This window comes from Vigna unguiculata, chromosome 2 (assembly GCF_037176805.1).
Source record: "Vigna unguiculata cultivar grain cowpea cultivar isolate G323 ecotype 2 chromosome 2, ASM3717680v1, whole genome shotgun sequence".
Taxonomy (NCBI): Eukaryota; Viridiplantae; Streptophyta; class Magnoliopsida; order Fabales; family Fabaceae; genus Vigna; species Vigna unguiculata.
This window is the reverse complement of record NC_140793.1, coordinates 3,047,955-3,107,756: the sequence shown is the minus strand read 5'-3', so window position 1 is coordinate 3,107,756 and position 59,802 is coordinate 3,047,955. Positions and strand designations below refer to the sequence as shown.

Genomic DNA, 59,802 nt, shown 5'->3' with positions numbered 1-59,802 from the left:
TATGTTTAAATTAATTTAAACTTGTTTTACCTCTAATCTCCTTTTTGAGTGTGTGAATAAGTGAACAAGAAGCAATTTTGGTGGAGGAAAACAAGTTGGAACTCAAGAAAGCACAATTGAACAACAAATGATGAATAGGTAAATACATACACCAAGCACCACAAGAAATGTGCCTAGCATCACAAAGTCAGAGAAAAAAACTCAGTTGTAGAGCACCTCTCGTTGGGTGACCTAAAAGCTCATTGGCGATAAATCACTAGAAGTAGAGGTGTTAGACTATGGTTGTCGGCGTTGGGCGGTGGTCAAGCAATGTCGGGCGGGGTCTGGCAGAAGCTTCTCATTTCGCGTTTTAACTTATGGCGCCCGACGATTTTGAGATGACGTCAGATGTTGGCGACGATGAATTGCCAAAATAGGGTATTTATTCATGCTTCTCGTGAGGGTTTAGGGACATTCGTCATTTTGCATGAAGAGAAACACCTTGGGTGCTTAGGAGAGGCTTACAAAGGTTGTTAGAGGCGCTGTGAAACTCTCCTTTCTCCTCATTGGGTTTCCTTATTCATCCATGGAGGGTTTCCCCCTTTTGGATTATAGAGGAATATGGGCTACGGATTAGAGATGTGGATGCAAATGAGATGAAAAAATGGAGCTTGGACCAACTACTAGATTCCTTGGGAAATGACCTTCTTCTTCTCTTTGATTCTAATTTCTTCTCGTCCCTTCAATTTTTAATCCCTAGGTTCTTCATCATAGAGAGTTAAATCTATTGTTGAGATTAGATGTAATAAATTGAATTCTTAAGTATTTTGTGATGTGAATATATATGTTTTCCATTTCTATGTTAATATTTGATTTCTATGCTTAATGCTTGTTGTGGCTTGATGACCTATGACCTGATTTTTGCTTCTTGAGGTGTTTGAAAATGTTTTTTGAACCTTTGATTGAAATTAACAACCTAATGAAGCATGTATCTAGGGATAGAACATGATTCAATAGTAATCCTAAAGGTCTTGAACTTAATGCATGATTTCACTTGTTGAAGATTCAAGGAATACTTGAAGAGTTATCATTCACTCAAAGATGGTAGGAATAGAATTTGGGTAAATTTAAGAGTTGATTTTAACACGTATGGAATTGAGTTGATTATGAATGCATGACAATGAAGTGGATGAGATCTAGTCTTGACAATTTGTAAATACTCTGTTAATTTCTTGTCACACAACTAGTGTTTGAAAAAAAAAATACTAAAACGAGTTTTTTTTTTGTCTTCGCGAACGTTAAATACTTATTACTTGGTACGTTGTAACTAGTGCATTTGTCGTTTCGTGCTAACAAAGAGTGAGTTACTTTCTTTTGAATCTTATCTTGATATATTATTCAACCATATACCTCAAAGTTTAGAGTGGTACCTTTCCTCCTTTGTGCCTTTATTTTCGAAAGGTAGTCCTAATTCAAAAGGAATCAAATTCATTATTAGGATAAATATATTGTGACCAATGTTTTTGCTTGCGATGCCAGTTGCAAAATTAATATTTTTTCCCAAAATATTAAGTAGAATTGTGTCCCATATGTCTTAAAATATTATTAGGGACACTGATCTTCAACTTAATTTGATGACTTCTTATCCCTCATCATTTAAGAATTTAAGAATTTTTATGTAAATCATTCATCTTGAATTTCTTGATCTTTATCTGATTGGCAAGGCGTGTCTAAACTTAGATAAGTTTTTTCGTCACCACTTATTATAAAATAAAAATCACTAAGTTGGTTTACTAGGAAAAAATATAGTTGTATCATAAAAAAAAATCCATGAGACATCATATTAAACAAAAAATTATGATAGAAACCTAAATCAATGATAGTAAGGGTGATTCAATGTTTTTAAGTAAATTATCTTGTGGTACATGAACAATGTCATCACCATTTTTATTCAAATCCATTTTCCATCTCCAATTTTTAAAATCTAATACCCGAATTCTTTAAAATCTCTTGAACTATCACTACACTTGACAATATTTAATCTCATATTTTATGAAAGTTTTAAAACTTTAAAAGTTTTACATAAAGCATAATAGTTTATTGTTACCTTCACAACGTCGTATATCAGTCCTTCGATAACAACAAACAAAATTTTTCTAAAATTATCACCCAAAGCAATAACTTTACCACTAATAGGTTTTTAACTATTTTCTTCATTTTCACTTTTCAAAATATATCTCTCAAATTTCTACACCAAATGCTTCAAAGCATAAACTATTCATCATTGGTGATTCATCCCATATAATTAATTTTGTTTCAATCAAAAAGCTTAGCATGAAGGCTGTTAGCATAGGTCCATGTTTTAGACTCATTTACTTATGATTTCTAGGGTTAGCTTTGAGTGTATATATATCATACCTCTTGTAACATTTTATACACATTCAATAATACAAATCTCCTTCTTCATATATTTCTTTGTTCTTTACATGGTATCAAGAGCCCCAAATGATCCATGATTAAGAAGGGATTCTTATAGTAGTTCCTTTTCCCTAAACCCTTAGCCCTAAGCCTTAAGCATCTTTGTAAATTTTATGATTGAGAAGTGATTCTTGCAGTAATTTCTCTTTCCTAAATCCTAACCCCTAAGCACTAAGACTCTTGCGCAAATTTTCAAGCATTTCACTAGGTATTTGTAATCTTCTAATATTGGGATCATATTTTGTTTTATTCGTTGCTTCTGATGTGTGGTTTGCAATTTCGGTTTGTATTCGATTTATCATGGCAACTCATAAAGATGATTATGTTCAGTCTATTAGTGCGCAATTGGATGGTAAAAATTATTCCTACTTTAGTTATGTTATGAAAATCTTTCTTCGTGGAAAGTCCATGTGAGGTTATGTTTCAGGTGTTAAGGAAAAACCAATTGATACAAAAGTCAATAATTATGATACTACTTTAGAGGCCTGGGAATCTGATAACTCTAAAATTATCACTTGGGTCAATAATTCTGTCACACATTCAATTGGCGCTCAATTGGAAAAATATGATACTCCAAAAGAAGTATGGTCTAATTTTTCAAAACAATATCAACTTGAGACAAATATTCGTGCATTAAAGAAAAATAACATGAGCATTCATGACTTTTATTTTTCCATGACAACCCTATAGGATCAACTTGCCTTGACTAAGCTTGCAGAATTGAGTACTTTTACACCATATATTACTCATAGGGAATCACAACGTTTGATTCGATTTCTTATGGCCTTGCATAGTGATTTTGAACTTTTGCGTAGTTCAATGTTGCATTGTAACCCTTTGCCTTTTATTGATGATGTTTTTAATGAATTATTAGCAAATGAAATTAGACTTTAGACTAGTAATGATCACATGACCAATCCTTCTTCTACTTTATCTGTTTTTGTAGCTTTCAATAAGTCTTTTACTAGAGCTCAACATAAACAACATGTTGGTAAAGTTGCTTTTGATGAGTGTTCTTACTGCAAACAGAAGAATAATTGGAAATCTTAGTGTCCTTTGTTGCTAAACAAAGCTAGACCTCAACAACAATCTTTGCAAAAACATCGTACACAACAAGCACAATCTCGCCCTCCTTAGTAGTCTTGTCCTCTTCAGCAGCAGATATGGGTGTCTATTTGAAAGATCCTACCCCTCTACATTGTGACAATAAAGGTGCTATTCATATTGCTTGCAACTTTGTTTTTCATGAGCGAACCAAGCATATTGAAACAAATTGTCATTTTAATCGTCATCATCTTCAACTTGGCACTATATCTTTACAATTTGTTCCTTCAACTCTACAAATTGCATATATATTTACCAAACTGCACTCTGTTTTACGCTTTTGTTTTTTATTTGACAAACTCTCAATGCATTTAGCCGTAACATTGTGAGTTTGAGGGGTGGTGTTAGCATAGACCCATGTTTTAGGTCCATTTGGTTTATAGGGTTAACTTTGTGTGTATATATATCACACATCTTGTAACATTTTGTATACACTCAATAATACACAATCCTCTTTTCAAGACATCTAATTTTTGCAATGTCTTTTCTTTCTCTTTTTTCAAGTATAACATGTAATGCTTGAGGTCTCTATTGGTACTGGGAGTTGCATTCCATTTAGGACATTGATGAGTTTCATTATCATATCCTTCACATTTGGAACATCTTAGAGTATACTTGTTTCGCCCTTGGCGATGATTTTCTGCCATGTTTGTGCTTTCTTCTAAGTTCACATATTTTGCCCTTCAGATGTACTATGCATGACATGATTTCATTGATATCCTCCACTAAGGCCACACAAATACTAGGTGTATCTCTTTGTGAAACTCTCTTGGTACTTTCAAATCCTCTAACGAAATTATCTATGTGAGGAGTAGGATACGTTAAACCATATGTAAAACCACTCCCAGAAGAATGCCTCTATTGAAACATGTTGGATTGCTCTACATTGCTAAATTCTGCAAGTAATGTTAGTAAAACAAAATAACAATAAAATATATTTAAAACCTTTACACTCTTCTAAGTGTTCCACTCAAAAATCTACTTGTGTATCACACTTGTAGCCTTTTTTTTATGTACTTTGTTGCCCTTTTCCACTAAAATTCCCTTTAGCATTTGGCAAAGAACTCCAATAGCTTAAGCAAAGAGTAGAGGTGTCAATTTGACCCTTAGCTCACGGGCAAGCCCTAACCCACTCTTCATTAAGCCCTCTTTTAGAGGGCCCCAAATGAGGGAGCCAAAATAAAGCCCCAGCCCCCAAAGCCCCCTCTCTTGTGGGTTAGGATTAGGGCTAAGGTGGGTTAAGCCCCCCAAATAATACTACATTAAGCTAGAGTCAAAGATCAAGCCGAGTGATCCAGACGGGTACGAAGACCTAGACAGGCCCGACGAGCCAAACGAGCCTGATAACCTGGACAAGTCCGAAGCCCAGATAGGCCCGCCGACCCGAATAGACCCTACGACCTGGACGAGCCTGAAGACCTAGACGTGCCTGATGACCTGACGGACCTGATGACCCAGAAAAGCACGATGACCTAGACAGACCCAACGATCCAGACGAGCTCGATGTTTCGGACGAACCCAACGACACGGACGAGCCTGAAAACTTGAACGAACCCGATGACACGATTCACTACAAAATTCGTCAAATTTAACATAGGTAAACTCTCTCCTCCATCAATTCTTAGGTACTTAATATACTTATTACTCTCTCAACTTGTTTCTTACATTTTTGAAACACTATGAAATAGTCACTCTTCTTGCCAATCACAAACACCCAAATCTTCCTCGTAAATTCATCAACAAAAGAAATAACATACATGCCCCCCAATGTAGGTACTTCAATAGATGACCTCCAACGAATCTACTGTTGTGTGAAATGGAGTAGATTTGAAAGACTTCCTTAGTTGTTTACTCATTACACACTCCTCATATATTGCTTTAGGTATTTTGATGTTGGGCAACTCAATCACCATCTTTTTGGAGCTAAGTAGCTGTAACTATGGAAATTCAAGTGCCCATATCTTTGGTGCCATAACCATCTATCATCATCCACTGAAACTACTAAACATCTAGGAGTTGCTGATAGACTTGTCTTGAAAGTCATATCCTAAGCAAGTGGAGCCTTTAAAACAAGTCTATATTTTTGTTCATACAGGTTTAGCCTTGCATCATCTACTTTGAACGAAGACCCTCTCTCAACCAGTTGTCCAACACTCAACATATTACTTTTCACGGGAGGAATGTACAACACATCATGAAATACAATTGTATTACATTTTCTTCCTTGAATCACCACCTTACCAAGTCCTTCAGCCATAACAAAAATTGTTGTTTCCATATCTGACCTTGCTCTTGATATTGGAATCAATTTCAATTAACCACTCTTTGTGTCTATTCATATGATTAGAAAACCCTGTATCAACATACCAATATTTGCCCTTCCAGTGTTTCTTGCCACCCTCTTTCTTGAAATTCACTTTGGTTTGCAATGCACGATCATTCTCTCGTTGGTCACGTTAGGAGTCGTTATTCGTGGGCTTCAAGGGTTCTATACATCTCTTCTACCTTCATAGTGGAAAGTTTTTTTTTATTCTTCAATAGCCACCACTATGTAGTCAAACTTCTCACTCAAAGTTCACATTACCTTCTCCACCATTGTTTGATCTGACACAACAACACCACATGCTTTCTCCATCTGAAGCAGTTCAAGCCGTCGTGTTGCAATTTCACCTTTTTAAGGTTGTCATCACCGAAAATAGCTTTAGCCAGCAAATCCCACACAACCTTTGATGTTTGAGTCGAAGCATTCTTCTCAAAATGTGCTATCAACACATTGATGAGGAAAGAATAATGCTTTATAATCACTAGTACAAAATATGTATATTAGATCGGTTCTCGAGCACATGTTAGATTGGTTCTATAACCGATCTAATATACACCGATGTAATATGTCAGAGACATATTAGATCGGTTCTGCAACAACCGATCTAAAATCCTAAGAAAACATTTTCGAAACATCAACGATGTTCATCAATGTCCGTTTCCAAATTTTCATCGTCCTTAACTTTGGTCTTCGATCCCAAATACACTTCAGATTCGTTAAGAAAAGATGTGCAAAGAATAATAGTGACATCGTTAGGAAGAAGACTCTACAGATCTGACAAGAAAGAAACAAAAAAAAAAAAAAAACTCAAATCAAGAACAAAAGAGATAGAACGATTTTTAGGTGTGGTTCTGCAAAAGGAGTGAAGCTAGATCTAATACCTGGGCTAAAGGTGTGTGGCACGAGATGGAGTGGTGTTGCAACACATGACGCAGCGGCGACCAACGGAGGAGATGAAGTGGAGCTTCAATAATGGAAGAAAAAGAGATGAAAACGGTAGTTGGACGCGACGATGGCAACGAAAAGCTTTGTATCCAAAACCCTAATGACGAGCGGTGACCATGGTGGCGAAAATGAGAGTGCCTGGGAGAGAAAAAGAGAAGTGGAGGCGCAAAGGAAGAACACGAAAAAAGGGTTTTCGCGTAATGATATTAGATCGGTTGTTTTTTTAATCGATCTAATAGTTACATATTAGATCGGTTTTCCTTGCAACCGATCTAATATGTAAATATTAGATCGGTTAAATAAACAACCGATCTAATATACTTCCTTTTATTTACAAAATTGTCACCGCATTTTGTTTTACACCGGTTCCCTTACAACCGATGTAATATTCTGTTCTAATATGTCTATTTTGCACTAGTGAATCTTTCTTTTGATTCTTTTTGAAAGCCTATTTTTGAGCTTTCAACCACAGGTTCAACAAGTTGATTATAGCTCTTCTTGACTTTATCAAGAACATCTTGGAAGTCAAATAACGCATGCATTTGAACACTCCAACACTCCATCTTGTTAGTACTATGGTCATAGAGAAGAACAGAGAGAGAGAGAGAAAATTAATGTCTAGAGATGGAAATAAATGCACTGTAGGTCATCAAATAAACATTCTTAAAATCATACGGTATGTATTTTTACTTCACATGTGTCTTTTATATCATGTAATTAGGGATAGGCAAAATTAACCTAATTGCATTGAACTATAATTAACTACACTGTATTATACTTAAAAAAATCGAACTATTTATAATTGAATTGTACGGTTTTATAGTTCAATTTTCCCCTTTCTCTAATTGTGTCCTATCCTAGAAATTGTGCACACTCTATTTCTGATTTGATCACCTTCGTTGAAACAGAGATCAAGAACTTTCCATCTCCATTGTCGTTGTCGAAAGTCCTGTCGCCTCTTTCTCTTTATTCTCGTCTCACCTTATAACCTTCATTGCAATTCCAGCACCTACCGAACTGGTATGTCCTTTCTTGAATCCTAACCTCAAGATTTTATCCTTCTCTTCTCCATCGTTCATGTTCTCAATCCTTCACCACTTCCATGTAACCTTTTTCTCTCTCCTTTTTTTCATACTTACGATTTTACCCTTTTTAGAACCCTATGTTCTTCGCTTTGGCCAAATCGTTATTTGTTGAAAGTGAAGCGTTATCAATATTTTTTGAAGTGGCAAGTTCTGTTTTGCTTTTTGGTTTCTGATGCTACTTATTGATTCTAGAATGACTCGTGTTTCTCTATTTGATGTATTTGTTGTTACTGTGAGTTATAAATGGTAGCATAAAATAGAAAAGGAGTTACTTTCAAAGGAGTATAGTTATCAAGGGAAGGCAAAAAAAGTTTCAGAAATGAGTGTGAAACATGAGTTAAGCTGCATAACATTTAAAAAGATTTGGAATGCTGAAGTTTTTTTCTATACTATTTTTTTTCTTTTTAATTCTATCTTTTGGTGATTTCTAATTATTTGACTATTTAATAAAACAAAATTTAAAAAGATATTTTACTTTTTTTGTTAAAATAATATTATTTAAAACATTATATATATATATATATATATATATATTGATAATACAAATCGTTTGCATTGTCATATTAAAAAATTTTCTCGTAATAATTTGTCCACAAAAAATTACATTTATCTTTTTGTTATATTAAATTGTAATATAAATAATCTTATTTTTTAATATTTTTGGTATGTAAATTTAAACCGATATTTTTTAATAAAAAAATTAGCATTAACCATATTTGTAATATCCTATTTAATAGTTTAAACCATCAAACAAAACATTACATATCTGATAGTTCAAAGCATAGAATCCAAAATATAAACAGTATGTTACAGTCATCCCACAAAAACTAGATAAACTGCTATACAATTTATATACACAACTTGCACTAGAGTTTTCAAAAGAGAAAACACAAGTCTAAACTAAAAACACTAGAATTTCCATAGAAACTCTACTATGCAACATTTCCTCCTCTTCCTTGCACGGGGCTAGCTGCAAGATCTTCAACTGCTCACACCAATCAGGTGATCATGGCAAGAAATAACAGACACCAAAAACAAAAGAGACAAAAGAAGGGTAAGCTAATGATTTAAAAAGAGAACTTAAATCAATTCTATAGTTAATAACATACAAAAAGCACAAATAATCAATTGGTTTCACACAAATTAATAATCTAAGACCCAATTAATCTGAATTTATGCATTGAAGTTGGATCAAGGTAGTTGTGCACTTGTAGTGGCATCTCATGCTCTACAGAGCGACAAATACAGAGTAAAACTCTACGACATACAAGGTTAGTTCGTTAACACCTATGGTCAAGGAAAAACCCCTAGGTTAGGACCTCCTGCTCCTCTCACCAGATACCCCATTCCTCTCTACTTGAGAATTTGAATGGTTATTAGAGCGTTAGGATAACTACCAAGACAATCCCTATCTCAATGCATACACTACCACAATCATTGCTAATCTTCCTTGGGTTAGCATCAACCAATCTCAACTCAGTATTATATAAACAATCTCATATCATATACTCATCATTCATAATAATTAAAAAGCTTCTATAACTACAAAAATATCATTCAAATCACTCAAGAATGCAAGTTTCAATTTTGTACTTACTCACCCAACTAGTATCACTCGCCCAGCCACTGGTTGATGCTCGCCCAACTAGTACCACTCGCCCAACCACTGGCCTATGCTCGCTCAGCTAGTAGCACTCGCCCAGCCACTAGGCCAGGACTAGAATTTCCTAACTTGGAAATTCTCCCAACGAGTCTGCGAATCTGCATAATTCTGCAGATCAGTGTTCTGCATAATTATGTAGATCAACTTACTCGCCCAGCGAGTAAACAAATCTACACAATTCTACAGAAGTTTATTTAAGCAAAATTAAACCTATTCAACCAATCCATACAACCCCAAAACCTCTACAAAGACCATTCGAGTATGACACATTAATTCTATCAACATATTCACACAAATTGCATCTAATTGCACTTATAACATACAATTATTCTCAAACATCAAATAAAACCTAAGTATTTCCCATTTTCAAACATCACAACCCAGTCCACATATCAAACACATCAATCAATTACAGAATAATCATATAATAAAATTCCTAATAGATTTGTGAGACACGATAAATATTAGCTTCCCTTACTTGAGATACTATACAGACAGTTCACAGAGAGTTCAAATACACCTCACAACCCGGCAGAGTCCCCAATTCTCCCTAAGAACAACAAGAACATGATCAGAGTGCATCAATAGAACCACTGATCAGTGGAAAAACATAAGAAGAACTCAGAAGACACATGCGGTTTAGAATGATCTGCATGCAATGAGATTTAGACAAAATTAGAGAAACGAGCAGAAAATCAACTTACTCTGATTGAGAAATTGATCAGACAGAAACGTAGGGCGTGTCGCAAGGATCCCCCTAGTGGTGTCTGATCGTTGAACAAATGATTACAGGAGTCAAAAACTTAGAGATAAGGCAAAGAGGATTTTAGAAACAGTTCTTAGAGAGATAAAGTGTTTATAACTAATAAAACTCGTTTATTAGATTTCTATTTATATTTAAGATTTTTAATAATAAAATAATCAAGTTCCATTATTTTAAACACTTACTCATTCTAAACTACTATTTTCTAGGTCCTCACAATATCTACATATAAATTGGTATAAGTTTTAAATAATTATATATGTAACAAATAAAATAAAATTTATACTTAATATTAATTTGAAAAGTTTAAATTATATATTTGTAATAAAAAAATTATACTTTTAATATTATAAATGTTGTGTTATATTATCTAAATTCACATTTTACATACTTTTACTTTAAAAATTAGAACTTAAGACTTTAGTAAGACCGAAAAAAAAAAGTAAAAATTAACGAATTAATTATTTTAAGGGGTTAAATATGCTATTGGTCTTTTAACTTTAAGCGAAAATTGGAATTAGTCATTCTTCGAAACATTGACCCAATTTAGTTCGCTCAACTTTAAAAATGTGTAAAATGTCTTTTTAAACAAATTGTGTTAAGTTTATTTGATGTTGTAAACGCGTTTCATGTAGCATTTAAGTTGTTCATACCATTTAACACATTTCCGCTTCAATGTTAGCAGAGAAATGCGTTTGAAATGTCAAATAAACTCAACAAAGTTTGGTTAAAAGGACAAATTCCATATATTTCTAAAGATAAGGGACTAAATTAGTCCAAAGTTTTGAAGAGGAACTAATTTCAATTTTCACTGAAAGTTAAGGGACCAAAAATATATTTAACTATTGTTTTAAAATATACCATCAATGTATTTATATTGACATTAATTGAGTCTAAAAATATATATTAGACGTACATTACTTAGACGTGTATAACAACACATACAAGATAATGTAACATCCTGGTCGCATATTACAAATTTAAAAGAAATATAATAATAATAATAATTAATAATTCAACCTTTATTAAAACTTCTTTCCCAAAGTGTGGAAAAATTTAAATACTTTATTAAATTCACCGAGTTTCAAAATTCCAAATTACAAAACTGTAGGTAAATCATAATAACATCTGAGTTCCAAACCAACTGGAATTAAATTACAAAATTTATCCAAACATAGTTTAAAATTCAATATCCCCAAAGTTAATACTCACTTTGCACTACTCGTCGACAACATCACCTACAATATGATTTGTTCCCATGTAACGAATTACATGATCATCGCCAAACGCACACAGAAAGGGTGAGCTCAAATAATAAAACATAATAAACATCACAATATAAACATGCATCCCAGCTTATTAAACTAACCCGACTCCCCTTCTGAGGGTTACCATCCATGGGCACTAGTATTCACGGCCACCACTATGTTCATCCAGATTCTACACACTCTTATAATGTCCTGGAGATGATACTTGCCACCACGAGCCACCCTTTGTGATTCCACCTCTACAGGCCACCATCCGTAGGACACACGCGAGAATTATCACGTTACGAACCACAATCCATAACCCAAGTGGAGCTCCTCAATACAAACCATGATCCATATTTTGAACACAAGACTACCAACCTCATTGGCCACTACCCGTGAAGGGCAATCAAGTGGAACTAATCCATACGAGCCACAACTCGCATGCTCACACTAGAATTCCAATACCACCAGGCTACAACACGAATGGCACGTGTTTAACCTCTATTATAAGCTACAACTCGTAAATGGGCCACCAACAAGTTCATACCCAAAGCACAGTATCCCAAGTCTTGTAGAACGTCCACAAAATAAAACAACATATGCACACACCGTCGCTTGGTGCAACACCCGTGTCGCCTAGCGTAATTGGTGCAAACTGCTTAGCGAGACACTTGGTGTCAGGCGGCGCCAGCCCATTGAATTTGGTTCAGGCCCAATTTTACAAAAAATCGCCTAGCGAGACCCCCTTACGTCGCCATGCGCCAACTATCGGGTTTTAGCCTCAAAGTTCTCTTTGTGGCCTATTGCCTAGCAAGTCAACCTCCATCACCAAGCGCCACACCAGTAGCATGACAACTACTGGTTTTTCTCCACCAAGTCAAGTTCCAATGCACCTAATTCCCAAACCACACAATTCAGAATATCACTACATATAATCTTCTACTGGAATTGGTTCATTTGCCCAATCACACAACTCATACCATAATTAAATACCCATCAATTATATGCATGTATATTCATCATTCACATTTAAGTAAACATACCTATCCAACAAAACCTATCCCACACTTAGATTGAACCAACAATAAAGCATGCTTACAAACATTAAAACTCAACAACCAATTCATGCATATAATTACTCCAGGCCCAAATTGCACCAAAACAATTCTTACACATTTCCCCTTTTTAGCCAATTCCTCATATCCCATTCCACCCATTAGGCTCGCCACAAAACCCCAAGTTCATTTTTCATTAAAATTGTGCTTCCAAGGAAAATTGCATCAATAACCCAATTTTGCACCCTCATCCAGCCAGCCACCAAGGGATTGTTGGACAGTGTGTGTCGCCTAGTGGCAACTTGAGTACCGCCAAGTAGTGCATCCAGTTCTGGAAAAATCCCAGATTTTTTTCCAGCACCTATGCACACCTTAACAGCCCAACATTCATTCCAGATATGCATTTGTCACTCCTTTAGTGCTCAATCATGCTTATAGAGTTCATGTGTAATCAATTTCAAATCAATTTCATAAAATAGAACACCAATCAGATCCTGAAATTAGATTTAGTCATCCCCAATCCCAATCATGAACCCTCTTGTAAGATCCGCGAAATTTAATTAATTAAATAATTAATTAATTAAGAAATGCGGGTAGGTAGTGTATTTATGACATTAAATTCTAATGAGTATGACGTGGAAAAGTACTAGCTCAATTGGTTGAGATTACTTTATAAGTGTGAAAGGACTTGGGTTTGAGTCCTATGAGTGTTATTGGTGTGTTGGTTGACTTATTTTTATTTTAAAATTATACATGGTCGTGTTGGGTGATAACATGATGGTAAATGTGTGTGAATTGGCATGAAACATTAATTGGCTTGGTGGTTTAGCTTTGATTTGGCTTTATTAAGGTCATGGGTTCGAACCTTAGTGAGTCAGATTTAACTCTTTTTGCTTAAAAATTAGTTGTAGGCTGAATATGAAAGGGTGGAGAAAACCTAGTAGAAAGGGTCAAGCCAAGGGGGCTGAAAAACCATCAAGTAATGGGCCTTGAATAGAAATAAAAACCAGTTTTCGTTTCTTTTAATTAACCCCATTAAAGCTTCATATAAAAGGTCAATTTGGGGAAAAATTGAGGGTTTTGGCAAGCTGAACTGTTTTCCAGAATAGAGAGCACGAATTTTAGAGTTTTTGGCAGATTGAGGGAGGTTTTAGGACTGAATTGAGGGATAGGCAAAGAAGGGGGTTGTTGGTGTTTTTGGAAGCTTTCAAGTAATCCATTACTAAGCCAAAGGATCCAGGTTAGGGGAGCTGAACCCAGAATCTTGTGTTAATTGTATGGTTTTACATGATTGGGCTGTGTGTTTACCTTAAATTTTGTGTCTAACTGATGGAAGTGGTAAATGTTTGGTTTGATGGTAATTGCTCATACTGTTTGTGAAATTGAAAGAAAATAATGAGGGTTTAGGGTACTGTACATATGCGATATGGTATAAACTGAGATTTTGGGATTCATTTTGGGTCTGAATTGTGTGTACATATTTGGTGCATTATTCTTGATTGGTTGGCATGATTTGGAGTGTGAATTTGGTATGTTGTTGTTGTGTGCGTGAAATAGTGCCAAAGTCTACATGTCTCGCCTAAGCGAATTATGAAGGGACTAGAAAACCTTTCCTGCTCGACCATCTCGCTCAGGCGGGGTGATTTGATCTTGGGCAACAGACCATCTCGCTTAGGCGAGTGTGTCTCGCCTAAGCGAGAACCCGTGTGTAGGTTGAGTGATTTTGGTTGCACATCTCGCGCAGGCGGGATCTTCTGTTTTGGGCGAAAGTGCGTCTCGCCAGGGCGAGATCCTCTCGCCTAAGCGAGAGTTCAAGGAACTAATGTGGTTCGCTTGAGGTTCACCGCTTAGGCGAGGTGTATTAGTTATGAGCGAGGGATGGGCTCGCCCAAGCGAGAAGGAACTCGCTTAAGTGAGACTTCGTGGGGCTGCTACTTTGCTAAGACTCGCTTAGGCTGTGAGTCTAGCTTGAGTGAACTGGTTTGGGAGGCAACACTAAGGCTTTTAGTCTAAGCAAGGGGAAGTGCAAGGATATACTTCAAGGAAGTGTGATAGTGCAGCATCAGATTTGTGATGCTGAAAATGAGCTATGTTGTTTACAATGCTTCTAAGATCTCTCAATGGTGGGTTTGCTGGTTGTTCCATGGGTTGTGGCCCGGAACGTATCCTTGGGTTATGGCTCATGATAGGGCTGAAGCACATGGCATTCTATGGGTTGTGGCCCAGAATGACTTCCCTTGAGTTGTGGCTCAGGATAGCGGATGAACACGAGGAACCTTTGAGTTGTGGCTCGGGTTGACGAGTGTTGCCGATGTAAGTGTGCTGGTTGTGGCCAGTACGGATGGGTCCAGATGGATTGCCCTCCTTAGTGATATGCTGACGAGTTTGGTAGTCCTAGGATGTTACAGACCATGTTCGTAATTGGGAACTCCACCTTGCGTTACGGTGTGTCATCCGTAGCATAGTTTTCGCACGTGCTCTATCGGTTGTGGCCGATAGGTGTGGCAGCAAGGCGCCTTGAGATAATCATTAGGAGATGTATAACGTTGTTGGCATGGTTGTGGCCATGTAGAAGGAATGTAACGAGGCTTCCTTAATGTGTGTTAACGTTTCATGGTTGTGGCCATGTGATTAAAGAAGGAGGGGGTTCTTTGACGCTGAATGATATCATGCATGGTGGTGGCCATGTGGATTAAAATATGAGATTTGCTTTTAATGTATATTATGTATATATGTTTGGTGCATATTTATTTCTTACTATTTTAGCTCACCCTATCTGCTTGTATTTGGCGATGATCATGTACGCGGTACACGTGAGTAGATGATATCGTAGGTGGAGCTGGTGAGGCCTAGCCGCGGAGAGGGGATAGTCTGGGAGATTTACATGTTTTTGTTTTGAAATAATTTGTAAACTCTGATGAGAGGCTTTGTAATTATGTTCAGTTTTATGATTTACGAACTTTGAGTATATTTGGAATTAATAAGAATGTTTTAATTTCCCGCGTTTTCGGGAAATGAGGTTTTATTAATGCAGTGTAATTAGTTATGTTATTTATTTTATTAAAAATTCATAATATCCTGACGGGATGTTACATTTGGTATCAGAGCAATGGTTTTCAAAAGATTTTGGGGTCTATGGGGAGTGAGCTTACCGTGTGTGCTTGTGAGATCATTTTGATCATTGTTTGTTATCTAACTTTTGGTATAAAGTCTTAACCAAAGTTGTTTGATGTGAACAATTATAGGTGGCGTGCTTAGGCTATGGCAAATAGGCGGAGGAGGAATAATGCTGGGGTTGATGAGATTGCGCAGGCGATACATCGGATGGTAGATGCGATGCAGCCCATTGCAGCGCAACCTAGAGCCGTGGTAGCACCCACATGCCCAGTGCCGATGGAGGACTTTATGAGGCATAAGCCCTTAAAATTCATGGGCAAATCCACTCCAGATGAGGCTGATGCTTGGCTCAGAGAGTGTGAGAAAATCTGCAATGTAATCGATTGCACAGATGCTCAGAAGCTCGCATTTGTGTCATTCCTGCTGTTAGCTGACGCAAAATACTGGTGGACAGGCATGCAGCAGCTCATGTAGACCCGGGGCAAGGAGGTTACTTGGACTTCCTTCATGGCGAGATTTCTAGAGAAATATTTTCCAGACAGTGCCAGGCATGAGAGAGAGGCGAAATTCCTCACATTCCAGCAGGGGAACCTGACTGTGCAGGCATACACAAACAGATTTGAGTACTTGGCCAGGTTCTACTCGCCCACCGTCACCGAGGAGTGGAGATGCAGAAAATATGAGGGCGGGCTGAAACACGAGCTGCACCGTTTTATTGTACCTCTCCGGATTAGGGAGTTTCCAGTCTTGGTGGAGCAGGCCAAGGCCGTAGAGCAGCTGGAGATGGGGCCCAGCAGAGGGGCTCGACCTCAAAAGACTACCTCTAATTCACGACAGCAGAAGAAGCCGTATGACAGACCACAAAGTTCGGTTAGGAAACTACAGTGCTATAACTATGGTGGGGAACATCTTCAGAGGGATTGTCCAAAACCCTCAAGCAGCTCTAGTGGTGGTGGTAGCACTGGCAAGTGCTATGTTTGTGATCAGACGGGCCAGCGAAGAAACCAGTCGGGGATCGACCTAGAGCCCCAGGTCGTGTATTCGCCTTGACGACTACTGAGGCAGTCCAGTCAGGTAACTTAGTACAGACTACTTGTTTGTTGTTTGATCACGAGGTTGTTGTGTTGTATGACTCGGGAGCTACCCATTCATTCCTATCCAATGAATGTGTGAGGAGGCTCGGTCTAGTGATGCGAGAGCTGGCGTTCGAGTTAATAGTTGCGACACCAGCGTCTGGAGAGGTATCCACCACGTATGTTTGTGTGGGATGCCCTATGGAGGTGGCAGGCCGCAGGTTCAAGGTAAATCTCATCTGCTTACCAATGGAAGGGTTGGACGTGATTCTGGGTATGGATTGGTTGGCCAACAGCCATGTGGTAATCGATTGCGGGCAACGCATGGTGGTATTCCCAGATGCAGAAGGACTAGAATTGATATCATCCAACCAAGCAGAGAAGGAGATTGAAGCGGGAGCTACATGTTTTATGATAGTAGCTCAGACAGAGAAGATTAGTATAATTCCAGTGGTAGATGAATACGCAGATGTCTTCCCTGATGAAATCCCAGAATTGCCACCAAGTAGGGATGTGGATTTTACCATTGATCTCATCCTTGGGGCTGACCCGGTATTTATGGCACCGTATCAGATGGCGCCAGCTGAATTAGCAGAGTTGAAGAAGCAGATTGAGGATCTACTTGAGAAGAAGTTTATCCGACCAAGTGCATCACCATGGGGAGCACCGGTGCTGCTAGTGAAAAAGAAGGACGACAGTTCCAGATTGTGTGTAGATTATCGTCAGTTGAATAAGCTGACTATAAAGAATAAGTACCCATTACCCAGAATTGACGATTTGCTGGATCAATTGAGGGGAGCAGCTGTGTTCTCTAAGATTGACTTAAGGTTTGGATATCATTAGATCTTAGTCAAACTAGAGGATGTGTAGAAGACAACATTCAGGTCTCGCTACGGCCACTATGAGTATGTGGTGATGCCGTTTGGGGTGACAAATGCACCTACTATATTCATGGACTACATGAATAGGATATTTTGGCCGTATTTGGATTAGTTTGTCGTTGTATTCATTGACGACATACTAATATATTATGAGAGTAAAGAAGAACACGCGGATCATCTGCGAGTGGTATTGGAGGTACTCAGAGAGCATAAACTGTATGGGAAACTGTCGAAGTGTGAGTTCTGGCTGGAGGAGGTACAGTTTTTGGGTCATGTAATCTCAGCCCAAGGAATCGCAGTGGACCCAGCGAAGATTGAAACGGTGGTGAAGTGGGAAAGGCCACAGACCATAACTGAGGTGAGGAGCTTCTTGGGCCTAGCAGGTTATTACAGGCGCTTTGTGGAAGGGTTCTCCAAGATGGTGAGTCCATTGACTCAAATCACCAGGAAGGACCAGCCTTTCTCTTGGACAGACGAGTGTTAAGTCTGTTTTGAGGATATGAAGAGGAGATTGACCACTGCACCTATATTAGTTATCCCAGACACAACCAAGACGTTTGAGGTGTACTGTGATGCTTCATACCAGGGCTTGGGGTGTGTGTTGATGCAGGAGAAACGACATGTTGCTTATGCGTCTCGCCAACTGAAGGTACACGAGAAGAACTACCCTACACATGATTTGGAATTGGTTGCGGTAATTTTTGCTCTCAAGACGTGGAGGCACTACTTGTACGGTTCACAGTTCCAAGTGTTCAGTGATCATAACAGTTTTAAGTACTTATTAGATCAGAAAGAGCTGAATATGAGACAGAGTGATGAAGGATTGACCCCAACCAAGGATGGAGGCACATGCTTAAGAAAACTAAGCATGTTTACAAAGGAAGTTCACTAATCCTTCATCCCTTTCATTTGTATTTGTTATTTTTGATTCCCAAAGTTGACTTAGTTGAATCAACTTTAGTTGACTTGTTGACCTTTGACTAGGTTTGACTTGTTTACTATAGTTGACTTGACTTAAGCCAACATGCTAATCTATGTTTATTTGCTTTGTAGGTTAATTAGGAGTAAGAAAGCAATGCTAGGTGGTGCATGGTGATTGGGGAGCATAAATGATGTGGACGAGAGAGTAAAGCAAAGGCATAAAGCATAAAGTAAAAGGCATGAAGCAAGTGTACCTATGTACCTTTGGTCTCCTTTGCTTTTAGCACATTTTGGCCACTTTTTGGAGACATATGAGACACATTCTTTGTCTCCTTTTGTGCTAGAACGAAATTAGTCTTGCACACACCATAGTTAGGTCTTTTGTCTCTCATTTTTGTAACCTTATTTGACCTAGTTTCTAGAAGCTAGGGTTAGGTTTTTGTAGAGACATCCTTAGGTATCTTTTATTTGCTTAGAGGCCCCTAAACTATTCTATATAAGGGGTGCTCCTAGACATGTAAAATGGTTGAACATTTTGAAAAAACACTCTTGTGTCTCAACCATTTGTGAGAGTTTCCTCCCTAGGGGGTGAATACTTTTAAGCCTTATCTTACATAGCAAGTGGCAGCACACATCCACTCATCTTCAAGGTTGCCATGGCTTCTAGCCTAGCCTTGTAGTGGCGTGCTTCTCACATTTTTACCATTCCTTTTCTTTCCATTTTATGTTTTCTTCTTCCTTTAATTGTTCTTGGTTTTCTATGGTTTATGTGCTTTCCATTTCCTTTTTGTTTTGAATCAATCCATCATCTTTTTCTCTTGAGCTTTGTGATAGGAACCTTCACATTTAGATAGCTTGCTATCTTAATGTCCAGTGGGGATTTCACTTAGCTTTCTTAAACAACTCACACCATATTCAATAATCTTAAAAAGAAACAAGATAATCCTTCATCACATAGGCGTTGGATGGAGTGCTTGAAAGACTATGATTTTGAGCTTCTATATCATCCAGGTAAAGCCAATGTAGTTGCTAAAGACTTGAGTAGGAAGAGAGTTCATATGTCTGCTTTGATGATGAAGGAGTTGGAGCTTATCGAGAAACTGCGAGATATGAACTTGAATCTATACACAAGTGTTGATCATATACGGTGCAACATGTTGCAGATCACTAATTAGTTCTTAGATGAGGTCAGGGAGGAACAGGGTAAAGATCAAGAACTATAGCAGATAGTGAATGAGTTGGGCACCGAGAAGAGAAAAGACTTCAGGATGGGCAGAGATGGTATCCTGAGATTCAGGGACAGAGTGTGTGTACCTCGCAGTCGGGTCTTGAGGAAGATGCTCTTGGATGAAGGGCATAAGATTCGTCTTAGCATACATCCAGGTATGACTAAGATGTACAAGGACTTGAAAGCGACCTTCTGGTGGACGGGTATGAAGACTGATGTGGCCGACTATGTCGCTTCTTGTTTAGTATGCCAAAAGGCGAAGATTGAGCACCAGAGGCCGGGTGGCACGTTGGAGCCTCTTGACATTCCCTAGTGGAAATGGGAACCATGGATTTTGTCACGCACTTGTCGCGGTCTGTGAGATGACATGACTCGATCTGGGTTATTGTAGACAGACTTACGAAATGTGCGCACTTCCTGCCGATTAATTAGAAGATATCTATGGACAAGTTGGCAGATCTATATGTCCGAGAAGTGGTCAGACTGCATGGAGTGCCTGCTAGTATTGTGTCGGACATAGACCCGAGGTTCATATCGAGATTTTGGCAGGCACTACAGAATGCCTTGGGTACCCAGCTGAGAATAAGCTTAGCATATCACCCTCAAACGAATGGGCAGTCTGAGAGAACCATACAGTCGCTAGAAGACTTGCTGAGGACTTGTGTGCTAGATCACCTAGGTGCGTGGACTGACATGTTGCCATTGGTGGAGTTCACGTATAATAATAGCTACCATTCCAGCATCGGGATGGCACCATACGAGGCATTATATGGTAGGAGATGCAGGACTCCATTGTGTTGGCAGCAAGATGGGGAGTCAGTGGTGCTTGGGCCAAAGTTCTTGCAGCAAACCACTGAGAAAGTGAAGGTGATACAAGACTGTATGCATGCGACTCAGAGTCAACAGAAGTCTTATGCAGATAAGAGGAGGAGGCCACTTGAGTTTGAGGCGGGTGATCATGTATTCCTCCTGGTTACCCCGACAGTAGGTATTGGGAGAGCTCTCAAGTCAAGGAAGTTGACTCCTAGATTCATCGGGCCATACCAAATTACGAGGAGGATCGGACCAGCAGCTTATGAGATTGCCTTGCCACCTCACTTGGCAAATTTTCACAACGTCTTCCATGTATCACAACTGAGGAAGTACGTGGCAGACCCTACTCATGTGCTGGAACAAGACGATGTTCAGGTGCGCGAGGATTTGACTATGGGGATTGGACCGGTGAGAATTATGGATTCTCAAGTCAAACAACTTAGAGGGAAGGAGAGACATTGACGTCCTCTACCAAGACCTCATAAACACTAGGTGTATCTCTACGTGTCACTCTGTTGGTACATTCAAATCTTCTAACCAAATGATCCTGGTTAAGAGTAGGATAATATGTTAAACCAGTTCCAGAAGGATGCCTTTGTGGAAACATGTTGCATTACTCAATATTGCTAGTTCCTGTAAGAAAATGTTAGTAATAATAATTTTTTTTTTGGACCTCACCACTCTACTAAGTGTTTCACTCAATTTTCTACTCGTGTATCACACTTATAGGCTTTTTCTTGAATGTACTCTCTTGTCTTTTACCACTCAAATTCCCTTTAAGACTTGGCAAAGAACTCTAGTAACTTAAGCAAAGAGTGAACAAACAATGTGAAAAATGTTGCAAGATCTAAATCTTGACTTAAGAGGACAAAGAAAATTCAAAACTCTAGACAAAACTTCAAGGAATTTTAAAGACACAAAACAAGGAAATTAAAATTAGAAAATAATAGGACTACCAAAGAGATTTAAATGAGACAACACAGAGACTTTAAGAGAAAGACTAATTGCAAGTAGATATCAATAAACCACAAATAAAATTGTAATAAAAGTTGTGTTGAACTCTCCTTTTTTTTTTTTGGATCCTTCTTTTTTTTTTATTTTTTTTTCAATATATATTTGTTTCCTTTTGACTTTGATCCACAATTTTTTCTTTGTTGTTTTTTTTTTCCGCAGTTCAACACAATAACAAACTAAACAATTTATCCTTCAAACCCTCATACTCATGTAAATCAAAGTAAATGCACTTGCAAATCTCAAACACAAAAACAAATAATTTCCACAAATCAAATGTAGAAATACACAATTTAAACAAAGAATAGAAAGGAAAAAAATATGCCAAATAAAAAAAATTCAACCAAATTGGAAACAACCTTAGGGGTTTTACTCCTTATAAATGAAACAAAAAAATTAAAAATAAAACATAGGACAAACAAACATTGAAAAATTGTAGTTTTTTTTTCATATGACAGAAAAATAACATCGAAGAGGAAATTCAAACCAGAACCTTGCTCTAGATACTAGATGATACGATCCTATCTAGGAAAGAGTATGATCGTTTTCGAATTTGAATCCTCAAGAGGCACGACACGAATAAATCAGAGAAGAACACGGAATAAGACAAAGATGAAGGACGCCACAATCTAACAAATTGATAAGTCAAGTGAAGATTCGCCACAAAGATGTTAATCTTTGATTAGAACCGGATGCCTAAGCCAAGAACAAAGAGAATCCTTTCTTTATGAAATCAAATTCAATATATGACTAAAAGTGTCTACATTGTTTTTGGTACCTCTATATACAGGCACATAAGTTTAAGAAAATATGAGAACCCTACAAGAAGGCTCAAACCCAAAACATAAAAATATAAACTAATTTATAAAAGAAAGCCTAAAGCCCAAAAACATATAACATAACTAATTTCTAAGAGGAAACCCAAAGTCTAAAAATATAAACAATCTTCCTAAAAGTTATCCTTCAAATGTGCTTCAAGCCACGATCTTCATATTCTTTGAATTTCAGATTGCTTGTAGCATTAGGAGCCTTGAATAATTTTTATCTTTCAATCTCTTGCTCCTTGCCTTTATCATAGGTCCTTTAAATTGTAAATGTTCATCTTCAAGTTCTTCTTGTATGAAATCTTGGGATAATCCTCTATCATTCCCTTCTTCTTGAAGAGAATTTGTCCTCAAATTTGTCACACTTGAAGATTCTTTATCAGTGTTATTTCGGACAAAGCACCAAATGAGATGTATGAAATGACGAAAAACCCAGGAAAAATGTTGTTCAGGAGTTGACACATGGCAAAGTATAATGCTTCTTTTATGTGGAAAATGATATATTGACATCCATTTTTTGACAACTTCTCTCATAACCTTACGTGGCTTGACACTGCATTTTATTGTTAATTGTTTTTTTTTTTAATTTTTATAGCTGGCAAGGGAGGTAGAAGAAGTTTGAAAGAAATATTTCTTTGAAAGAATGCGGGAGGTGGAAAGGCAAAGCACGAGCATCATTTTCTTCAACCAGTTTTCGTCGTCCTCAACCACATTTCTTCGTCTTCAACTTCATGTTGTTCTAAAAACCCATATTCTTCTTCATATCCTTTCTTCTTCAAAACCACTTAGTCGTCGCAAGTGTGTGGGTTATCCCACGAAAGCTTCGACGGGACCACCTCTGTATCCATTGGTACGGAAAGGAGGGATTTTTGTGGTGTTTGTAGTGGTGTGGTCTTTGTAGTGCCGTGAGTTGGTGGTTGCCATCTTTGTGATGGAATCTAGTCAGGTCGCTTTTTGGAAAGGGAAAAGTGCGTGGTGGCAAGTTATATATTTTTTTTTTGCGTATTGGTTCTGATTTTATTTTTTGTAAAAAGCAAAGACGAAGATGGGATTTATTTTTTGAAATTGGAGTTAGGGTTAAGTTTCAGTCTTCTTATTTTTGTTAGGGTTTTGTTTCTGTTATCTTATTTTGTTCATTTTTTGCCCTTTTGTGGATTCTTCTTATATCGCATTGAGTGTAGAGAACATGTATTTTTACTGCATTGTGTTTTTGGTTGTATGAAGTGTGCATACTTTACTTCATTACTTTTCCTTGAGATGACTAGTAAACGGAAACACAATTCATCAGTGTAGAAGTTGGAGAAGTTAGTCAGTGAAAGGTCTGTAATGTTAGCTTTCATATTCCTTTATTTAATCCACTGTTAGTATTATGTGCTTACTTAAGAGTTAATAATTGCGAACTCATGGTTTATGATTTGCACATTACATATCCATATTAATTGTAGTTAAATAAGGATGATTTTTAGTGGTTGGTTTATTGAGTAAACTATAAACCCATAAATGTGCTTACTTATGCTTAATAATTGCTAACCCATGGTCTATGATTTGCACATTCGATATCCCTGTTAATTATAGTTGAGCAAAAATGATTTTCAATTGTTGGCTTGTGCAGTAAACTGAAAACCCAATTATGTGCTTATTGGTGACTTAATAATTGTCACCCCATGGTATATGATTTGCACATTAGATATTCATGTTAATTATATTTGAGTAGGGATATTTTTAATTGTTGGCTTGTGTAGTAAACTGTAAACATAATTATGTGCTTACTATCAACCCATAGTTTATAATTTGCACATTAGATATACATGTTAATTATAGTTGTGCAGGGATGACTTTGAGTTATTGGCTTATGCAGTAAACTATAAAGTCAATTATGTGCTTACTTATGAATTAATAACTATCAACCCATAGTCTATGATTTACACATTAGATATTCATGTCAATTATAGTGGAAAATGGATGATTTGTAGTGGTTGGCTTATTCAGTAAAGTGTAAACCCAAATAAGTGTTTTCTAATTACTTAATAATCGTGAACCTATGTTCTATGATTTGCATATTAGATATTCATGTTAATTATAGTTGAGTAGTGGTGATTATTTTAGTTGTTGGTTTGTGTAAAATACTATAAACCTAATTATGTGTTTATTGATGACTTAATAACTGTCAACCCATGTTATCTATATTTCACAATGATAACAACTAAAACCAAAATATATATTCTAACATTTTGTTGTTATTTCCAGGTTTTTTGTAACACCATTCTTAACGAAGATACCAAGGAAAAAAATAATGACAAGCCCTCGTGCAGTTAAAATTGAAAAGAAAAATGAATTGATGGAAAAATTACAACTTAACGAACTTTTTATTTACAATTTCATATTTTCATTTGAGTAGCAGGTGTTGCTTGGTGTTACAATTGTATATGTTTCTGACCATGTTGTACATGCAATGCAAAAACTTCATTTTTGTGAACTTTGTTAACCAAGTAACATATTATGCTTTAAAATTACGTGTTGTTGCAATTCAAATATCTACATAACATTTGTTGTGAATTATTTTCATTCAGAAAATTATGATACAACTATGGAATTGTAGATAAACAAATAAATGCAAACCCATTATGTATTAACTGCAAACCCCTCCTATAGTTTTTTGAAATATTTTAAATCTGGTATCTATTTATATGAATGTGCAAAACCCATAATACGGGTTAGCACTTATTTGTACTAAAGTTAGCAAGTAGTGTTGATAGAGGATTAGTAAAATATTTGCATCATTTCAAGTCAAATACAACAACAATGAAGTTAATGGCAGTTCAAATACTAAAATAATTATGTTGTATCTTGTACTTGTGAACCCAATGGGTCTACATGCTCCCTGACCAAATTTTCTTAAGCTGGACTACTCATGTTCAAATCATATAACCATGGTTTGCACTTATTAACTCTTCAGTAAGCACATAGTTAGGGGAATGAATTCATTCAATCATTCGCCTTCATTTAATTTAAGATGCTCATAAATGAAGGTAATTTCATCAATACTTAAAAAGATTATAATCAACACTTACTCAAGTTGCTAAGAGGTTTCATGAATGTACAAAACACATAACAAGTGTTAACACTTATTTGCACTAAAGTTAGCAAGTAGTGTTGATAGAGGATTAGTAAAATATTTGTGTCATTTCATTTCAAATACAACAACAATAAAGTTAATGGTAGTTCAAATACTACAAAAATTATGTTGTATCTTGTACTCATGAGACCAATAGGTCCACAACAACATTAGTATTTATGTTCAAATCCTATAACTAGGGTTTGCACTTATTGACACTTCAGTAAGCACATAGTTAGAGGAATGGAATGATTTAGTCCTTCAACTTTTATTTAAATTAAGATGCTAATAAATGAAGCTAATTTCATCAATACTTAAAAAGATTATAATCAACACTTACTCAAGTTTGGTAAGAGGTTTCATGCCTGTCCAAAACCATTAACATGAGTTAATGGTTACTTGTATTTTAGTTAGAAACTACTACTAATGGTGAATTTCTAAACTATTTCTTGTCATTACAATTGAAGTACTAAAACAATGAATTTAATATCACTTCAAATAGAAGGAAAATCAAGCTATACACTGCACTCACGAACCCAACATATGAAAATACTCATTGGTGTGGTTTGGGACAAGGGATCATCAAAGTGCAAAATGTATAACACAAGTTAACACTTATTTGTATTGTACTTAGCACTTTCTGCTGACAGTGAATTACTAAAGTATCACTTCTAAATTATATTAAGCACTTGTTGTTGTTGACAGTGAATTACTAAAGTATTAGTGCACAAACGAATAACATTTAATCCATAATTAAAAAATGTTACACAATACTAATAATGTATGATAATCTTCACACGTGAAAATAAATACAAACTTGTTGACAACTAAATGCAAATTACTACAAAATTTACTAATGACAAATCTTCTAATTTTGTCGCTTCTGCTACCGACAAACACAACTGATAACAAAATAAAAAATATGCACAAATGAAGCAATGATGACAAACCTCGTTGCAAACAGAGCAAAAATTAAAAATTAGGTTTAGAGATTTCAAACCTTACGGCAAATGGGAACACACACCGTTTAAAAATGTTTCAACAACACATGTTTGAATAACATGACGACTTTCAACAATAGGAGTTTGAAAAAGAATAGTGGTTTCAACAAATGGGGTTTCAAGAAAACATGTTTCAAAAAGAGAAGTTGAAGAAGAAAATTGTATTGAAGAATAATAATCGTTTAAAAAATGGAGTCTCAAAAAAACAGGTTTAAAATAAGAGAAATTGGAGAAGAACATTGTATTGAGGAAAAATAGGGGTTGAAGACGACCAAGACTGATTAAAGAACATGGCACGAGGTTGAAGACGAAGAACAACGACGACAAAGACTGGTTGAAGAAGATGATGCTCGCACTTTGCCTTTCTACCTCTCGCTTTCTTTCAAACTCCTTCAACCTCCTTGCCAAATATAAAAATTCAAAAAAAAAAATATTAAAAATAAGATACAATTAGAGTAACGTAAGGTTGTGAGAAAAGTTGTCAAAAAATGAATTTCAATATATCATTTTCCCTTTTATATATATATGTAATAGATTTTTTAACCAATACATTAATTAACATAATGAACACCATATACCTTCATAAAAATAGTGATATTTTACTTTATTTTAAATTTCATTAGAAATGTTTGAAGACATTGTCATGAATAATGGAAAAATATATGACACTAAAGGTTCCACTAAAATAATTTATCTATAAATAAAAACTACAAAAGTTTAACATTAATTAAAAATAAATTATAAATACTTTTAAAAATACATTTTTATCATCAAAATAAAATTAAAATTTATATAAAACATTATACTAACATTTTTACTTATGTCATTGTGTATTTATTACGTATACAGCAAATAATTTTATGAAACACTTATACTTTAGTAACTAACTTCATAGTTTTGAAGCTAAATTTTCAACTTCCAAATAATATTCAAGTAACTGTTCAGTTTTGCTAAAATTAGTCATAATTGATTCTTCAAATAAACAACCCCTCAATAAAAATAAAAAGGTGTTGGATGTAAGAGAGAAAGATGTTCAGAAAAACTATGCCAAGGTTCATTATTGATGTAACAGGCAGCACAAGTGAGACAAATCAGAATCCATAGCAACATGCTAGACTTTGGAGTTTGCCGTACCAGGTTGTAAGAGAATGATGGATGAGTGTGATGTGTCATTTACTCATTATTCAGTTTAATTGAACCTGGACTTTTGGACATCACCTTCAATTCAATTTTGTCTTCTAGAAAACCTAGCAACAAAATCAATCTCGCAAAAAATTCACCATCCTTGCTGTGTCAACACAAATAACAAGAACAACTTTGTATGAGACAGAAACAAGGGAATTCTGAATTGATTGACTAACTCCATCTTCTCCTGTCCTCTTCTTCATCCACTGGAATATACCATTCTGGTCTCCGCTTGCTGTTGCTCAGCCTGTAATTAAGAAGGAGTTCCTCATCTTGAAGAGGCCTAGTAGCAACCAGAACAAGAGTTTTCAGTATTGGAACATGTGATCCGCTAATTTTTGACCCTCCCTTGAACCAAAAGCTTCCAAATCTCCTCATATTTACCTCTGCATTTCCAAACAATAAATTTGGAACGTAGACTCTCATGTTGCTTTCAGTCAATGGAAAGTCATAGGGGCAAATCATGACATTTGGTTGCACCCCTTTAGGAGGGTGATTGGCAAAATGAGCTAAGGCTAATGGGTTTCTACGCTCGATCACTTCAGTGTTATCTCCTTTGTAGCCTTCCAAAGGCTTACTAAGAAGTTTCCAAAACCTTTCTGAACCTCTCTCAGGCTCACCTTTTTTCACATCAGGCTTGATTTCCCCTGTTTTCCAACCATTCCACAGTTCTCGGTTGTCACCTCCACAACCCCAAGGTTGAGCATTGATGACATTCCCATCATATCTAGTAATCAAATAAGGGTTCAGTGCATCAACCTTCGGGTACCCTGGAATGTAACGGTAATAAGCTGGAGAGTAGACTATGCCTGGATAAAAGGCCACCACAGCACCAACATCTACTGTGCCATCTAAGAAAAGACCTTGGCCAGCATCCTTGTGAGGTATCTGAGAAGGTTTGACATTAACAGTGTAGCCAAGTTGATTTTTCAGATTTTGAGAAACTTCAGCCCGGCTTAATGGTATTGTCATGGGGGCAGCTGCTCCAAAAGCAAGTGGCTACAGTGAACAAGCAAAAAGGAGAAAATATCCCAATAATATACGAAAGTATAAATGAATAACTAAAGGTAAATTCTCACTAAAATAGGACATTTTCTGTATGCTTGTTTGTCTGAAGGAAGACAAACAGCATAAAACGGTTATGCAAAAATTTAGAGGCTAGTGTTTAAACTTTAAATTACTGACATGTCAGTTTCATGAACAAAAAATATGAGCATTTCTCATACAGACCAATGATATTTACATTTGCATACATTTAATTATTAGATAGAAACAAATGTCAGCTTCACACATCCTTGGCTTAGTATTCATAGAGCCTACAAGAAATTCTGTGACCCACATAAAAGAGAGCAAACGACTAGGTTATGTATGGCTCTTAAAACACAAATCACATCAAGGATGAGGATATTCTGATCAGTAAAACATATGGAAATATGATGACACTTTAGTGCTGAAGACTTAAATATATCAGTTTTAAACAGACACGTTGAACCTGGTTGTTAATTTATATTCCTAATGCTCACCAAGATTGCATAAGGAAGCAGAAAGGAAAGGAGGTGCGGGTCAAACTCACCATTATTATTTTGGGCTGGATCACTCCTACCCACAGCAAAACTAAGGCCACTTCGGCGAGGCACAGTGCTTTCTGGTTCATGTTCATTTACCATCTTTTCATTTGGAAGTAGAATTTCATCCATGAAGGTGCAAAATTTTTTAAATTGTGAATGAACATTTTCTTGTACTTGCATTTGTTGATCAGCAAACGAGGCTTTACTTGCCATTTCAATAATCTCTTCGGCACGTGCTTCATCCGCATTCTTTCCTAGACGATTATAGCTGGATATTTAAGTCTTTGCATGAGCAAAATATGCCGATATGTTAAGAAGGAAAAGTATCACATACACAACGAAATTGAAAACACTCTCATTAGAATAATATGAATTCACAAAAGCATGACAACAACTTATCTGTCATAAATCAAAGATCTAAATATCTTGAAGTCTCAAGGAATTGTACACTGACCTTAAATAAAGGAACAACCGGTTAATGTCAGCTTCAAATTGTAGTTGTCTAGGATCCCTAGCAAAAGCAGGGCGCTTTACAAGGGTTCTCACAGCCTGGAAACAAATTCAGACCGAGATTGGTTATTCATTATTGTCATAAGTTTTCATATGATTGATGACCCACAATAGGTAACAGCTAGCTACAGCTTTGAATAGCCCAAAACTCTGAACAATTGTAAAACACTAATCCCTGAAAGAATTAGGATATCCTACTTCCATCAATTATGGAGCTCCTCCTTTTGATCATTGGTTTAATCAGAATCCATATAATGTTGACATAAAAGTTATAGTAATTTAGGTAACAAATATGAAACGACACAAAATTAGGAGGAAAACTAGAGAAGATGGATAATATAAAGAGTTGAACTTTCCTTCTACAGTTCTACTTCATTCTTTCTAGAGCTATGGAGATATTCGTCATGAGCTTGGGTGTATTCTTGTGCAATGGATTATTATCTACTGGCTACAAAGCAAAGAATATTATGCTCTAAATGAGTTCTAGACAATTTAGTTCTTCAAGGGGTCAATTGAGAGACAAAGCCATATTATTTATTTATTTGTGTCTTTTCTCCATTTCTTGTTTTGTTTCATAAATAAACAATAATTTGCACATATTCTGCAATAATCTAAGTAAATAGTAAGAGAAACAGATTCCTTATAAAAAAAAGTAAATCAATCTTATACAGCCAAAATTATTGCGTTACAAATATAATGATATACCTCTTGAAGTTTCTGAAACAAAGCCATCTTTGACTGGATGAAAGAGAAAGAGCTACTCAGAACAAAATGTGCTTTCAATGCAACATCGAGTTTTCTAGGCCGGAAATGTTCTTCCAAAGAAAAAAAAAAACGATTAACACAGGTGATGAATTTGTAACGCCAGAAGCACATTGAATAAGCTATACAAATCACATAGTTATGAGGACAATAATAACTACGACGAGATTGGGAAACTTATCCATTCATCACTTCAAATTCGAAAATATAATAAATTAAATTAGAGAGAAGTTAATTTTCACTTCATCTTTTTATTTTCTTTTATAAGTATTTATGAAGAAGTTTATCAAAATAGACCCTTACTCTTAGAAACTCCTTGAACAAACTTCTTCACGAGCAGTAGAAGAAAATAAGAAAATAAAAATTAATTGAGCTTGTCCCATAAACTAAAATAAAGTTATGCCCTTAACTTTAACTTCTCTAAAAACTCTGATGCATAAACTGACTTAACCTAACAAAGAGTGTTCAATTTATTTTACCTTATTTTTCGTTTCCTACAATAGTTTATGGAGAAATATATCTGAAGAAGGCCCTAACCTATGAACATTACATTATTTCACTCATCCATTTGAAATTTCCAAAAACAAAATCAAACCCTTTTCTAGCCATTCTTATGAGACCATATGCAGAGTATACATTATGTCACTAAATTATTAGCTTTCGTGGTTAATTCATGTATGCATTACAATATTAACACGGTTTGTAATCATATTAATGGTGTCACATAAGAGAGATTATGATTACAAGAAGCGAAAATCGAACCTTGGAACCGTAGAGCTCGGAGATACGCCGCAACTGGAACTTGAAATTGAAGCCCAGAAAGCAGCCAGATCATGGAGGGAGAAATTATACTGCGTTCGTTAGTTGGCTTCGGTGTTTGGGCTCGGGTTTCCACCCATTTTTATTCGGCTTTTACTTCCTGCACCTAATATTTTTTAAAATACCCCTTTACCCTCTATGTTTGATTTCAAAATGGTGTCACTTCCTCCTTCACTTTTTTTTTTATTAATTTACTTTATGGAGGTCCAAAAAGTCTATAGATATCCAATACTATCAAAGTGAATGGGCACTAAATTATTTTTACTTATTATTATCATTTTAAAGTTTTTACTTGAGTATCATAAAGTCTCGTACATGTGGGTCTTTATTCAATACTCAATTTTGACAATGAGATCTCAATCTTAGAGAGTTAGAGGCTTAGAGAAGAAGAGTTTTTGTTTATCTCACAACTCGTTCAAGGATGCTCTATCTTCTAATTAGAATACTTTACCAAAATACAATTGTCTTGTTCACTGAATCAGTATGCATATATTTGTATAACATTACACACTTAGTTACCACGTGTATTCTCCTTTTATCATGCTAACAAATATTGAACACTCCTCTAGTAATAAAGTAAACAATATAAATAGACTACTTTACAAAAATAAAAATCCAATTAGTGCTTATATAATTGGATATTATATAATCAATATATCTTCACATTCTAAAACCATCCCATTATCCCCATTTACGTTGGTGTGCAAGTTTTTAATTTATTATTGTAACATTGTGAAAACTAAACTATCAACTAAACTATAAAATTATAAACCCATAAGGGTTTGTACAATACTTAATACAATTGAAACATATACCACATATATATATATATATATATATATAAATATTTATACAAAGAATTAAAATAAAAGAAAAATTATATATTACTTCTGAACATTTTCTCTACACATGTAAATATATGTTTGTGTACATAGTACAATCATTGCAGTTCACAAAAACAAAAAGCACATGCAAGGGTAAACTATTAAAAAATAATTTTTCAACATAGAAGAATGATATAAAAGGAATAACTTCATTAGCAATCAATGAAAAATTATATATCATTAAAACGTCAACATAAACCAAACATATAGACAACACATGGATCTAATACATCAAAGATGTTCAACAAATGGAATATCAAAGAAGCCTTTTGAAAACTCATCTGAAGCACGTCCCACCGGAGACTAACATCTGATTTAATTCAAGACCTAAATTTACATGTGAATTCAAGAATATAGGATCATGGTATTCATTAGAGCACATGCCACACATCTACCCATGTCATGGTGTGTAAGAACTCCTGTATTTGCTTCTCACCACCAAATATCTTAGTCTATGTGACTTAGATCATTAGTGAAGTGAGGGATCTCCATTACAACACGAGTTTCAATACTTAATACACAACTCCAACAATAATTCACATATCATCCCATATATGTCACCAAAATTCCATATAATTTATCATTAATCTCGACAAACATTTTCATATAACATGCTAATTTCATCAGTCTCAATAAACATTGTTATACAATATAATTCATTTAACTAAATCCCTAAATCAATAATATATAGGAATTAGTATGCAATTTACATAAAACACTTGCATTCAATGAGTTTAAGAGACTAGAAAAAAAAAAGAACTTTTTCTAGCTTGAGAAAAAAATGTTTCCTTTAGTGAAAATATACTCACTTGAGTGAAAATTAGTTAGAAAATGGGTTGACTTGTAGTTTCATTTTCGCTTATGCGAAAACTCATTGGCTTGAGCGAAAACAAGATTATTTTCAACTTTATTTTTGTTTGAACGAAAAATCATTCGCTTGAGCGAAGATATTGTAAAGAATAAGGTTTGAGTCCACGTTTTATTTTCGCTTGAGCAAATATGCTTCAGCAAAAATATCAAACAAATCATCATTAAGAACAAAATCAAACCATATTTCAAAGATAATTTCAAAAGCATTTGAATACTTTAAGTTCTAAACAATTCAAAAATCATAATTTTCTCAAGTATCATCCTTTACTCATTTTAAATCAACTTTGGTTCTCTAACTCAAAAGTATGCATGTTTATGCTCATATCAAATTCATAATTTATCATAAGTTATACATACCTACTCTACTTATCTACACTATATTCAAAACTCTATTCAAGGAAACTTTACAATTAACATGAATAATTTCATTACTAGATCAACTCACATAACCATAGGAAAGGTTTTTTATGTATGATATTTTGTTTTTGACATCTGTTAATAATTCGACGTCTTTGCAGGTGACGTAAATTTACGTTGAACAAACTCCATGACATAAATTTATATCAGACCTTACAATACCCAACATAAATTTACGTCATACCTCACAATACCTAACTTAAATTTATGTCCGACCTTCCGATACCCGACGTAAACTTACATCAAACCTTATAATACTTAACGTAAATTTTGTGTATTAAAAAAATCATAATTTGCTTTGACTTAAAAGCATAACTTGAAATATAGAAAAATGCCAATTGAAACAACTTTGTTATACATACATGAAACACATATGACAATACATGAAAAATAAGAGAGAATCTTAATGGAGACATTCATGCATTCCCATTATTAAGATCCTTTAAAAACAATCATTGAAATGTAGAGCACAAACCTTAATAATACACTTAACCCAAAAAAACTCCAATGCAATCGGAACAACCATCATGAAACACCCATAACCACAACGAAAAATCCATAAGCAACAAACGAAAACATTGTTAAGCTCTCTAAAAACAACCATGATTTCAATGTGATAAAAGTAGAGGTTTAGACAACTAACCTCAATGTAGAACACAAGTTTAATCAGACATAATTGCTCTCCACGAGAAACTAGCCATGAAAGATGAAAAAAGCATTTATTTTAGTCACCCAAGCCTCCACCACACTTAGGGTCTTCATTAGAGAAGACAAAAGTCTCACACACAAGTTTTTTAGGGAAGTAGAAGTGGGGAAGAAAAGTTGCACGCAATATTTTAAAAAGTCATTTACATTTGACCTAAAAGGGTCAAATGTAAAAAAAAATGTTTTTATTTACAAAAATGTCACCACACCTTTTTAGTGTGTGATTCTTTATAGTCGGACGTAAATCATGTGACATAATTGACCAATTTCCCACTAATGTCTCAATAACAATATTCAATCATTTATCAAACCAAATCCAACATCACTAAAGTTCAAGCATTCAAACATATGCTCAACCAACCACAGTCCCTTCATGAAAGCCAAAATATGTACTTCACATCCGGATCCTCTATCCTACAATTCTATCAAAATCATAGATAGTTCTCCTTACTTGAAATGTTTATCTTTAATACAATTTTGAAAACTTTGTGCCATAAATGATTCCAGAATTTAGGGACTTATCCAAACATAAAAAAATTTAAGTATAAGCTTAATCAACTTGAGAAGATTACTTTTCTCAACTTATCCCATCAAGATTGATGACAAAATCATAAGAAAAAAGAGATAAAAAATCCTTATAATATATAGGGACATACTCTAATATAGAATATGATCGAGTAAAATTGTTCTTTAGGTTCTCAACTATGACAAGATGTCATCAAACATTACTATAGGGAAGCCTTCGGCTAATGTTAGGCTATAGTTTAAAAATTGTAGTATATCAAACCATAGTAGAAACCAAGCATTTTATACTACGATTTTAAATCGTAGTATATAATTTCTAATAGGCTATGATTCCTTTGTGCTATCGTACCCTATTACCATTCAAAAAATAAAAAACTACAAAGATAAGAACCTATGGTTCTTGTATAAATTGTAGCCTATTATCATTAAAAATACATAATTTTTTTATAGCAAAGGAATATGTTATAGTTCTTATATAAACCATATCTTATACGATATTTTTTTTAAAATATTTTGTTCTTTTAGTGATGAAGGATTAACCCCAACCAAGGATGGAGGCACATGCTTAAGAAGACTAAGCATGTTTAGAAAGGAAGTTCACTAATTCTTCATCCCTTTCATTTGTGTTTGTTATTTTTTATTCCCAAAGTTAACTTAGTTGAATCAAATTTAGTTGACTTGTTGACTTTTGACTAGGTTTGACTTGTTGACTATAGTTGACTTGACTTAAGCTAACATGCTAATCTATGTTTATTTGCTTTGTAGGTTAATTAGGAGTAAGAAAGCAATGCTAGGTGGTGCATGGTGATTGGGGAGCATAAATGATGTGGAGGAGAGAGTAAAGCAAAGGCATAAAGCATAAAGTAAAAGGCATGAAGCAAGTGTACCTATGTACCTTTGGTCTCCTTTGTTTTTAGCACACTTTGGTCACTTTTTGGAGACATATGAGACACATTCTTTGTCTCTTTTTGTGCTAGAACGAAATTAGCCTTGCACACACCATAGTTAGGTCTTTTATCTCTCATTTTTGTAACCTTATTTGACCTAGTTTCTAGAAGCTAGGGTTAGGTTTTTGTAGAGACATCCTTAGGTATCTTTTATTTGCTTAGAGGCCCCTAAACTCTTCTATATAAGGGGTGCTCCTAGACATGTAAAAGGGTTGAACATTTTGAAGTAAAAACATTATTGTGTCTCAACCATTTGTGAGATTTTCCTCCCTTGGGAATGAATACTTTTAAGCCTTATCTTACATAGCAAGTGGCTGCACACATCCACTCATCTTCAAGCTTGCCATGGCTTCTAGCCTAGCCTTGTAGTGGCGTGCTTCTCACATTTTTACCATTCATTTTATGTTTTCTTCTTCCTTTAATTGTTCTTGATTTTCTATGGTTTATGTGCTTTCCATTTCCTTTTTGTTTTGAATCAATCCATCATCTTCTTCTCTTGAGCTTTGTGAAAGGAACCTTCACATCTGGATAGCTTGCTATCTTAATGTCTAGTGGGGATTTCACTTAGCTTTCTTAATCAACTCACATCATACTCAACAATCTAAAAGAAAACAACATAATCCTTCATCATTTAGTCTTCCTACACATAATTGAGAAACCTCGACATACAACAACCAAGAGCAGGAAGACATTAAAAAATGGTCAAAAGAGTGAACAATTTTATATACTAATAAAAAATATATTTACATAGAAAAATATAATTATAAGTCATTGTAGCTAGTCTAAACTATTGTACAAATTTATGAGATATTTTGCCCAAACAATCCTCACAAATGCAATTAAATTTGGATGCAATGGTTGAGTGAGAGAGACCTCAATATGGTGCCATCAGTAGATCTTTTAGAGGTGTCATCAGAGCCTAATGCAGGTTGATCGCTAACCATATTTGCCCTAGAACTAAAGTATAAAACATTAATAATAGACACAATAACAACATATGCTTCAACAAACAAATAAATTTATACAACAATATTAAATTCATACATAAGTTATGAATGACCATATTTATATTCCTTCATTATAGTATTCATGGGTTGCATGTACATCGTCAACCACATGGTTTTCATCAAAATTCATCATTATCTTAAATAGACAAATGTTAGTAATATGAAAATTACTCATATCCTCTTCATTAACTTCAATTTGTTTTCCCTATGAAGAACAATAGACCAATGTTCAAATGTAGGATCTTTGACATAGAAAACTTCATATGCTTGACATGTCATGACAAAGGGTTCATCTCCATAACCAATATTCCAAAAATCAATTAGTATCATTCCTTTCATCCATTCTAGTATCACTTTCATTGTCAACCCACTTACAGTTGAAAACTATAAAATAGAAAATTCAATATAATCAACCTCCTAGATCTCTTCTATTACATAGTAGTACGTCATTGATCTAAATGCATGATGTGATCATTGGATGTTAAAAATTGTAGTGACTTAGTTTCAAGGCTGACTCCACTATTTTGTATTGTATTTTTCTCGTCCAAAGAATTCATATAGAATGTGCAACTATTATTTTCGTAATGTATACAACATCGAACACCAAATTTCAGTCCATTTGTCAACAATATCAAAGTCTTAGAAGGTTTTGAATCTTTCAATACCTTAACTTTAAAACAAGGCATAAAATATTGATGAGCAAATAAAATGTCGTTGCATTCATGCATTAGTTTAGGCTATTTTCATATATTTTTGCACTATTGGAATGATTTCATTATGCATTATATGTTTCAGATCATACATTTTTTAGTTTCTGCATTGTTCTTGTAAACAAATGTTTTAAGGTTTGCAATCATAGTTTGGAGGGAGTTGGTGTCAAAAAAGGAACTCAAATTAGCAAGTTCCACAGGTGACTAGTGGATTTTTCCACAACCTGTGGATTCAACTCAGAATAAACTAGTGAATTCCATAGGTCACTAGCGGAATTTTCCACAACTTGTGGATTTGGCTCCAAAATATAGAATGCAAACCAATAAGTTCCACAAATGACCTATGAATTTTTCCATAACGTATGGATTTTTCAGTAAGTGATTTTAATATTACATAGACTAACAAGGATTAAAAACAAAAAAAAAGGATAAAAAAAGGGGAAGTAGTTAGGGGAAAGAGGTAACCACCTCAGCAAAAGGAGGAAACATGGGAAAACATTAAAAGGGGAATTTTTTTCCATTTTCATCCTCCTCTTCTAGTTTTTAGCTTTTTCACATTTTCTACATTATATAGAACTAATTTTATCTTTTTGTTAGAGGATTGATGTAATACTCTAGATTATAGTTCTTAGTCCTTGACATTTGATGTTTTATTAATATGATTTATCTTAGTGTTCTATTTATTGTTCTATTGTTTATTCTATAAGCAATTTCACAATTGGGAAATTGTAGATTGTTTGTGATTATAGATAGAACAAATTAGGATTTTGTCACAATTGGGAGATTATGCATATCTAATTAGTTGGCAATAGAGATTATTATTAATCTTCATGATTCTATTGAATTTTTGTAACTTACCTAAGGGATTGGGGGTTCAAATTCAATGAATAGGTTTGCCTATCTAAGGGATTAGGGCTAAAATAGCTCTAAATAAACTCAAGTGGATAATTACATTTCTTGCATCAATTGAAAGGAGTAGAATTATATAGGAAAGGATATGAAATCAATTCTTTGACATTTCTTATATTGATTAAAGTTTTTGTTATATTTCTTTGTTTAACATTTTATATCTCATTTTCAATTTCTCAAAATTACATAAATTAGGAATCTAGTATTCAACGAATTCAATCCCAAAAGACGATATTTTATAACTATGTTGACGATTGGTGCACTTGCCTAACGTTTATCAAGTTTTTGGCATTGTTGTCAGGGATCGATTTTCCTGTTGATTTAGTGATCTAATTGGCTTAAAATTTGAGTTTTAAATTTTAGGGAGTAAAAAAAAATTCTTTCTAGTTTATTCTTTTTGTTTTGATTATCTTTATTTTTTCCCTTATGTTATCGCATAATTTCTATTGTTAGAATTTTGTATCTCTAAGTTGTTTATGCGAGGTACACTTGCAACAAAAGAATTGTTTTTTAACTTTAGAAATTGAATGCACTAGACGTAATAGGAGTACCGCAAGAAAGAAGAGACAAAGAAGAAAAGCAGAGACACCAATTGATAAGAAAGAGCATATATCAACAATGACAGAATGAGAACCACCTGTTACAAGGACTCTTCTTGATTATTCTATGCCAAATAATAATAATTACTAAGGGAGCATTGCGAGAACTCCTATTCAAGCCAACAATTTTGAAATCAAGCCCGCATTGTTACAAGTCATCCAACAAAATTAATTTGGATGTACAATTTCAGAGGATCCCAATTCTCATTTGGAGAATTTTCTGGCCATTTGTGATACCTTGAATATTAATGGAGTTTCAGATGAAGCAATCCGCTTGAGGCTTTTCCTTTCTCATTACAAGATAAAGCTAAAATTTGGCTTCAAAACACAACCTCAAGGGAATATTTCTACATGGGAGGATATGGCAACAAAATTTGTGAAAAAAAATACTTTCCTTCATCTAAGTCAACTAGAATGAGAAATGAAATCACTACTTTTATGCAACAAGAAACTAAATCTCTACATGAGGCTTGGGAAAGGTATAAGGAGCTATTGAGGAAATGTCCACATCATGCTTTACCAAATTGGTTACAAGTCCAGATATTCTATAATGGCCTTACACCCTCTTTTAAAGTAATTTTGGATGCAACAAGTGGATGACCGTGTAATTTGAAAACACCATAAGAAGCTTTAGAGACTCTTGAATTAATGGCAAATAATATTGTGAACATGCAATTTGACTGTCAAAATAGAAAAGGTGGAGTGTTAGAGGTAAATACTTTGGATGTTATTCTAGCCCAAAACAAGTTGTTAACACAATAAATTACCTAGTTAACTAAGAAGTTGGACAATATGCAAGCAAAAGTTGTTAATGTAAATTCTCTAGTATGTTTTTCTGTTGAGGAATGCATCAAAATGGTGAATGTCAAGTCACTCAACAAGAGGCGCAAGTGAATGCAGTGGGCCAACAACAGAATCAGCATTTTAACAATTATTGTAACATCCCAGTAGAATATTACTTAAAATAAATAATAAACAACAATTTATATAAATACCTCATTTATTAATGAAATAATTTCCCAAAAATCACGGGAAATTTCAACTTTAAACCTTCACAATAAAATATTAATAGACAAAATAACACAAAATCCGCCTTTACAATTAAAATCCAAATCCATGAAACTGTAATCAGATTACATATAAATTAAAACAAAAATAGTATAAATCCCCTCGTGCACTGACCCCCCTCTCCGCCACTAAGCGTCTCCTGGCTCACCTGTAACATCATCAGCTCTCGGATAATAAATTACCCGATCATCGCCACACACAAACAGATAAGGTGAGCTATGCACATATCATAAATAAATATGAAACATACATAATCACAGATTCATGCTTTTAAGAGTAATTGAATCAACCCACAAGTGAAATTAAGGAATTAAAATTTTACAGCAATTCTCGCTTAAGCTAGAAATTCTCGCTTGGGCAAGATTACAAACAGGGAACACAACAGGTTTTTGCGAGTTCTCGCTTAAGCTAAACTGATCTCGCTTAATCAGAAACTTCAATTAGAAAGAACCATGAATGAGAAAAAGACTAATTCAAGAACCAGGAATCTTCAATCAGAAATTTGGAGAATCAAATTTGTCAACTTTCACGACAACTCTCATAGAGATCTCCTGAAACATTTCCTAGTCACACTATTCCAAACCCAAGGGAACAATGTAAGGCAATTCAAATGAGGATTGGAAGGTTGTTAGAGAATGAGAAAAGGAGTGACATGGGAAGTGAGAAAAAAGAAAGAGGAGATGAGATGGTGAAAGAGAGTGAAAAAATGATCAAAAAAATTATGAGGAAAAGAATGAGAGAGATAAAATTCAAGAGAGTGTAAAGGGTAAAATGAGAGAATATGTTCCTATTATTCCATTCGCTCAATGGTTGTAGAAGAAAGAACTAGAGAAGCAACTTAAAAGATTTCTTGAGGTCTTTAAGAAGCTCCACATTAATATTTTGTTTGTTAATGCATTGGAGTAGATGTCAAGCTCTGCTAAATTTATGAAGGACTTGTTTTTTATAATAAGGAAGCTTCAAGAAGATGAAACCATAATGCTCACGGAAGAGTGCAATGCAATAATTCAACAAAAATTACCTCATAAGTCGAAGGATCCAGGAAGCTTTGTCATTCCATGTGAGATTGGAAATATAATGGTGAGCAAGTCATTGTGTGACCTTGGAGCAAGCATCAACTTGATGCCTTTCTCCCTTTTTAAAAGGTTGGGTATTGAAGAGTGAAACCTATTATGATAACTCTCCAATTAGCAAACCGTTCAATGACTTATCCCTATGGAGTAGTGAAAGATGTCTTAGTAAAGATTGATAAATTTATCTTTCTAGCTAATTTTGTGGTCCTTAACATGGCAGAAGATCCTCCTTTTTATGGTTTCCCACATTTCCTCCTTTTTGTTGAGATGGTTACCTCTCTCCCCAAACCACTTCCCCTTATTTTTCCTTTTTTTTCTTTTTAATCCTTGTCAGTCAATGTAATATTAAAATTGCTCGCTGAAAAATCCATAGGCCACCCATGGAACTCATTGGTTTCCATTTTACATTATGGAGCCAAATCCACAAGTTATGGAAAAATCAACAAGTCACTTGTGGAACTCACTGGTTTTGAATCCTACATCTTTGAAGTCAAATCCATAGGTTGTGAAAAAATTCACTAGTGACTTGTGGAATTCACTGGTTTGAGTCTTGCATTCTTAGGCAAATCCATAAGTTGTGGAAAAATCCACTAGTCACCTGTCGAATTTGCTTATTTGAATAATTCACTTTTGACACCAATTCCCTCTAAACTATGATTGCACACCTTAAAACACTTGTTTATAAGAACAATGCATAAACCAAAATATATGATCCGAAACAAGTAATTCATAATGAAATCATTGCAATAATGAAAAATATATGAAAATAGCCTAAACTAATGCATGAATGCAATGACATTTTATCTACTGATCAAATTATCTTAAGCTTAAACTTTTGCTTGTCCTCAAGCAAAGAAAATTTAATAAAAACATAATGATACTGCACACAAAATGAGGAGCTTTTTTGGCTGGAAACATATAATCTAATCTTAAATCTGGAAGCATATATTCTACATTTGTTGGGTCCCTAAGTGCAACTGACTAAATGATGTAAGACACAAGACATTAAGGAATATAATCTTTGAACTTTAACTTCTCTTTATAAAAGATTCTTCTTAAGTTTCTAGTGTAGAAGACACTTACCTACCAACTAAGCATGGATCTTCCCTTTAAATGCTTTGCACTTGCCACACTCGTCTCAAAGGAGTGCCTTTTTCCCCAGTAACTTAAAGTCTCAAAGGGGTGTCCATTTCACTTGTTGGTATTATTATTTTTATTATTTTTTTGGGGTATGGTAATTGATGTTCACTTAGACTCAGGTTCTTGGTTTGCTTGCCAACTCACTAAGGTAGGGAAAGCTTCATCAGGACACATAGCAATTGGTGGTTTGATTACTATTATTTCCTACATTTCAACATTCCATTGGAGAATGACAAGCCAATATCAAGGATGTCTCGTATTGATCTGGATATGTTAATAAATAATGGCATGTTTGCTAAACGAGATGGTCACTATTGTTTGGTAATGAGTTCTATTGAGGGCATGTCACCCCAACCTCTTCCTAACCCGAAATTCACTATTGTGCATGGTAAAAAACATTTTCGACATCTGACTCCCATAATACCTCTCCTCCCAACCTTTTTCCACCTTTAAAATTCCATTTATTCCTTTGGATTCTCATGTTGAAATGTTTGCTCGTACCAATCAATCACTTGCTAAGCTCCACATTCAACAACAACGCCATTACAATGAGTTCGGGTAGTTCCAAGATACTCAACTCCTTCATCAACAATGTGTGGAACAATTGCTCCAGAAGACTATAACCTTGTTCTGCTCCCATCACAAGTAATTTTGTGAGTTTTATCCCTTCTACTCTTATTTATTTTGTTTATGTTGGGGAAAACTTAAACAACTAAGCTTGGGAGGGTCATTTGCATGTCATTTTGTTTGTTGCATTTGCATAACATAATAATTACAATGGGAATCTGTCATCTTAACTCAAGTTCTAAGTTTATTCACTAATACTTTGTGAAGCACATAGCGGATATTTGTTTCATGGTTATTTGTTTGGGAAATTCACACACTACACAAGAAATCTTAACACTATGACAGTTAAGGAACAAAATTTTTGAGTGATAGACTTAAAGAGGATATGAAAGTTTTTTCTTCGGTTTCTATGGTGACATTCAATGCATTTGGTTACTGGAGAAATGTTGGTCAATTTCACAAGTTAAAAAAGTAAAATAAATAAAACAAACTAAAATTTAAAATGGAGGAAGGGAAACTAGTTTTTCACAACCCTAAGTGTTTCTCACGGTTCTTAGTGTTACACTCCCAATTAGCTGCTCTATCACTGCACAAGCCAAGCTTTAATGCTGACAACAATGCGACACTCAAGTTGTCGCTTTGTCCGACCAGTAACCATGCCTCCGCTTGTCCTATTCAAAGCTCGCACCACCAAGCCATTCCTGCATCTATTCATGTTGATCCAACACCATATCCGACAATAGGGACATCCACCAGCATAGGAAGACGTCCTCATTCTTCTTCTTTCTTTGACGACAATGCCCATGGTATTATTTTCCAGAATTAAGAACAAAATAGAGGTACGATTGTTTGATTAAGAGAGTGATTCTACCTACACGCTACATGGATGAAAGCACTTTGAGCACATTGGGCATGTTAGAAGAAATAACTTGGATGTTGCGTAAAATTGGTTGGACCACTTTTGTCAACTTGAAAAACCCTGCTTATGAGAGAATCACAATTGAATTCCTTATTTTTGTGATCATAAAAATTTTACAAGGAAAGAATTACATAAAGGGGTGGGTTACGTTTCGATTTGTTGGGTTATATATATTTTTCTCATATGGGTTATATTCATAGTCATTGGGAGATTGTGGTTCCATATGGTTATATAACATTAGTCTTACACTTATAAGACATTTGACACCACTTTTACTCCAAAACCTTAAGGCAATGGTGTTATGGTTCTTTATTCTTATATAGTGTTTAACTTTGCTTGTTCTATCCAATGTGGGACTTTGACTCACACTTGGACTATTCCCAACAATTTTCCCTCAAGGGTGAGTCCCTTGTTTTTTTTTTCTTATGATATATTTATGCGGTCAGTCACTTAGGTGACCCCTTTTTTGGTTATGGTTATGCGGTTAGTCACTCTGAACCATCGGTTCTGATACCACTGTTGGGTTATATATTTTTTTTCACATATGGTTATAGTCATGGTCATTGAGAGATTGTGGTTCCATATGGTTATATGACATTAGTCTTACACATATAAGACCTTTGACACCACTTTAACCCCAAAACCTTAAGACAATGGTGTTATAGGCCTTTATTCTTATATAGTATTTAACTTTGTCTGTTCTATCCAATGTGAGACTTTGACTCACACTTGGACTATTCCCAACACGATTGCATAACAATAATTATACCCTTGAGTTTTCTGAATTGAATGCCATTTTTAGGTTTCCCAATGGAGCTAAATTGTAATTTCAAGCTCTCTTTATGATGATAATAGCTTATAATTTTTATGTTCACAATTTCGATACATATGATTTTAATTTGGATTCTCACAACCATAATTATATATTTTTAATATTTTTAATAATTATGTACACTTTTTAATATACATAAATAAATAATGTATTGTATCCTATTATTTTCAAAATAAATGTATTAACGTATTGGATACATGTCTTATATGATACATGTATCGTATCTATGCATCATAGATAAAAACCCTTAATCATTGAATATTTTATAAGTCCTTAATAATTAATGCAATAAATTAAAAAGATAATCATGTCCATCCGTTCCCCCTTTTCCTATTAGGATAGGAAATTATGTATTTTACATATCCATACGATTGAGTCCTTAGGTTTCCAAAATAGTGTAAAGTGTTTTGAATCATTGCTATTTGACTCGGACCTATTCTAAAAAAGTCGAGGCATTTTGAATTGTTTCTTAACACGGACAAAGTCAAGGAAAACCTTTGAAATATGTTAAATTATTTTATTATAATTAATAATTAAAACTTAATATAGATATTCATAATCCAAATTATAAATTAATATATTATATATTTACATTTTATATATAATAAAATAATAAAAATTAATCATTTCTTTTCAATTAAAAAACAACCAATGTACTAATCGAGACAAATAAACTCAAAAAGCCAACTCATGATACTAAATTAGTGGTATGCTAAACATAATCTATTTTATCATCCTATCTTATTATTGATAAATATTTGAGTCCCAACTTACTTAAAATGTGTCAATATTAATAATGATGCATAACATACTATTTTATATAGAATAATTTACGTTGGTCAATCTATCAAACTTTATATCACGTGGTGTTATTGTCAACTCTCATTAGAACAATCCTTTAAGTGGAATGGAACTACTCTAAAGATTCTACAATTTGTAAATTTGCACGAAACCCAAAGAATGAAAAGGATTAGATATGGTATTCTATAGCAACAATGTGATATTTAGAGAACTTATGTCATTTGTTTTATTTTCTTATTTTTGTCTTTGTCTCTTTGTATTTAAGTTCAACGGAGGTTATATTCTTCTATTGATTGCTTTGAAAGTTTGAACCTAAGAAGTTTCTGTAATAATTTAATTTGATATGTTTAACTAATGCATAAAAAATATTGTCACCTTTCGTTATCAAACACACAGAAAACGAAAGTTAATAAGATGTGTTTTCTTTTATGCGTGAAAAGACGTGAAAAATGTATGCGTAATTGTTCAACTCTGATTATAAAATTAGAAATTTAAAGAACTACACATAATGAAACATGTTCTACATTCACAATTTTAAAATTCTTGTAATTCAAATTCCTCAGACTAAAGTAGGACTTGAGATCCTAATCATGTTCAGTTTGTTAGATATTTGGATGTCTTAACCTAACCAAACGTTTTTAGTTTTAGTTTAGTAATAATTATAACCATGTGATAGAAGTAGAAAAAATTTGATTTAGTATAATATTGTAGTATGTTATTTATTCAAGTAATGTACTTTTGAAATGTTATTGAATGTTAATCACTTATAATTTATATTGTTTTGTAGGCAAACTTTAAGTTTAAGAGTTTTTATTTCATAGAGAACGATCTATTTTCTTTCATAATTACAATGGTGATAATTAAGATAAATTTGTGACATATACTAGAACAAGTCTTCATGTGAAAAATATGATATAGAACTTTCACTAGTTGACTATAAATCAAGAGAAATATTTATTCCCATGGTCATTAAACATATTTTCCACTATTATTGACATTAAAGAGTGCTCTAGTGGTGTTCGGGACAATTGTTTTAAGTGCGGGTATGCAACAATGTTTTAGACAAACTCCTTCACCATAATTATTTTAGTGGATTTTTGAGTTAGGATATAATGGAGCAACTAGATACTACCTTCATGACATATAATAAAAGCACAAAGTTACATATGAGTGAGTTTACTCAACATTTGGAGCCCATGAATATCTTTTGGTAACATAATTTAGTCAATCTAAGTAGTTCTAGCTCATAAAAAAGGAGAAGAAGAAGAAACATGCATTAAAAATTCTCTATTAATGTAATTGTTTGTTAGAGAAGTTTATCCCAAATTAGTTACTATTACGATAGTGTATTTAGGAAGGTTAACCATGTTGACAAAAAAAAGAAGATGGATATATTTCAATAAAGAGTTTTGACGATGATGGTGATGACTTATGAAAAAGTGTGATGATTCATAAAAAATTGTTGAAGATTTAAAAAATGTTTGGATTCAAGATATACATAAAAGACTTAAGATTTTAGTAGTTTTGTTGTTGAAGTTTTGTAATTTATGTATGTTATTTAAAATAGTTAAATTAGTAGGTCAATAGTCAAAACGTAGAATCCAAGCAGCAGATCACCAAGAGAGTTTAATTTTTTGCAAAACTCACTAGTTTCAAGAGAGATGCTTTCTATCATAAATTATTCTTATTCCTATTTGTAATCATATTATTTTTAGTGATTGATTTAAACTCCTTTTCTAGAAGATTAACAATTGGATGTATGGTCTTTTGATCCGAACTAGTATAAAATATCTTGTGCAATTTTCTCTTCTCGACTTTTTTTATTTTATTGTGATTATTAAAATAAAGGAAATACTTTTAATTGAACTTTGATATTAGAAGCGAAAAAAAATTTAAAATACAATTTTTATTAAGAACCCAATTCACCCTCCCTCTTGTGTTTTTTCCACATGCAAACATTCTGTAGCACCAATGGCAGATGTTTTGAGGAGGGGCCATGGCCCCCCTCCCAATTTTGTTTAATTTTTTTATATTATATGTAATTTAGAAAATTTTAATGTTTTTTAAAAAGTTTAAATTATATGTAGTTTATATTAAAAAAAATATGATTATTAAATTAGGTATTTTTTAATTTTTTATAAAGTATAACATTTAATAATAATAAATGATAAAACATAAAATCAAATATAATAAAAATTAAAAATATTTATTAAGATACATCCTTTTTTATTATCTTTTTGAGTTTTTTTACATATTAGATTTATCTCTTATTCTCACATTTTTTTTTTCGCTTTTAAAAATAAAGTTGGATACAAACTTTTTTTTTTCTTTTAATTTCATTTTTTCTCTTTTACTATTGAAGAAAAAAAAGGAAATTCTCATGTCTTACTTCATCCTGAAATATTTGTTTAATAGTTAGCATTATCTTTTATCTCATGAGTCTTATATTTATTTTTTATGAATATAAAAGTAAAAGTAATGTATGATGTGTTTTTTCATAACCGATTTTGAATTGTGACTTTATTATCATAGATTTTTTTAGGAATTATCATTTTTTTATTAGATTGTAATAACTTATTTTTTGATTTTAATCATTTTTAGGAACTCTCAATCTTTTATTAGGTTGTGATAAATATTAATGAAGAATAAGATAATAAATTCATTTTTTGAAAGTGATAAAAGAAAAGCTACATGTGAAGATGAAAACAAGACTAATTCAATTTTTTACATATTCTGAAACATAATACTAATGATCATATTGTTCAATTAGAAGATCCTTTTCTTAAAGTTCAACGAGTTACATGAGAAATTTCCTATTAATTATTTAGAAAGGTTTTCATATTTATATTAAAAGAAATAGCTGAAAATTTTAGTTTTTATTTAATTATTGATGAGTTCAAGAATTAAAAAAATAATACTTTAGTTATGTGTGATTTTTTTTAGTTACGGTTATATTAAATTATGTATTATTTTTTATTGTATAATGACAATAATTAAAAATATAAATTTTGAGTACATTTTTTGGCTCCCCCAATATTACTGGACAAGATCCGTCATTGTGTAACACTATTCTAACAACCATATGTAAGGTTATTTAACTAAGGACAATTGAAAAAGTTAAAGATGTCATTCCTCTAGTCCTCTTACCTGCAATGGAAGTTCAATTAGTAGTAGAGATACTTGAAATAATCATTGTTTGACCTGCAATCATATTTATGGTTATTTCAAAATTCTTAACAAGTCTATTTTTGATCCATTTCTCTTTACGTATATTTGTCTTATTTTAGATTATTTTATGATGTTAATTTTTTTTATCATTAATTATGTAGGATATTAGGAGAAGACAAAAGAAAATAATTGCACCTAATGTTTAGCCCTAAGCCATAAACCTAACTCTAGAAAACAAACGGTTATATAATCCATAAATTGGTTAGGGTTCACATGACTTGCTTTAGACATATTGTGTTATACCTTGGGATGTAACAACCTTTGGCATCAACAATGATAATGTATCATTGTACACAAATATGTAGGTTATCTCTAAAATCATCCAAAGTAATCAAATGTTGATCGTTATAATTATACAACTATAGATAACATAAGTACATTCAAACTCTAGATTCATTGAACTTATATGTTTGGTGAAAAGGGTACATTGAAACCGTTATTTATGTTAACAATATAGGTATATAAATAAATTAATTATAAACATGAGACATGTTGATTTGTATGATTTTTTTGAGTCTCAAGTTATACAAAAAAGTTTTTTTAAAAAAAACTAAATAAGATTTACAAGACTTATATAAATTCAAAAGTAATTCACTCATTATTTCAATATCTTTGATTTAGGTCTTATTGACAATCGATGATTATATGTCTAACATACAATATGTTTAGTATGGTTTTGTTCATCACATAGACAAGCAAATCCATTATATCTCTTTGTATCTGTTATTAAAGTCATCACATTATAAAATTGTCCCTCCTGCTGGATAACGAATCTTGACTAATAATTTGAGAGAAACAAAATAATATACTCAAAATTTATATATATTATCATCATAGTTATCTTTAAGAAACATAATTATCAAAAAAAAAAAAAAAATATATATATATATATATAAGAAAATAAATATGCGATAAATAACTCATAATTAAAAACAGATTATAAAATACACATAATAATCATGATTCCATTTTGTGTTCATAAAAAGAATTTCCATAAATAATTATTTTGAAAAACTAAAAGTACTTAAATTAGTTGCACGACAAGAACTTGAAAAAGAAGATAACATATATTCAAATTCTTATATTTCAAATATTCTTAACAAATGAAAAAAAAAGTACACATGAAATATTAAAAAGTCGTGTATCATAAATATTATATTATAAAAATAATATTTTACTAGAGGAAGTGGGACTTACATAAGAAAACATATGATGAATGAATAGAAAGAATGAATATAAGTTTTTGTTTACTTTTTATTCAAAAACTAGAAAAGAATACAAACAATGAATGGATTTGTATAAGATTTAAAGACAAAGAGAGTATATAAAAATATTTTAATTTTTTATATGTAATAAAAAAATTACAATTATTTTTTTTATTATTATATTTAATAAATTAAATAGAAATACTTTTTATAATATTATTACAAAATAGTTTTTATTTATTTTTAAGGTATCCGCGGATAAAACCCCCAACGGGTTGGAAACGGATATTAAAAATGGATACCCATTATCCGCGGGTATAGATATTTTTGATACCCGCATGTTAACAGGGCGGGTACGAGTATCATAGTATCTGTACCCGTGGATACCCATACTACTTTAATTCACACAAATACCCTCATATAATTCTGGCCTATTTTTTTCTAAGCTGCACATCTTGTGTTTGTCTTTTGTCTTTATTCTTCCAGCTTCAAGTATTGGTACGTTGTATTCTTCCAAGTACATCCCTTGACATTCTTCTCATTCTTCTCTTCACTACAAAAAATTGAGGTAAATATGACGATATGACGATTTTAATATGGCGGTTATGAAAAACCGCCATAATTTGCTTCATAATACGACAGTTTTATAACTGCCACATTTTGTATGCAAAATATGGCATTTACAAACGCTGCTATACTCTTATTATAGATTTCTCTCGCGGCCATCTTTCCCATGTGGCGCCATCTTTCCCTCTTATTTATTCACCTCTTTTTTTATTATAGATTTCTTTTATTCACCTCTTATTTATTTACTTTTTTTTATTCACCTTTCACTTAATTATAAAATTGAATTTTAATGGTAGAGACAAGATAAAACTCTCTCAAATCTATCAAATGAAAGACAAAACCCTACAAACTCTGGATGTTTTCATTCATGCCATTAAAGTCACAATCGTTTCCACAACCCCTTGTCGTTTCCAAACCCCTCACCGCCGGAGATAAGCTTTTGTCGTTGCTCAACATTTCCACATAACTTCGTCGCGACTTCCTTCCCACTTTGATTGCGACCTAACAACGACTCGACGTTTCCAGCACTCCACCTTTCCACAACATCTCGTCATCAACCAAGACCAGCACATTGGAGATCGACTCCCTTGCAACTCCTCGCTGCAAGTGGAGTTCCTCGCGACTTCCTTCGCCATGCAGATTGGGGACCAACAACGCGTGCTTTGCTGAATAGTGTCGAATAGGGTTTTCGATTTCGCTTCAGTCGCGAGCCATTTCTCCCTCGTATTCACTGCATTGCGTATTCCTCCACCGCCCAAACCCTCAACGAATTAGGCACACTAGCAGTCTCCACGAGAACAGGTTCAATAATATAAAAATATTATATTAATGGAAAACAGGTTCAATAATAATGGAAAGTAGGTTACATAAAAATAATATAAAAAAATCACATTCAAATTATGGCAGTTGAAACGTCGTATAACGCATCCATATAGTGCAAATAATGACATTTCTAGGTGTTGTATTTGGCATGATAATTATTTAAAAATAAAAAAATTAAGACGGTTTTAACTATCATTTTGCGCACAAAATACGGCGATTTGAACTGTCATTATTTGCGCAATGCATTTAATGGCGGGTGTTGCGGCGTTTCGTCCAAGACTGTCATATTATTCATTGTAGCGGCAAGATATATGGCGGTACCCGTACCTGCCATACACGCAAAATATGACAGTCAAAACCACTGTTTTATATCCCAAATAACCGCCGTATTTAACAAATTTTTTTGTAGTGCTTTCCTTTCTTTAAAATTGGGCATATACATCAAACCCTCTATAGACAATGACGTTTATGGTATTCTTGTTGTCAAATGATAGAATCAAAATAAGAATATTTGGCATGTAGCAATTGAGGTTTATTATTTGTTTATTTTGTTTATTTTTCAGGAATCAATAGGAGAAAGTGGGCTTGTTGATCAAAACACTAATTAAAGAATTTTCATTGTGTTGAACGTCATTTTATATTTACTTTTATAATTATTTGAAACTTGAGTTTATTTGAAATTTATTTAAAATTTATGACAATGATATATTTTATTTTATTTGAATTTATGATTAAATATTTATTTTTTAAATAATTTTGTAAATACCCGCGGATATGAAAAAACTAGGCGAGTACCCACATAACGGATATCCGACGGATATGGATACGAGTACGGTGCAGATATTTATCCAACGGGTAGGGTACGGGGGAGCTACTACCTGTACCCTACCCGTCCCGTTGACATCCCTAGTTGTGTCCTACAGTGTCACGTGCCATGTTATTGTCACATGACAGTGTTTGTTTTCAATTTAGTCCCCTTATTTATAATTTTTATCCAATTTGGTCCTATCTTTTTTTAAAATGAAGCAATTAAGTCCTTCTCCATTTGAGACAAAATTAATAATTAAACTTAATTACAATTTATATAAACATGTTAAAATATTTTGAAAACATTTATATATCAAATTATTCCACCTATATATTCAAAATATTCTTTTTCACATTTTTACATAAAAAATTCCCTATTTAAACTTATAATTTTTTTAAATATTAAAAATGTAAGTCAAGTGACACTTGTAATTTTTAAATGTTTAATGTGACAAATATTTTTAATGTGACAAGTGTCATTTTATATTTACATTTTTTAATATTTTTAAAATATTATAAGTTTAAATAGAGATTTTTTTTAAATGTAAAAATAAAATTATTTGAATATTTAGATGGAGTGATCTGATATATAATTTTTTTTTAAATTTAACATGTATAAATAAATGTATATATAAGTTGTAATTAAGTTTAATTACTTATTTGATCTCAAATTTGAGAGAGACCAAATTGCTTCATTTTAATAAAAAAAAAAGGACAAAATTGGATTAAAATTACAAATAAAGGGACTAAATTCAAAACAAGCACTATTAGGTGACAATAACATGACACGTGGCACTATACAGACACGAAGTTGATGTCAATTTAATGAAAAAAACTAAATTGAACATATTGGAGGACTAAATTGAACAAATGAAAAATTATGGGTCTTTTTAAAAATTCGAATAAAATTAAAGAACCAAATTAGGTAATAAACCTATATAAATATAGAAAATGTAATTCTAAAAATATGGGAGTCCATTACATAAATGCCAATGTTCCCAATCTCGATTCGTTTTTTAAGTCGTACTACATCAATTCTTGCTCCAACTAATGAACACTAATTACATTGATTAATCATACAAAGTCTCCCACTTTTTATATTAATAACATTTACATCAAATTTGCAACCAGATGTGTCAAATTGTCTAATGTCTATTAGTCAGCTTTAATCCACACTTCATTAAGTCCCCAAATGAGGGATTACTGAAAAGTCACATATCCCAAAGTCTCTTCCTCTCAAGTGGGTTAGGGTTAGGTTAAGATAGGTTTGGTCCTAATAAAATATTTTAATTAACTCTTAAAAAAAATATTCTTGGTTTGAGTCAAAAATCAAGCTGAGTCATCGTAGGTCGGCCCGACGATGGAGATGGGTCAGTCCAGGCCGAGACTAGAGATTGGTCGGGTCAGGTTGAGAGTCGAGATGGGGCAAGCTCTGCCGACAATCAAGATGGGTTGAGCTGAGCCAACAGTCGCGACAGGCTAACCCGAACCGACCACCAAGACGGGTCATCCCGATCTGTCGACCGAGAACGGGCAGGCCCAAGCTGACAACAAAGATGGGTCGGCCTGAGCTAACGATCGAGATGGGGTACGTTAGGCTGACGCTCAAGATAGTTTGACAATCAAGGCATGTTGGTCTAGGTCAACGGTCAAGACGAGTCGGTCTGGACCAACGATCGAGACGAGTTGACACATGCCAACGACTAAGACAGGTCGACTCAGGGCAACTCTGGAGATGAGCAGGTCCATGCCAACAACCATTTCAGATCAAGGATTCCAGGTTAGGGGAGTTTCAATTTTAATTAATTTTCATTTTAGTAGTAAAGGTGAATATATACATATAATATATAGATGTGTGATTGATGAGTATGTTTGTGTAGTGCTTGTTGAGCCATGTTGAATATATAAACCTATATATGTTAGCTCGAACGTATGATGTTATAAGTGTGTGAAAAAGGCCATTAGTGATGCTATCATTGTGACCGAGTGTTGCATGATCATGACGGATTTTGGGCAAATATGGGAACATGATAATCATACACTACAAGAAAAATCATTATTACCGACGGTCAAAATCCGTCGGTAATGGCCAAAATCCGTCGCTAAATCAACATTACCGACGGATCATCGACGGTCAAAAATTCGTCAGTAAAATGCTTGTCTGTAAAATTTTACCGACGGAAATCATGTTACCGACGGAAAAATCCGTCGGAAAAATCCGTCGGTAATTACCGACGGAAAATATCCGTCGGTAATTACCGACCTAAATATCCGTCGGTAATTATCAAAAATCCGTCGGTAAATTAATTACACTATTCATCTTCTTCCTCCTCCCTCTTTCAATTTTTTTTTCGTTTTTTTTTTCGTGGTCGCCGTCAATGTCGCCGCCGTTGTCGCCGTCGCCATCGCCGTCGCCACTGCCACCATCGTCGCCGCCACCGTCGCCGCCGCCACCGTTGTCATCTTCTTCCTCTTTCTTCTTCTTCTTCTCCTTCTTCTCCTTCATCTTCTCCTTCTTCCTCTTCTTCTTCTCCTTCTTCCTCTCTTCTTCTTCTTCTTCTCCTTCTTCTTCTCTTTCTCCTTCTTTTTCTTCTTCTTCTCCTTCTTCTCTTCTTCTTCTTCTCTTCTTCTTCTTCTCTTCTTCTTCTTCTTCTCCTTCTTTTTCTTCTTTTCTTCTTTTCCTCGTCTTCTTATAAGGTGAGATTTGGGCGGGAAAATTCCCGCTTCTTTTACCGACGGATAAATCCGTCGGTAATTTAAATTAGGACAAAAAATTTCCCGCTTTTTTTACCGACGGATTTTTCCGTCGATAAATTCGTTGGTAATTCAAATTTGGGCGGGAAATTTCTCGCTTCTTTTACCGACGGAAAAATCCGTCGGTAAATTTGTCGGTAAAAAAATTTGAATTATCGACGGATTTTACCGACAGATTTTTCTGTCGGTAAATGAAATTTTTTTAACGACGGATTTTTCCGTCGGTAATTAAAATTTGAGAATCCGTCGGTAAAATCCGTCGGTAATTCAAATTTACCGACAGAAGTATGTCCGTCGGTAATTTCAATTTTTTTTGTAGTGATACTTTAAATGTAAGGGGAACTATTCATTATGTTTTGACCTGTGCATGAATGAATGTGCTTTGCCATGTATAATTGTATGAGAGTTTACCCAATTCCACGTCATTTTCGTAAGTTTCTGGCTTTCCGCCTAGAAACCGCCTGGCGGGCATGATGATGCCGCCAGGCGATGCGTCAATAGTGACCCAGTTACTGGGTAGCGTCATGAACCCCCTGGCGGACAATGAATTTCCGCCAAGCAACGCGAAGCTGTTCTGGCTTTTTGTGTTGTTTGGCGTAAGAGTCATTGTGATTTCTGGAAACTTGTTTATGTACGTTGTGTGTGATGATTTATGCTTTAATATGAATGGGATTGAGTGTATGATGAAACTTTGGACCAAGGGTGCATGGGTGAGCATGAAATTATGAGAAGGGTTGAAGGAGGACAATTAGAAAATTGATTCCAATGTCTAAGAGTTATTTAAGTTTGGCATTATTCATGCATGTGTATTTTTGGGAATGCGTATGAATTCTGATTAGTGTATGGCGATATGAGATGACGGAGGAGCGAAGGGGACTCACGCAAGGAAGAAAAGGGGAATTCTCCCAAAATTTGATACGTCGCCTAGCGGCGCATGATCTGCCGCTAGGATATAGCTGGAATTTCCAGCTTGGCAATGGGCAGCACTGAATATCGTAGTTTTGGGGTCTGGTTCGTTAAGTCAAAATTGGAGGGATGAGAGTTTTGTGCTTAAGTTTTACTGAATCAAAATGCAGAAATTGATAGTGTATGAAGAATGTTTATATGAGGCATTGGATTTGATGGTGATTTACATATAATTTATTGAGCATTATACAATGAAGGAACACTTGGTGAGTTAGAGTCATTAAATCGAGGAATTTGCAATTGGAATTTTAAGTACTTGATTTATAAGAGGGTGAGAGGTTGTCAAGGGTTCGACACTGGGGAACGAGAGTGTGATAATACCTTGGGAGGTATTTTGGAGAGTGCAGGATTGTCTACTTTGGGTGCTAACACCAGTGAAGTTTCGCTACTGGTGTAGCGCCTAGCAGCACGGGTGTGGTCGTCAGGCGGTAGGCTATCAGAGGTGCTTTCTGCAACAGGTTGCGCCTGGCGGCAAGGTGTGCTCCGCCAAGCGATAGACCCTGCAATAGTGGGTCTATGAGAGGCATGGCGTCTAGCGGTGAGGAGGTTTCGCCAGGCGGTCTGCACAGGTTTCGCCTGGCGGCGTGTAGGCAGCGCCAAGCGATAATGCTGCGATTAGTGGCTTGCGCGTGTTACTTTTACGCAGTGATGTGATACTTGGATCAAGGGATGTTGTGCCATGAGCGGGTAGGTTCATGGATGGTGGTGAACACGTGATTATATGAGCAGGGAGGTTCATATCCTGATACTCTCGTGTGGGGATATGAGCGAGGTAGGTTCGTATGTTTTGTGCTCACACTTGAGAGATGCTGCGTGCGGGGAGGTACGTAGCTGGTGGATCATGTGTGTTGGACTACGGGTGGACATGTTTGTCGAGCAGGCCTACGAGCGGGGAGGTTCGTAGAATAGAATTACGAGCGAAGAGGTTCGTAAAGGCGGGACCACAAGCAGGAAAGTTCGTGTGAGTATCATAAATCCTGAATCCAAGGCTAACTATTTGTGTGATTTGAAGGTTGAAAAGCCTTGGCGTATTAAAGTTTTGGCCAAGAACTAACTAGACTAAATTAGTTGGGTAATTGATATTTTTAAGGTATGTGTTATTTCATTATGAGCTCACCCTTTATGTTTGTGTTTGACGATGATCGTGTGACTCGTTACACAGGAGCAGATGATATTACAGGTGATGCTGGCTATGCATAAAGACGGAGAGAGGGCTACCTTGGGGACTTGAGCTAGAAAATAAATTATGTTTTCTTCTATTTTGTAGGATTTTGGAAATTGTAATAAGATTATTACTTTATCTTTAATCGAATTTTGGCGCATTGAATAATGATTTAAATTTTCCCGTGTTTGGAAATAATAAATTTTGTCGTTTAAGCTTCATTTCTTATTTATTTATTTTAATTAAGTAATTTTCAGTAGGAACGTTACAATGTACCTACAAAAGAGACTCAAAAGCTAAAACTCTCCTCAAGGTCAAATGTGATATTAGTGATTAATGAATTGTGTACTTTAATTGTAGGGGTCCATTTATACTTGTAATAACTATCTGACTCTTGTCTTACATGTATTACCTTGCTAGTTTATGGGCCTTAAGTCCTCTTATTGAGTTTATTTGGGCCTGGCCCTACAAGCTCGATTTCCATCGATGAGTTTTATTGAGGATTCCCTCATATTTGTCTAAGTTATTCTTGAAAGGGTTGTATACATACTAGTTTACTAGTTTCCTGTAATCGCAGGCGTATACGCTTGACAGAGAAGTAATAGACCTTGTCTAACCTTTATGGAATGGGTTGTATACAACCTATCTTGTTTCTTGTAGTATTGGAAGTGTCCGGCTTATTCTATCTAGAGCTGTCAAAATGGGTTGGAACCCGCGAGCCAACCCGACTCACCACGGATTCGGGTCGGGTTGAGTTGAAATTTTTTTACAAATTTCAATACGAGTTGATTTTTTACCCGGCTCATCCGGGTTGAACCCGTGGTGATCCAGGTTGGCTCACCAACCTGTAGATAAAAGGGTCACATAAGTGTTTTTTATTAAGTTGGACTTTATATTTGGGTCATGTTATGTTGTTTTTTTTAGCCAACACATAAATAATTTGTAATTTTTTTATTTTGGTTTGTATTTGGATTGTATTAAAGTTTATTTAGATTTTAATTAGAATTATAATTTAGTTTTGATTGAAAAATAAATAAAAAATTATATTTTTTTAATTAAGTGAACCTGTGAATTAACCCGTTTAATCTGTCAACCCGTGGTGGGTTAAGCCGGGTTCAAATTTTTTTAGCTCGCTAAAAAATGAGTTGAATTGGGTTGATTCACTAAATCATCAATTCATATTAAATTGAGTTAGATCAGACCAAATTATCTATTTTAACGGGACCAAATTATCCATTTTAACGGTTCCAATTCAATCGCTTGTGATACAGGGAGTATTCGGCCAATTCTAGCCATTGTGATATAGGAAGTATCCGACCTATTCTGGTCCTTGCGATATTGAAAGTATCTGACATATCCTGTCCCTTGTTATCTGGGAAGTATTCGACCTATACTGATCCTTACGGTACACATTTTATTATCTAACTACTTTCATTTTATAATTTTCTCATCTAAATTTTTATATTTTACAATCAAACATTTTAATTTTCACACATTCTGCTGATCGCGGTCAAATATATAATAGAATGATGATGAGACGCCACCAAAAAAATAACAGGACAAAAAGCAAATCGATTTTGTTTCAGCATCAACTTTTACAAAAAACTGTTTTGACTTTATTTTATTTTTCTACAATTTTTTTCTTGACATATATATCATCACTCTTAGAAATTTTAAAATCTAATAAAATTGAAAAAAAATAACAAAAAATAATTAACTAGTAAAAATGCACTAAACCTCTCAATTCACCCCAACACTTATAAGAATAAAAAAAAACAATTTCCCACCTGAGCAATTTATGTGGATTTATGTTGATCGATCCATCAAGATCATAGGTATTGTTGTTGTCAAAATGTCAACTTAGAACAAGCTTTTGGGTCTTGTGTTTTGATTATAAAGATTTGACAAAGTAGAAATTTACATGAAGACAAGGAAAAAAATAAAAAAAGATATGATAGATATAGTATATTGAAAATCAAATTTTCTAAAAACTTATGTCATTTTCTTTATAATATTCTTTTATATTTTTTGTTTATGTCACTATCTCCTTCTATTTAACTTCTAATTAAAGGAGGCTATTCACCTTTGATTGCTCCCCAAGTTTGAAACTAAGAAGTTTTTATAATAATTTATTGTATTACGCATAACTAACCAACCCAAACTCCTCCTCTAAGTCGCCTTTCATTATCATAAATGTTGCAATTAATAATAGAGAAACTTTTAATTAAATTTTTAAATTTATGTTCTGATGTAAGTACAGAAAATTTCTAATCTAATTTCTGTTTTTTGTGATTTTCACTAACCCACTTCTTTTGTTTTTTATTTTGTTACGGAGTTAAACACGAGAATTGTATGCATAAATGCCCCATAAAATTACAAAATGCAAAATCTAGATATTGCATATAATAAATTAGATATTGTGTTTCTTCCTAATGAAAGGAGCTTACAAATAATAAAACACTCGGTATAATTCCGTTATAATTCTGGTTAAGAAAATGTATTAGTTCGATCACACTTACGTCATTTTACTTTTCCTTTTTAACTCCTTAATTAGAGTTAGTTAGTGTTGAAAGTTCAAAATATTAATTAAAATAAGGAATAATACATTAAATTGAGATAATTAAATTATTTTTACATGCATAAGTATTTATTATTATATACAGACATGGACAGCTTTTAAAAAGATTAAATTACCCTTATGGTGTAATTGGAGTTGATAATTACTGAAATGGACAACTTTTAAAAAAATTACAGATATGAAAAAATCATACCAAGCCTATACCCTTATGGTGTAATGTTGATAATTAATGAAATGGACAACTTTTATGACTTCAAAAGAAGAAGT

At 34.1% G+C, this 59,802-nt stretch overlaps 1 protein-coding gene, 1 non-coding gene and 2 pseudogenes across 2 annotated transcripts; 2 read left to right on the top strand and 2 right to left on the bottom strand.

The window, feature by feature from the left end:
• Window positions 1-27,661: 27,661 nt before the first annotated feature.
• Window positions 27,662-31,563, bottom strand: LOC114174061 (C5orf35). Its single transcript, XM_028058803.2, has 5 exons — window positions 31,417-31,563; window positions 30,598-30,707; window positions 29,837-29,931; window positions 29,388-29,650; window positions 27,662-28,794 (listed from the first exon to the last, which is right to left on the bottom strand). Exons 1-5 carry the CDS (start codon window positions 31,487-31,489, stop codon window positions 27,986-27,988), a joined length of 1,350 nt encoding a protein of 449 aa, XP_027914604.2. The 5' UTR covers window positions 31,490-31,563; the 3' UTR covers window positions 27,662-27,985.
• A 7,360-nt stretch (window positions 31,564-38,923) lies between these two features.
• LOC146888205 (uncharacterized) lies at window positions 38,924-40,014 on the top strand (annotated as a pseudogene).
• Window positions 39,458-39,564, bottom strand: LOC114174762 (small nucleolar RNA R71). Its single transcript, XR_003602725.1, has one exon. It is a non-coding gene; the product is annotated as a small nucleolar RNA R71 (small nucleolar RNA).
• Window positions 40,015-40,378: 364 nt separating the features above from the next.
• LOC146888204 (uncharacterized) lies at window positions 40,379-41,689 on the top strand (annotated as a pseudogene).
• Window positions 41,690-59,802: the final 18,113 nt, after the last annotated feature.

Coding starts and splice junctions, on each gene's coding strand:
- LOC114174061 (XM_028058803.2), bottom strand. CDS start 31,489: ATGATCTGGCTGCTTTCTGGGCTTCAATTTCAAGTTCCAGTTGCGGCG. Junction 29,932..30,597: donor TGTTTCAGAAACTTCAAGAG/GTATATCATTAT, acceptor ATTTGTTTCCAG/GCTGTGAGAACCCTTGTAAA. Junction 28,795..29,387: donor TCCAGCCCAAAATAATAATG/GTGAGTTTGACC, acceptor CTTTTGGAGCAG/CTGCCCCCATGACAATACCA.